This window comes from Haliotis asinina, chromosome 7, assembly GCF_037392515.1.
Source record: "Haliotis asinina isolate JCU_RB_2024 chromosome 7, JCU_Hal_asi_v2, whole genome shotgun sequence".
Lineage (NCBI taxonomy): Eukaryota > Metazoa > Mollusca > Gastropoda > Lepetellida > Haliotidae > Haliotis > Haliotis asinina.
The window spans coordinates 28,180,409-28,252,497 of NC_090286.1; the positions used below are offsets into that span (position 1 = coordinate 28,180,409).

Genomic DNA, 72,089 nt, shown 5'->3' on the forward strand with positions numbered 1-72,089 from the left:
CAAATTAAGTTATAGGTGCAATGTCAGGCTATTACCTTCTTCGAGGAATGTATCCATCAATATCCACAAAACCAAGTGATATATAATTCATCTGCAGATTTCCCAAGTGATGTGTCTTTTAACAGTCTAATATACGAAAACGTGATGTATCGTTTCAGGTTTTTCACATTGCTGTATAGTTGTATTGGTTACCCAAGATAGCACACCTGGCAACTTATTGCATAATGTCCGTCATTGTTTTTAAAAAGTTTTTTAGTCAGCCAATAATGAGCAATCAATCGATGTATTGGCGGTTAATCCTTTGAAAGAAATGTGTTGTTTCACATAGACACAGACACGACAGAGTGTATTCAGTATAGATTAGTAAATGTACATACATAAACACTATCTTTTGACAACTTCCCCATTTTAAACCCCATAAAACTAATTAATCAATCAGCGTGTTATCGGTTAATCCATTGATCGATCCAGACTAAAGAAATGCCAAGTGGGGGCCTTTGTCGGGTAATCTAAGTGGCGTTACCACTAATTATACCTGTTATAAATTCATGAACTGAGCATCAAGTGAATGATGACAAATAATGTGTAGGTTTATACCACCTAACACAGATTACAACCTAGTGACACCAAGTGATTTTGACAGAATCGTCTATGAAAACAAGGGTTGTAACTCGAAAACTAGGCAAAGCAGGAGACAAAACTAAATGATGGTACATTGTGAGAACATATAGCTTTCATTTTTCTCAACAGCTTTTGCGATTGCAGGTTTGTACAATCCTGTAAACGAAATAGTTTAACCCCTGAAATGTAGATGAGTACTGCACAGACCCTCATTTCTATACCCACTATTACGTCACGAAGACGCAACGCTCTGATTGGTTGAAATTTCGTTTGCGGTTGAGAATTGTGCACTGTTGACAAAAAGGTCGATTTAAGGTAATTAAAGATCGAAATGAGCAGTTTTAATGACTGGGTTTCATTTATAACGATGTCAGCAACTGATTTTACATTTGTACCCTATTAGAGTATATGTGACCTTTAACATCAGTTATTTCAAACATTAAACTTGTCTTTATCTTTACCATCAGGACCGTGGATATCATCATCCTGGGGGCAGAAATGGACCCTGAAGTCCCCCAGAGGCAGTGACGACTGCCAAGAAGACGCTCCATGGACAGAAGTGGACCAAAGAGGGAGGGACGACAGAGGTTTTGCATACATGTATTATATTTTCATGTGTCAACTGCAGAATAGTGGTATAAGTAGCACCATACAAGGCAGAATGGTATACATCCATCAGAGTTTTATGTAATAACTGTAGTATAGTGGTAGAAGTCAGGCTACACATGGCAGAATGGTATACATGTATTATATTTTCATGTGTCAACTGCAGAATAGTGGTAGAAGTGGGGCCACACATGGCAGAATGGTATACATGCATTAGAGTTTTATGTACTAACTGTGGTATAGTGGTAGACGTGAGGCTACACATGGCAGAATGGTATACATATATTATATTTTCATGAACATGTTTAAATACTGATGGACATATATAATAATATGGTTTAACATATGTATTCTATAGTTATATGACGGACATTTTAACATAAAATGTAGTTCATCTTCAATATCATCTTTACGCATTTGACATTTTCGATTTACAACATTTATGTTTTCATACCTACCAGTTTCTATTGCTAAATTGTGGGAGCTGAGTGTTCATTGAAGTGTTAACGCAGATTATGCTGGGGCGTATTCTACACTGGAATCCTAGTAGAACAGGGGTGTGAGAATCGTCATTTGGTTTCAGTGTAACGTGTAGTTTCGCTATTCAATAAAGATATTATAGTAGATAGCACGGTGGAACAACACCGCAATTCCGATACCGTTTGTGGACATGCCGAATGATTATGTTTGATGTAGTTGGGATATGGTTATTTTTTAATATTTTATTGTATTTCAAAGATTAAATTCCAGTGAGAAGTGATGTTATTTCGTAAAAGACAAAGAAAATCGATTAAACACTCGATAAAAGAAAAAACTTGTAAAAAATAGCCAATCTTTAACACAACGATATGTCTACCTTTAAATATAGTGTTGGTTGTCTCTACAATCACTGTTGCAAGGTTTTTGCTGAGGGGAAAAAATAGTCACTGATTTATTGATCATCTCAATTTTATACATCAACTGAAATGCTGACAATAATTAATCAGAAAAAAATATTAAATTTATAACTTAAATGACACAAACCTTTGAGAAAATACTTTTTCTCCCTCAGTCTTTCAGTCTTATATCAACTTCACCTGTAGCCCTGTCTACCATATTTTGTACTTATTTAATTCTAAACCAAACAAAAGTGAGATCGTTCCTGTTTTTGCTGGTGAGCAGTATACAAGTATTTCAATCAATCTCCCCGACACAGATCGCACTGCCAGGCTCCCTCGCTAACAGCGCATGACTTTGGGGTGCAATGCGCCCAACAAGGGATTACACAACCTGTCAGTAACGAGTCTGTATTGTTGCAATGACATGGCATCCTGGTGTTGGGAATGCGAGGGTGAGTGAGTGAGTGAATATCGCTTAGGTCACTTCAGCATTTTTTCTAGACTAATGCTTAGTCTCTGACTATGTATAATGTTGATGGTAACAAACAAACCAATTAAACAGAAAAGAAGCCCAAGGCAGACCAGGAATGCCCAGGGAAATCCAAACTTGCTTCATTTGGGGTTTTAACATTGCAGAGAGGACTATGCTGCAGGGAAAATGGTATGGTTCGTGCACTGTGAGACAGATTACAGTTTTGCAGGTATTCGCGACTAGAAAAATGCAAATATTTTCCTTCAGAATATACAAAAAGTGTATAAAGAATATGACAAGGTGCAGCCGTCAACGCTTATCAGCTTGTAAAAGAGCCAGCTGGTGTAGGTCTTCTCATGGGTCGACACACAGCCTGTCCATCTGGTGTACATGTCCCGCAGTCGCATGAGTGACAGTTTGAGTACTCAGTACTGATCGAGCTTGAATAATCGATATTGATCAGTGTTAATCATTAACGTGTTTACGTATCCTCTTTGAAAATTAGGTTGAGCCATTGAGTATTTACTGATATATATGTGTTTATTCCATCCACTTGAATCATTTTATCCATCGACTGTTCCGTTACCGGATCAAATGCTAAGACTGCTCGTTTCGTAATTTTAGAAAAAGCACCAGCTCACGTCCCACACGGACTTCGCACACGGAAAAGGGACATGAAATATTTCACAAAATTTAGATGTACATGTAGTAGTTGAAAATGAACGCATACAGACTCGCAGTATGAAGATTAAAATAGATGTAAGATCTCACGATCTGGTGGAATGAAGATTGTTCTGTCAGCAGCATGTAATCCTAATGTTAAAGAGCCCTACAACTACTGGTCATGATATACCTGATGAACTCAGCAGATAACTTCGTTATGGATGATAAAACTGTAAAATCGCCCATTTTAGAAGCGCTTCACTCACACAGGGGTGTATATATTCTGAATTTTGGAATTGTGAAGTTGATTATGTAATCACAAGCGAGAGGAAATCTCTGTTAAAACAACTTGCCTCTTATTCACGCTCACTTCTTGAAAATAAAAGTCCACATACGCGCGCACACGCACACGCACATATGTGCCAGCTGTAAGACAGTTTCTGTAAATGCTCGAGTCTGGACCAGACGATTGAGTGATTAGCATCATGGGCACTGAGTGGAGAATATAGGAATTAGCAAACTATCAAGCCTGACAACGTGATTATTCTGTAAATGGGCTGCTGATACCAATCTGAACCTGAATTGCAATTAAACCAAATTGCATTGAATATGGATATCCTGGTCGTGGCACTTCCGCTACATTCCTCTGTATAATAATATGTATACCCTTGCCATGTTTATCCCGCTGTTGGGCCTAACTCAACAGTATCCTATACATTGACGTCAGTGAGACTGTAGTACGCAACATGTTGCATGTATGGGTTAATGCAGTTTTCTGAAAATGATGAGGTGTTCTTTTAAAATAGATTTCATCAAAAGGATCTAAGGATTGTTTTTACCTGTAAGATATGTTTATTTCAGAACATTGATGCTATTCTCGTGACACCCATAAAGATCTTGGCTAGAACTAATCTTCAGCTACCCATGCTTGTGAATAGAGACAGACGGGATCGAGAGGTCAAGCTCGATCACTTTATTGATGTAAGCCATCCTATTCCAATCGCGTCGATCGATGCTCATAATGTCAATCACTGGATAATCTGACCTCGACTCGATTATTTACAGACCGCTGACATACAGGTAGCCATTTTCTGAGTGCGGCGTTAAACACACATTGACGACCTAGTCAACTACGTCCAAGCACATCCCATGTGTAACTATCACGACTGAACCTGTGGATACCACGTGAGATACCTACCCATGACTGAAAACTTAACCATACGCCATTGGTGAAGTGCCCGTGAAGGTCCCGGGGTAGAATAAGCCTTCAGCAAACCATGCTTGCCATAAACGGCGACTATGCTTGTCGTAAGAGGCGACTAACGGGATCGGGTGACTTGGTTGGCACATGCCATCGGTTCCCAATTGCGCAGATCGATGCTCATGTTGTTGATCACTGGATTGTCTGGTCTGGTATTTACAGACCGCCGCCATATAGCTGTAATATTGCTGAGCACAACGTAAAACTAAACTCACTCACTCACCCCATTGGTGAAGGTGGAAAGTGTCTCCGAGTTGTAAATACGCTTGTATACAAGTAGGAACAAAGATGGAGGTGAAGCTGGGTGAAGCATCATTAAACTGTCTCATGCTGTTCTCATGAGTAATGATAAATCCCTTTAAAACGCCACGGTCCTTCCTTAGACCGTTAACAGTATTAACGTACTTCCTGAAATAAACAATGAACATTCCAATAGAACTCGCGCCTATAAATGAACCTTCATTGCTCCCTACAAGAAATATGGTTGAAATACAGCCAGAGTGCCTTGAATTAACCCCCCTTACCCTACAAATAAACAATTTAAGCATATAAAAAGGATACACGGTAAACCAGATGATCCCTAACGCAAACCTAAGCACAGTTGTGTTTATTACAGGAAATACGGTTTGTGTCCAGCGTTAGGGAAGGTCAGCCCTCGGGTTCTGTATTAAACTCAACTGTGACGAGTATGTGTTGGGTCAGTTTAATTGATCGGTTTTAATATGCGAGTACAAACGCACATAGTTTATGGAATATGAATATTTCATTGGAAAGTTAACCACATAAGCAACTTTGGATGGACATTAATGTGGAGGTATAAAAGGGTGATGACGTCAACCATAACAGTCTATATCTTCAAATGAAACTTTAAAGCCGTACTGCAAAGTCTCAGTTACAACAAGGCTTTAGGGGTGCAACTATGTACATTCTTCTGTCAGTGTACCGTATAGTATTCCCAGAAATTATTGAGAATCATGTTGCGTCTTGTAACTCATTACGTGTATTAACTTTTGGCGTTTTACTTACATAAACATGTTAAAACATCACCCTTTTACAGTCTCAGTCTTGTTTTAGTACTTTGTTAGACCTCCTCGCTCAGCAATGCATGCCTGAATACGCCTAGGCACACTACCCATCAAAGTTTGTAGGTAATCGTGTGACAGGGTATCCCAATATTGGACCACCTCGGCCTTCATATCTTCAATATTTCTCAGTCCCTTTTGGTTTATTCTGTCCTTCATGACTCCCCACACATTCTCAATTGGGTTTAGGTCTGGGCTGTAACTGGGCCAGTCTAAAACTTGAACATTTTCGCCCGACAACCACTGTTTTGTGTACCGCGCAGTGTGTTTTGGGTCATTATCATGCTGGAAAATCCAATCATCTTCATACAATGTTTGTGCTGTCGGAAGAAGGTGACCATTTAGAATGTCAACGTATCTTTCTTTTGTCAAGTTTCCCGTGAAAACACACAATGGCGTCACTCCGCGAGCCGATATGCCACCCCACATGTGAAACTTCGGGCTATGTTTTGGTCGCTGGTAGATAGGTTTGACAGTATCTTTGGTCCAAATTTTCACACAATTAGGGAAAAGCCAAACAGAACTTTCATCCGAAAAGAAAACATTATCCCAATCTTGATTTTCATGAGCCCGACACCAGTTTAAACGTTTTTCCTTTTGTGCATCTTTCATCAACGGCGAGGGAATTCCACGTTTTTTCACCCAATTAAGTCTCTGTAATTCCTGCCTAACTGTTTCATTGCATACCTGAGGACTTCCTCTGCTAATCATTTCATTTCTGATGTTCTCAACACTTTTCAATTTGCCCCTACTCACAATCTGCCCAAGTCTTCGGCGATCCACAACACTGAATTTCCTAGGCCGACCTGCCCCTGCTTTGTGCTCTATCCCGGTTCCTGTTTGAATATTCTTCAAAGTTCTGTATACTGTAGACAGAGGAATACCATGTCTACAAGCTAACACTTTAGCATCAGCCTCACCCCTTTCAAAATCATCTAGAATGAGCTTTCTTTTCTCTCTTGCTGTAAATTGTGCCATGTCAACACAGGAAGCCGTCTGCTCAGACAAGGGTGATAACTCTTGACGTAATGAGCTGCCTTCTAACCCTTCAAGAGTTGTCTCCCTTATTTAGTATGCTTAGTGCATAGTGAAAGCCCTTTTTCCAATCTTAGCATCATTAGAAAAAAACCCAAAGATTTTCTCAATAATTTCTGGGAACACTGTATGTACGGTCCAAAGATGCCAATACCTACATGATCGTAAGGTTATATTACAGTAACAGGGGTACGTCAGTCGCAGCAGACGACAGCTTTGTGAAACGGGATCGTGCAGGGCCTAGATTTTTTAAGCTCTGTTAGCGCTAAGATAGTCGTAAGTGTCATACATTAACATTAACTTACGACTATCTTAGCGCTAAGAGAGCTTCGAAAATCTAGGCCCTAGATCGTTTCAGTATAGACGCTGTGGGATCATCAAGTAAGTGCTTGATAAGGTTACTATCTGTTGTACTGAAACTAAAAATTGATGGATTAAAGAAATTGGGAGTCAAATATCTTTAAAAACATTCATGATGAAATGTAAAGTAAGACAGGAATCGTGGTAGACCTAATTGTCTAGCCCTGGCATAATGACATCACAGTACTAACCTGGGGGGAGGTAGTCCTATGGTTTTATCTGTTTTTAGCGATATTCCAGCAATATTTACCAAAGACACTAGAAATGGGCTTCACATACTGTACCCATGGCCGTTTTCACCTCAACTGGTTGTAGTCAAACGTGCCACTGGACGAAAGGGTCAAAGTTGAAAAAGTCAAAAGGGCCAAAGGAAATTGAAAAAGGCTCACAGAAAGTCAAAAGGGCCATAGGTCTGGCAAAAATGACTCTGTTTAAACCTCTTGTAAGCATTACAGGAACAGTTGTATGGTTGACTATGCTCATAACATAAACACTTAACCTCTACTGTTAATCTTGTTTAGATTACTGGCTACTTGTAATCATTACACAAACAGTTGTACAGTAAAAGGTAAACACGTAATCACTCTGAGATGTTTTGAATAAACACCACTCTGATGTATTTACGATGTTCAGGATTAGAGCTACTGCAACAACATGTAATGAATTTCTTTTAATTTTCTGAAAGGTGAACCCTTTAGACTTACGTCTATGGCCCTTTTGACCTTTCAATTTTGGCCCTTTTTGTCATATGGCCCTTTTGACCTGTTCCTCCAACAGAGTAGCCACGATCACCATTCGTGGTAGTCCAAGGGACACAACTCTGCTTGGGGAACTGGCTTCTTAGACAACTACAACATGATGCAATGTTCGAAGAACAAGACAGTCTTAAAATATTCAATGACTGATCAGCGGTGATGATACACAATCATCTAATCATAAAGTAGAGAGTGGGTGAGATTAGTTTTATGTTGCACTCAGCAATACTCTAGTTACAGGTGGTGGTCTGTAAAGAAACAAGTCTGGACTAGACAATCCAGTGTTTAACAGCATGAGCATCGATCTACGCAAGTGGGACACAATAATTATATGTGTCAAACACTTCAATGAGCCTGACCACCTGATCCCATTAGTTGTTCCAAGACAACAAGCATGGGTTACTGAACATCAGCTCTTACCGGTATCTCCACTGGTGTAAATAAAGCATAAGGTCCTGATGTCCATCCTGGATACCAACAAAACAAAACAAAACAAAACAAAACAAAACTTCATTGAATTATTTATTTGTAAAATGTTACAATGTATGTATGTAGGAATATGTTCCATATACAAATCTGAACACAGTCAGCAACTGGCCAGAAATTCTGCTGCAACATGAAAGGAATGAATAACTTGTATCAGTCTAAGTAAATTTAGTCTCAGTACATTTTGTTACACTCCACAACTGAGTGTAACAAAACCTAGTAGGAGGTCGCATCAGGTAACCTTTGAGACTGACCTGTACGAAAAGTACTGAGACCAAGTTTACTTAGTCTGTATCTTGCATTGTCTTATTTATTGTTTCGTTGAACTAATCATGACATTTACTTCCATATTTATGTTTGTGAAGAAGAGACAATGTATATGTGTAGGAAGACATAACAAGGTAAGGGCTCTTACTAACAATCCTGCCATTAATGTACAAGTAACATAGTGAGTGAGTGAGTGAGTGACTTTAGTTTTACACGGCACTCTACAATATTCAAGCTTTATGGCTATGTTCTGTACTTAATCAAGTGTCGATGAGACAACCCACTGATTAAAAGCATGAGCATCAGTCTTCCTAACTGGGAAATGATGACATGTCGACCAAGTCAGCAAGCCTGACCACCTGATCCCTTAGTCGCCTCTTATGACATGCATGAGTTCCTGAAGATCAATTCTAACCAGGATCTTCACAGGTTGATACATAGTACTGGTAGTCATGGTAACCATGGCATCAAAAGAAGCTTCATGCCGCTGTCATGCATACCACATGTCTCTAGCACTGGAAACTGGAATCATCAGTTACTTTTTCCATATCAAGATGTAACTACATTTATGTCTTTGGTTAAGACGTAAATTAAACAATAATATATTTTCTGTCTTTCCTAAAATACATCACAAATCTAATAAGTTAAAGGTTTGGATAACGAAAATCTATAAATCAATGCATTGTGATTCAAACCAGGGCAATATCTTTAATCTTCCCATGGAAGCAATAGGCACATGAGGTATTAACTGTGTTACACATATTTTCTTTGCTAGCTTCATTTGATGGTTTTGCCTCCACTAATGATAAATTTATTTAACAATAACATGGCTGCCCTCATACACAAGCATCATCAATCATGAAATTAGAACCTCATGTGTAAACAAAATCACCTTTAACTAAATATGTGTCAAATGTGAGTGAGTGAGTGAGTTTAGTTTTACGCCGCACTCAGCAATATTACAGCTATATGGCGGCGGTCTGTAAATAATTGAGTCTGGACCAAACAATCCAGTGATCAACAACATGAGCATCGATCTGCGCAATTGGGAACCGATGACATGTGTCAACCAAGTCAGCGAGTCTGACCACCCGATCCCGTTAGTCGCCTCTTACGACAAGCTGAGTCGCCTTTTATGGCCAGAAACCAGGTCGTCTAAGGTCATAATTCCGTTTTATGGTTGCTGAAGGCCTATTCTACCCCGGGACCTTCACAGGTCTGTGTCAAATGTCTTCACTATTACTGATTCTAGCTCTGCACGCAATTTCCATTTTTTGTATTTGCCCACATATTCCACAGGGAATAGAAAACAATGCCAGTTTTGCCCTGGGAGTGTGGTGTCGTGACTGGCCTTCGTTACATATTGTCAAACCTGAGTCATGAGTACATACACATGTATGTCAATACTTAATTTAGCTGGTTTTCTGTGAACTGGCCAAGTGGCCAAGATTTTGTTGTCATTGTCCAGTTTGTGTCTGACTGGAATGACTACTTTGGCATTTTGTGTTGCCAGCCCAAATATTTGCAAAAGATAATATTTGGAAACTCAAAACACCCTCAAACAAGAATTAACAAACATGTACAAATATTGTAGACAAACGTATCATGCATAAATTCAAGATGCAATGTTAAAATACAAATAAAAAATCTTTACGAACTTACAATTTTGGACATAATGGATTGTTGCCAGATGGCACTTAGTTTAGAATCCTAAATTAAGTCATTATATAATTTTATCATTTTGGTCATGATGAGAGTCAGTGATAGCGGTGCTTTCTTTGCTGTCAATGTGATTCAAAAATTGGAATGATTCTTGAAATATTGCACCAATAGACACAATTCATTAGTTATCAATACAATATTTCTAAACTTTATGAAATGTCAACCACTCATGTCTCATAGTATTGCTGTACTGATTCACCACTGTACAGATGCATGTAGTGCAGTGTTGTCAAATTCAGACTGAAAGCCACTTCATCTGTATCAACAATGATCTGGGAAAATGTTTAATTCCTATTTGGGCATTGACATCTGATGCTGACTTGACGGTGGCAAATCTGGATAAAGCCATATACACATGAAGTAGATTGTATCATATTGCTACACAAGTGGTATCACATCCGCAAAACTGGGAACTTGGTGTCTTGTCGGGGCAAGTAGGCAGACACTATACTCAGACACTGGCTGACAACCTAAAACAGAGATGGGTACCACAATTGAGGTTAGGGTCTGTCTGTTGGTTTGTGTTAATTGTGCTTAGATATGATGAAAAAGTGTCAAAAACGTGAACAAATTAAAAAGAATGATTTTCAGGAAAATATTTAACAGTCCTTACTTTCCTGGTATCCTGTGGCAGGATGACTCCATCATCTAATACCCTTGTTGATGTGAACAGGGCAGACATGCTTCCTGTGAACACTTCACACAAGTCACTGGAAAGCTTTTCCACATCATCTATTTCTTCTGTTGCAGTTGCCTTTTCCTGGAAGAATGAGCTGTTGTCAGCAGCGTCTAAGTCAGATTCTAAGATTCTTCCTTATATTATTACTTATGTAAGATATTACTGCAGTTAGTTGGTCGAGAAGGGATAGCAGGGGTGGGGGTACTGGATTTTCACCTGAACAAGGGTATTGGCTACTCATCCAAATGAGGCTACTGACTACTTGCATGAGCTAAGCTACTGGCTACTCACACAAACAAGGCTACTTGCCTGGACAAGGCTACTGGCTATTCTCCTAATCAAGGCTCCTCGATACTCCCCAAGCAAGGCTACTGACTTACTACCTGAGCGGGGCTACTGGTTACTCACCCAAACGAGGCAACTGGCTACACCTGTTCAAGGCTACTGGCTACTCACCCAAATAGGCTACTGGTTATTCTCCCAAACACAGCTACTGACTCCTCACCTGAGCAAGGCTACTGACTTCTCCACCAAACAAGGTTACTGACTATTCACCCATATGAAGTTACCGGCTACTCACCTGATCAAGATATATAGGTAGCAAAATCTCTTAGCAGGTGGCAGCATTCTTTCATATTGCTGCTAATTCCTCACTCACAGTCACGTTTTTGGGGAAAGTAAAATAAAATCGGTAAGTTTACCAGTGAAAGTGCATGAGGAGATCTATCCTTTGAAAATGTATACTAATTAATGAACATGAGCAGTTTCACTAAAAAAATACTAAGTGGCAAGTTGTTGCTACTATGTGTTTTCTCAGGTAGCAAACTAAGATTTTGAATAGCAAATTTGCTACCTCAAAGTGTTAATTTCGAGCCCCAAAGGCTACTGGCTACTCACCTGATCAAGGCTACTGGCTACTCCACCCAATCAGGCTACTCACCTGAGCAAGGTTTCTGGCCAGAGTCTTGGGCTCCATTATGCCTGTCACAGCATTTGGCCAGGTGAAGAGAAAGTTTGGACTAACTGCTCGACCACCCTGTTCACGAACAGAAACATGCTAAAATATAAAAAAGACACAAACTGTAGAAAATGAAAACATTTTTAAAAACTTATTTTACGATAGGCACTGTTACCACCATTTGAAAACATGAATGCTAACACACACTCACCATTATGTAGTGAGTTGGTCCAACGCCATTGCCAACAATGACTGTAATCTTGGGCACTGACGCACAACTGACAGCTGAGAACATCTTGCCCTGTGCCTTGAGCTGCTCACTGATACCCAGACCTTGAACACAACACACAATTACTGTACATTACTGTAGTTAAACTGAATTTTGAAGAGCGAAAAACCCAACCTGTAGAAGGGGGTTGGCTCATCTATGGGTAAAACTTTTATCTAACGTTTATTTTTCTGGTGACCAGTCAGAAAACAACAGTGTATCATTTCACGTAAACAAACAACGAAAGCATGAACAGAACACATTATTAGGGAGGCAAAACCCAAACCTCCAATACTACATCTGTTCCCAGAGCTGTTCAGCTGACACATGCCATCATATCCCAATTACACAGATTTCATGCTCATTATGTTGATCACTGGATTGCCTGATTCAGACTCAATTACTTACAGATCAGTGCCATATAGCTGGAATATTGCTGAATGCAGTGTTGAACAACAAACAAACATGAATATAATATGAATATTATTGCAAGGAGTTAAAAGAGAGTACCTGAGCAGTGTACACCCATCAAGAAAAACACATACACACATAACTCATTCACCAAGTCCCTAACTCTGCTGTCATTCCTAAATTCCTCCTCCCTAACTCACCATCACTGTGAGGCAGCTCCTCTGGGTCTGTATTCTGTAAGAAGACTATAGGCACATGTCTCTCGGCACACAGCTGGACAAAGTGGCAACCTTTTACTGCTGCTTCAGTCGATAACCTTCCTTGGTTGGCAATGATACCAGTGAGATGCCTGTGAGAGAGTGAGTATGGCTTTAGTCTCTTTTAGCAATAATGCAGCATTATTATGGTGGGGGACAACACCAGAAATGGGCTTCACACATTGTACATCTGTGGGGAATAGAACCCAGGTCAACAGCATGACAAGCGAACACCTTAACCATGAGGCTACCACACAACAGGGATGCCTGTAGCCCCACACACAGTCACTATACTGAAAAAAACATGATGCGACATTGCCGTTTTTCATTGTACCTAATTCAGTCATTCCTAATTTTCTGCATATTAGATGTTACTCTTCAGCTGAAGTTACCACAAAAGCTTCTGAAAACAAGTCTGCAAAACACAGACAATGACCGAATGGGTCTGACAAATCAGCCCTGAATCAAGAACTGCCAGTGTTGAGAAGATGTTCCTGTTCAACTCACCCTTCAATGAATCCAAAGCCTGTTATCAATGTTTCTCCGTACATCTTTTTAAACTCTCGGAATCTGCTGCCATCAACTATTCTGCCAATAATCTGCAACAGACTTTCTTGAATTAATTAAGAGGAGATGCATGTTGCTGCCAAAAGTCATGTAGTTATCTCCTGAATACTGAATCAGGCTGATCATCAATAGACAGCAGGTGCCCCTACCTTGTGCATGTCAATAGACTTGTTGCCTGCCGCCACTAATCCCGCTAACTGGCTCGAGTCATACAGTGGCTGTTCTGGCTCCCTTGTCACACCAGATGCACACTCCACATTAAGGCTGGCAATTATATCTCTTCCCATTAAAAACGCTTCATTTTCATCTGCAGCAAAGTGATCTGTGCAGCCACTCACTCTAGGAGAAATCAAACCAACCATTAGTAACATGGCATGCTGGATGTTGAATGCAGGCTCACAGCTCATAACCAACAGTATGATGGTCTGTTTATAAAATGTAAGACAAAAGGAAAGTTGGTTAATATAGTGCTATATAACATGGGATAGTGTTGTATAACACGGATGCCTTTCTTGAGAGTGTCTTATTATGTGGACGTTGTGGCATATTCCACGGAATCTGCCTTAGACAATGACAGTTAACATGCAGATTGGTGATGTAGACTGAAGTCAAATTAATTCATAAATGTAAAATTTAATGGTGAATGAGTGTGTTTGAATTTATGTGGCTTTTAGCAATATGCCAACAATTTCACAGCAGGGGACACCAAAAATGTGCTTCGCACATTGTACCCATGTGGGGAATCGAACCCGGGTCTTCTGCTTGATGAACGAGAGTTTTAACCACTAGGTTACCCCACCATCCCTCCAAAATTCAGTGGAGATGAAAATAAGTTCAAAAGGCTTCAAACTGAGAACAGAGAAACGTGAAGACATCAACCTACTTGCAATGCAGAGTGGCGCCCCCAAGGTCCTCTGCTGTGATTATCTCCCCTGTGGCTGCCTGCACTAAGGGTGGACCACCAAGGAATATGGTGCCCATCTTGTGCACTATGACTGCTTCATCAGCCATGGTTGGGACATATGCTCCTCCAGCAGTACAGCTACCACACACTATAGCGACCTTGTAGAAAATAACCAGCTTGGGTATTACATGGGGACAGATTACAGGAGTTCTATCTCATGAAACAAATGTGTACCTTCCTGTTCACTTCATGAACATGAACCCTTCACTCATAGCACAAAGGTGACTGTAACTCTTGTACTTTAACACAGACTTGTATCATAATAACACTAAGATTGCGTTGCTGAATAAGTATTATCAACCACTGACAGACCAACTGAAAAGTGAAAACACATTTTTCGCAATCTTTTGAAATCTCTCCTGAAGATAAAAACAATCTTCCAATAATAAACATAATGATCACAATTCATGTTTTGGTCAGAACCTGTATCATGCAATCACTGGTTGTTAGTGCACTCACAAGATCATGTCTGGAAGGTATTCAATCTTTACTGCATCTCCACTCTTCGTCTGACGCATTAAAACGATGCTGTTATCCAACAATATTGTTACAGGCTACAATTCCCATATTCCCAGTTCCCATTCTCAAGCACATGTCCCCTGGCCATGAGACTCACAGACAGAAAGCAAGTAATTCAAGGGAGATAATCACAAAAAGTCAAAACTAGTTGCTGAAAGAGAAACAGGAAACCAAATTTCCATTACACTTGCCCATTTTGCAGCCTTACCTGGTGGATCTTCATGGAGGATAATACAGCTTCATTGTAGAATGTCTGCCCACCTGGATTAAATATCTCCGCCTGTAACACATTAAAGAAAACAGACATACATCAACACCATCTGTACAGACTGGAGGCATAGCTCTGAGAAAGGCAATATGTGGTGAAATGACATTTAACTTCCCTTATTAGGGGGCAATATTACAATACACTCAAGTCTTGTTAATCTGACATCATCCGTTTCACAGCAAACTGTCAGATTAACAAGATGTTTGACTATATAAATCAAACTAAGTTACATTTATTCAATTTGTTACCAACAAAAGCATCGGATAAAGACAATCGTCTGATAAAAGGAGGTGGGATTAACGAGACTTGACTGTACAGTGGAAGCTGTCTAAACCAGCACTCATCTTGACCGAAGAAATAATCTTGTTTAGACAGCATGCTGACACAGTTCCTTACACAATTACTGCACACACTGACTATAAAATGTGTCAAATCACTATCTTTAAGTACAAGTCTACAATACTAAACTAAGATTAAATTATCTTTGTCGGCTGTCTCCTCACCATGTGCTGGATTAGACACTACTGATTACCATATAGACACATATTTGCACAGCTCTTTTAATGCCAAAATCCAGATAGGACAGCTGCCTGGTTCCAAAGCATTTAAATGATGATAAATGTACTTGCCACGGATGTGACTGAGATGTTATGCAGGTGTTGACAACTTGCCAGCTTGGACAGCTTCACTGTATGCTGATGCTCATACACGTATATATACATATGTGTGGTGGTCAATGCTTGTACTTGTCCTGATTTATATCGTTATATAGTGCTATTCCACTCAGATACCAAGCAATATTTTCATATGAACAGCCCACTGAGAGTAAGTGAGTGGGTTGGTCTTTTTTGTCGCTGAACACCAGGCAGGAAGGAAGAAGAGCTTTATTCGGTATTTATGGCCACATGACCAAGAGTACAATTAAATGAGCATAATATAGCACATGGACAGGTGAACAAGTTTATACGGGTAGACATAGTTTCAGGTAAATTGCAATATTTTTTAGTAGTTTTACGTTCTTTGTTGCAAGCAACTTAGTAAACTTTGATCTGATTGGGGATATAATATAAAAATCAGGAATGTACATAGAACGTTGTTGTGAGTGAGTGAGTGAGTGAGTTGAGTTTTACGCCGCACTCAGCAATATTACAGCTATATGGCGGCGGTCTGTAAATAATCGAGTCTGGACCAGACAATCCAGTGATCAACAACATGAGCATCGATCTGCGCAATTGGGAACCGATGACATGCGTCAACCAAGTCAGCGAGCCTGACCACCCGATCCCATTAGTCGCCTCTTACGACAAGCTGAGTCGCTTTTTATGGCAAGCATGGGTTGCTGAAGGCCTATTCTACCCCGGGACCTTCACGGGTTACGTTGTTGTGAGTAAAATGGACAAACGAGCAAGAAATGATACTCATCTTGTATTAAATTACAGTTACATTTATCACATTTAATGGATTCAGAGTTTATCCTATTATAGCGACGGTGTTGAATTTTAAGTTTATGACTCATGCATCTGAATTAAAATAAAACACATAAAAGATCTTTTTTGTAACAAAACTCTGGTATATATTTTTCAGGTTCAAGTACAGAATTATATGATGAGTAATCATATAAGAATGACAAAGAAGTGATTTTTGCATACCAATTCTGGAAATCTATATCTTTACATCTCTGTTTAAAAACATTTATAAAACTTGTTATCTCCCCACAATCTTGCGATAACTACACAAAAGAAAATCCAGAATGAAATAAAAGTAAACGTACATGGGATACCCAATTGTGGCCACCACTGTCGTCATATCTTTTTAGCAGTACATAGCATGCCTTTGGGATGCGATAACTTTCCATATTCAGGAGTCTACACCAGTATTTTATACAACGGGTGAAATACTGCACACAAAGGTGGCTTCTACCCGTTTCACCGATTACAATATTAGACGATACATTTTTGCTAACATGAAGGTATCTTTTGAAATAATAGCCGTGCATTTTTTCAATGTTTGCACGATAAGTAAAACCCCATATTTCTGCACCATAAAGTGAAATTGGTGCAATTTTGCTATCAAATATAGTGGATGCCACAGACAAAGATATGCTTTGATATGTCTTGAATAGAGAAAAAATAGGAAATGAAGCCTTCCTAGCTTGTAAAGCTAATGTTTCACATGCTTTAAACCAGTACAGTTTCGATGTAAAGACAATGCCAAGATATTTATAATGAGGTAAAACATTCATGCTTGTACCATCATAAAACCATTTTTCGTTATTACGAAGGTAACCACCATTCCTGAAAACAATAATGCTGGATTTATCCAAGTTAACCTCTAGACCCCATTTGATACAGAATGAATTTAACGTATCCAGTTTTCTTTGTAGACCTATTACTGTGTCATCAATAAGAGTGACGTCGTCTGCAAATAACAGTAAAAGTACATCATTCATTCCATTTTTCTTGAATATTCCCCGTAGGCCACATGTATTCATTTCATCAACTAATTCATTAATAAAGAAAATGAATAGAACAGGACTTAGAATGCATCCTTGCCGTAGTCCCAATGATGTCGAAAATACGTCTGAGCGCACACTACCTATTTTCACACAAGCAGATACCTTATCATACATACTTTTTGAAATTTGTATTATTTTCCCATGTATACCTTTGGAGATAAGAGCATATCGAAGCTTGTTTCTGTCTACATAATCAAAAGCCTTCCGAAAGTCTATGAAAGCTGCATAAAACCGATGTTTGAACACCTGGCAGGGAAACAACAATAACCTTCCAGGCAGCTGTTGTTGTTCTATCCATGGGATCACAGAGCTGGTTATGGAAGAAAAGGAACCTCTTTGAAAGAACATACTGATCACAAGGTGCTACGCATGTAGTCCCAGAAATCAGTCCATGCTACAAAGTACTGTGAGTGAGTAAGTATGGTTTTACGCTGCTTTTAGCAATATTCAAACAATACCACAGCAGGGGACACTGGAAATGGTCTTCACACATTGTACCCATGTGGGGATGTGGAGTGACAAGCGAAGCATTAGGCTGCCCCATACGCATATACTGTCACACATTTTGCAGTACATAAACGCTTAGGTTTGTATCAAGACATCTATTTACCTGTAGTGGGAGAAATGCTCCCCCTGAATCAACAACATAGATGCATGGCAGTCTGTTCTGGTGAGCTATTTCTTGTGCCCTCAGCTGCTTCTTCAGTGTTACAGGATACACTGAACCACCTTTCACTGTAGCATCATTGGCCACAATCATGCAGTACCTGCCCATCACTCTGCCTATACCTATACACAGAAACATGCCAGTATATTGGGAAAAAAGATGAGTGATGAGGCAATGCATGGCTAATGTATGGCAATTTAACAAAATTCAGAATAATTTGTAAAAATACAAATTTACAAACTGACATCAATTAGATAATATATATAAATCACCCATGAGAGCATACTGCATTCTGGGATCACTACTCAGTGGTTAAGGTTCTACAGTTTTAATAATTTCAAATATTCATAAAGTATGTACATTTATATGAAACAGAAACTAAACGTATCATTTAAGATACATTTTGTCTGGGTTTGAGAGATGATGCTACACATTTGTGTCATTGCATGTACCTTAAGTGCATACATATATTGGTACCTGTATCAATAAATAATGGGCTACATTTCGTACCTGTAACCACTCCTGCTTTTGGAACATCACCATACTGCATTCCTAGACCTGCAACTGGGGACAGTTCAAGAAAGTCCTGTTCATTGTCTAACAATAACTTTAATCTATCTTGAACAAGCAGTTTCTTATTTCTTTTAGTGTGCCTCTCTATGGCTTTCTGTCCACCGCCCATTTGGGCTTTTTGTAACATTTCTAACAACATATTCTCTCTTTCCTTAGATGCAGCTATATTTTTAGAATAACTAGGTTGATTCACATCCACCTCGGCATCTAAAACTGGATAAGGCTTCATTTTATGTTGTTTTGCAGCTTGTGAATAAAGGTCTTTGCTATTAGAATGAAATTTAGCAGCCAGAGAGTAAGCGTTTTTGACATTGAAACAGTTTGACAAGCTTCCATGTGAAGACGGAGGCTGCAGCTTTGTTTTTGACAGCTTTATCAACATCGATGTCCTTTGAAAAGTGTTCATTTTGACGACAGTGGTATCCTTCTGATGAGACCAAAGGTTGTTGAAGGGGTATAACTCCTATCACGGCATGGAGGGTTACTAAAACTAAAGTAAAGTGTTTCTAAAACGAATTGCATGGTTTAGGGAAAAAGAACATAACACGTGCATCTTAAAAATACAACTATTAATATACTTACTATTATATTTGTATGTAAACAGAATTAAATCAACCTTCCAATATGATCAAAGATTGAACAAGGCATTTTTTCTATCGATCTCTTTTCAACACACCCTTCGAGTTTTTGTTAACAGGGAAATGGCGGCGCCCATGAAATCTATTCGCTTTGTCAACAAATACAAACTCTAACACGATTTTGGGATATATGCAGTTGCTACATTGTTGTTTTGGGACGTGGAACAAGAAAGGGACATTTTGAAGCATGGTCCAGTAAAGTTTCCCGTGGTAAATATTTTGAATCAGTGAAGTTTTTCGATGATGTTTTGTCATGTTTCCTCAGCTCTGACTATCTTTATTTTGTCGTTTCTGGCACAAAAATGCACTACAACAACAATTCGCTGGCATGTGAACAGATTGGATTTCACGTGCGAATCAATAATATGGCTGTACATCAATGTTATGTAATTATTTCGGAAAATGGTTGACAGTTGTATCAACTAGGCTCTGAGACAATCACACATTGCCTTCTTGGTTGACATTGCTATTTTCACCAGCTTGATATGCAGTATATCATCGAGGACATGATATTCCCTTTGTATCATTTTAGATATCATTTTTGCCCAGTTTTGCAACGCCATTTTGACTAACACTAGGAAATAACATGTCTTAGAAAGTAATAGTGTGATCACAATGAAGCTAGTTATCATCAAGAACACTGTCATTATGGGAGGGCCTGTACTGCAAAACATGGTTAAAACTGATAAATATCTTGAACATAAGTGAAAGAAATCTGTGTAAATGATTTTCATGAATATATTTCTCCATTTTTTTAATTGTTTTCCAGTTTCACTTCCATTAAAACGATTACAGAAAGAGAACACCAGTTTACACATTTTCAAGTAAAATGGCAGCTGGAAGTGATGTCCGAGACATTCTTGAGTTGGAGCAAGCTCCAGAAAAGGAAATGGTCACCAAAGAGTCCTTAATGAATGATGGGAAAAAGGTAAGTGTATCTAGGTAAAGTTAATGTCATGTAGATTAAATATAGAAAATTTGTTTTTGACATTCCTGAATGATTTTATGCAGGTTGTACAACTTACTACAAGGACTCATTTAGACCTGATCAGTAAATGATATTTGACTCAAAGTCTGAAACAATTTTCTGTAAAAATTCTCTTGTTTTCTTTCAGTGGGAAGTAAGTTTTGATTCAAGAATAAATTCACTGTGACACAAACATGTTTTCTAAAAATAGTAACATGTCCAAACGCAATTTATCAGTCTCAGGCTGGTAGACTTGCTTGTAATTTGACAGCTGTTTATCCAGTCATCACAGCTCTTTAATAAATGAATATTTCTCTAATGCTTCATCATGTATTTTAGGGGTGAGGGTAGCCTAATTGTTAAAGCATTGACTTATCAAGCAAGACCCAGGTTCCATTCTACCCATGTGAAGCCTGTGTCCCTTACTATGATATTGCTGGAATATTGCTAAATGTGGCATAAAACAATACTCACTCATTCATGTTTGTCATGTTTTTATCACCTTTGTCTTGATTTGTGTGAGTACTTCATGAATTTGGTATGATCAGAAGGCCATGTTTGCAAAAGTTTCAGTTCTTATATAGCAATAATTTAGCAAGTTAAATGATTCAGCACTTATGATGCATATTAGCATGTTTTAGTATACAGTCACATTGAGGTGAGTGCTAATAATGACATGCTAAATGAAAGTTTTGAGATTAAACATGTCAAAGGTATAAACAGTGATAGAAAGAATGTTAAATGTTACATTTCAGAAAAAAGCAAAGAAGTCTGAACTGACTTTTAAGCGACCGGAGGGCATGCACAGGGAGCTGTGGGGTCTACTGTGGACTGACAACAAGTAGGTACCTTGATGTGCCGAAGTACAGTCGACAACTGGGCACCATGTAGTGATGTAGGGCATATAGATAGGTACATCTAGAACAGACAAGTATGTACCTCAATGTTATAGAGTTCATATAACGGCTGGGCACCTTGAAGTGATGTAGGGCATATAGAGAAGTAGATACTCGATGTGATGCAGTTTTGCATCTTTGCACTAGAACACTGTTATATCAAAATACACTCAGTGTATACACATACTTCCATCCTGTCCAGCTTGATTTGCACAATGTTGAAAATAACAACTAAATCAAAGTCGTTCTGATGAACATGATAAAGTTTTGTTCCACCAGCTAAGTTTGAGACTGGGTAAAAATTTATTGTAATGAGTTCATATGCTGTGAAGTGTACTAAAGATATCACTGATCCAGTCCAAAATTGTTCTGTTCATTTTACAGCTGAAAATGAGAAACTAACCAATAGCATTCAAACTGTGACAGAAATTACAGAATGTCATTTATTGCATAGAAATGGATAAGAAGAATTGATGTATATTGTTGACAAATGTCCTGTTTGGAGCTTGTTGATGCTAATGTCATTTTTTGGTTTTTGCTATGGATACAGAGATGCTCCTCCCATCATCCCCTCTGACACCAATCAGGGTTATAAACAGATGAAAGCCAAGATCGGCAGCAGCAGAGTTCGACCGTGGAAATGGATGCCATTTACTAATCCAGCTAGGAAGGTTTGGAATCTGTACCATTTTGTGTTAAGGGACATTCATATTTTATGGCTAGGGGGTGTGATGATGATTTTGAAGGAGAACCATGTTCAGTGTGAGCACCCATTTAGAAAGTGGTCAAATGCAACATATGCTGTAACTGGGAAGTCGCCATGGCTGAGCAGGCAAGGCAACTGACTTTGTGTGCTGGCAATTAGGTGCCTGACTCTAAGCACGAGGGTTCGAATCCTGGATGGGACTCAACCCCCCGAAAGTACTAGAATTTGTACTTTACTAAGAAAGTGAAATCCCAAATATGACATATGTTGCTGTGCTAAAAGGTTAAGGATTTCTAACCTCCCTGATTCACTCTGATGATGAATGTTGGAGACTCGTTGCCTTATTGTTCAGGTTTGAAGCAGTATACTTCAAGGACCTCTTTAACATTCCCTGATATCTGTCAACAATAAACACAGCTATTAGAGCTGCTCAGTTGTCATTTGTTATTATGTCGTTTAATATTTCACTGGTAAACATGGTCATTACAAATGTTGGATTCTGATAAATGTCAGTAATCTTTCAGGATGGTGCTATCTTCTATCATTATCGACGAGTTGCAGATGAGGGGAGAGACTACCCATTTGCTCGCTTCAACAAGGTGAGGAATATTACATGTATTATTATTACACTATCCTGAAAGGAGCACATCGTCAAACATGGTCCCTATTTTTGCAGTATAAAGTGTGTCTGCCATTGCTTTTCACCTGATGCTTGGTTGAGTAGAGCTTCAACACATGGTGCCATATTCTGTGTTGGCATGGGGGCAACACCAACTTGAAATATGTCCATTTTAAGTAGTGAAGTAAGTTACATTTACCATTATCTGTTCTCTGGCAAACTGTTTGTTTTAACAATAATTTACTGTACAAGGAAAGGATGGTAGATCTAGTTATCAGACATTATGTAAAGGCTGCATTAGATTAGGTTCCTAGCACCTTTCCTTATGGCAGCAGGCCATGAAATCAGATCAGGTTTTCTTAGGTGATGGATTTGAGCTTGAGTGTCATTGTCTTGTGAGTGCATTGAATGTTGCTCTTGATATCAATCACTTATCGATCTTCATTATGTACAGAGTTTAACATTCCCTGTCAGGGTAAAGACAGTTTGTTAATGGTTAAAGCTTTTACCTTAGTTTGTATTTGACTCATTGTTTTCTGTCTGCAGAGTGTGGAAGTGCCTACCTACTCTGACCTTGAGTATCAGCAGCATTTACATGATGACAACTGGCCACGCCAGGAAACTGATCACCTCTTTGATCTCTGTAAACGTTTTGATCTCCGATTTATCATCATTCATGATAGATGGGACCGGGAGAAGTATCGAGATCGCAGTGTTGAAGATCTCAAGGAGAGGTATTACAATGTGTGTAATACCCTGTCGAAGGTAAGAAAAGGATTGACCTCGTACCTCTCTTACCTTGAACCTCACTCACCTCCAACCTCACTTACCTCGTACCTCAATTACCTCCAGTCTCACTTACCTCATACCTCACTTATCTCGAACATCTGTTTTCATGCTCACTTTTATTTCCAACTGGTTTCTCATTAGTAGACATGTAAACTAAGTACACCCTCCTTAACCAATGAACTGTCAGTTTTTTTAATGGGAAAATTTTTGTACGCATTTTAGTGTCCCCACTTTCATTAGAATAATGCTAAACTAAGCATAAAAGAATATGCACTCCCTATCATACTTGTCTTCTTAGACAGGTGTAATTTGACTTTTTTCAAAAGGTTTTGAATATTTTGTTGACTCTCTTGATTCTGCATCCTTTTCTTCTAGGTTCGTGCTCCGCAGGGTTCTGAACCCAAGATCAAAGCATTTGATGCAGAGCATGAGAGGAAGAGGAAACTGCAACTGATAAAGTTGTTTGACAGAACACCGGAACAGGTGAGGCTATTTCTCAAACATTAACAGACTGCTGCTGTAAAGCTGGGATATTGCTGGGTGCAATGTTAAACAACAAACCAACCACCCTTTTGTGCAAATCAGTACTCAAGCCGTCATTAACTGGATTGTCTGGTCCAGACGCTATTGTCAGGAATAGGAGTATATAAACTCTGTTTGTTGATCAGGTGGAAGAAGAAGACTACCTCATTGCAGAACTGAAGAAGATTGAGCTGAGGAAGAAAGAGAGAGAAAAGAAAACTCAAGATTTACAGAAGCTGATCACAGCAGCAGATAGCAGCATTGACAGTCGGCGCACAGAGAGGAAGACAACCAAGAAGAAGATCAACCCACAACAAAAGATCAAGGAAATCGGGGTTAGTACTTAAAGTGGAATTAATGTAAGCATGAATCTTTCTTTTATAGTAACGCATCCATTCTGCTAAAGTGAATTATAGTTTTAATACAAACATTGTGTACAGGGCATCATAGACACCAATGGGAATGCCAGATCATTATAGGCATCCATTGAAGTCCAGGACATCATAGATTTTAGTGTCCAGGACACCATAGATTTTAGTGTCCAGGGCATCATAGATTTTAGTGTCCAGGACATCATAGATTTTAGTGTCCAGGACATCATAGATTTTAGTGTCCAGGACATCATAGATTTTAGTGTCCAGGACATCATAGATTTTAGTGTCCAGGACATCATAGATTTTAGTGTCCAGGACATCATAGATTTTAGTGTCCAGGGCATCATAGTCACCCATGGGAAGTCCAGGACACCATCCACATCCGTGGGATGTCCAGGGCATCGTAGACACCCATGGGATGTCTAGGACAGAATAGACACCCGTGGGATGTACAGGATATCATAGACACCCATAGGATGCCAAGGACAGCATAAACACCCATGGGATATCAAGGACATCATTGACACCCATGGGATGTACATCATCTCATAGACACCCATTGGAAGTCCAGGACAGCATAAACACCCATGGGATGTACAGGATATCATAGACATCCATGGGATGTCTAGGACAGAATAGACACCCATGGGATGTACAGGATATCACAGACACTCATGGGATGTACAGGATATCACAGACACTCATGGGATGTACAGGATATCATAGACACCCATGGGATGTCTAGGACAGAATAGACACCCATGGGATGTACAGGATATCACAGATACTGACTGGAAGTCCACAGACCTGGATGTCAAGGGCGAAATAGGTTCTCAGTAGCCACCCACCTAGACAACTAAATCAGCTTTGATGGAAACAGGATTAATTTCTTGATTATACTTTGGTTTTTTTTCATTACACATACCAGTATATATTTTTCAACAGCCTGGTCTTCACTGATTGGAAAGTTGTGTTGCTAAATGTTTTCATATTTTCATAAACTACTACACTCAGTAAATATTTTGAAATATAATTATGCATGAAATTCACACAGGAAGTGATGCCTTTAATCCTGGAAGGATTTTAGCAGAATCTTAAATGATTTTCAATACTTGCAGACGACACCAGATTCAGGTGGGATCAAGTTTGCAGATTTCAAACAGTCTGGTGTTTCTCTCAGGAGTCAAAGGGTGAGGACATATGTTAAGATTGTCACTGCATTGCCACTAAAGTAATTTAAGTGCTTTATTGTTTTACTCATATTTGTTATTAAAAGGAAAGCCAGGCATGTCTAAGTCAAACCTGTTTTTCTCCCAGATGAAATTGCCTGCTTCGATTGGTCAGAAGAAACTGAAAGCTATTGAACAGGTGCTTGAAGAACTTGGAATTGGTAAGGTTTTGTCAACTCGGTTTACAGAATATTGCTTTTGTTGTGATTTTCCAAAATTTTGTTCAAGGTTGAGAATCCTCCTTACTCATGACATATTAATGAGACCGCGTTATGGAGATCTACTTCTTTATTATCTGAATCAAGAGATTATTAAAATGGGGTGTTCAGTGGATTAGTTTGATAAATTTTAAACCCTGGCAGCAAGCATATTGTTATAAATCATGTAAGAATGTTTGAAGATGCATCTTGATTATTTGTGTTAGGTTTTGTTTGTATCCCCAAATACTATAATATACTGAGGAAAAAAATATGGGATTACATGAAAGCACAAGTGTTCCCTAATTTGTTTCCAGCTTTTTTCACAAGCTGTGCAATACAAAGTTTGTGAAGAAACCTTGACAAAAATACAAGAACACTTTCACATCATCCCTTAATATTTTCTTCGCAAGATATATTATGACTGTGGTCCTGTTCCCCTTAAGTGAGTTTACTTGGTGACAAATATGTTTATGTTTCCATGTTACCAGAATATAACCCAATGCCAACTGAAGATATTGTCCACCACTTCAATGAGCTGCGGCAGGACATAGTGTTGTTGTATGAGCTGAAGTTGGCTCTTGCAAACTGTGAATATGAGCTGCAGACACTACGTCATAGAATGGAACCAGATGGCTCTGCGCAGGTACATATCCAGTATGAGAACAGATAGCTCTACCCATGTCTGTATGAGATTTGACATAAAGGACATAGTCAGCATACAGTGTTTTTCTGATGTAGTTATTAAGGATGATGTTGTTCCATGTTGTCAGCAATGTTGAGGGCATAAAGTGAACATTCCACAAGGTCTGTCATAACTCCCATTTTTCACATCGAATTACAGCAGATTGTGCTGCAATTTCATTGTGAAGTGAATCAGGGCTCAGAGCTTTAGGTTTTAACCTTCTTGCAACTGAAATAAAATTTCTGCTTTGAGTGGCATTTGAAAGCTGGTTTGATGAACAAAAATTTGTGTATCCATGATAAATTGTCCCCATTCACTGAATAATATTGTCTTATATCTACAGTATTTACATCTCATCTCTTCCAGCCTTTAGAAATTGACCCCTTGGGTACTCCAATAGGAGGAATGGTCATCAAGACGGAGCCTCCTTCCCTGCCCCCGTCCGCTCCCTCCACCCCAGCCCCGGACCCAGGTTCTGCATCCACCAGCATCACTCCTCCATCTGCAGGCGCTCTCTTTGACCCTCAGTCGGCAGAGTCTCCCAACAAACAGAAGAAACTCCTGGAGACAATCGATGTTGTGGGAGGGGCTCCAGGAACACCTAATGTAAGTCACATGTTATGGACAGATTGGCCAGTTGACTAGTTAATACGATCGATATCCCATAACTGATGGCATATATTGTCCTGTCTTTATGTCTCACAGAATCACCAACCTGTTTAATACCAAGGATTTTATAAGTGTTATATTATTTACAGAAATAGTATGATCATGAACATATCATGAACAGTCATATAATGAACACCATATCATGAACACACATAACTGACAGCACCATAGCATCAACTGACATAATGAACCACATTGTATCATGAACAGACATAATTAACAACACCTTATCATGAACAGTCATAATGAAAGATACAATCTCATGAACAGACATATGAAAAGTCAAATATCATTCTGGGACCTGTGTCTTAACGCTCTAATGAGAATCTTTACAGGTCTACTGAACACTTACTCGTTATAAGGGAAAAAAAGCTAAGAGAATTAGGTTTGCTTTTCAGATGTAACCTACCAAATATGTCACAAATATCACTGATGTGTTTACCACATATGTAGTTTTCTTATGAAAGTATCTTCCAGGTTAAACATGTGTTGTAGTGTCAGTATTCTTAAGTCACACCTAATATCTTTGGAAAAATGCTCCTGTATACGAAACTCAAGTCATCATACGTGCATGCATACATGTCCTTGCACACATCTAGTGACAGTTTTAGGGTTCATGTACTTTCTGGTTTTTGCAGAGAAAGAGGAAGGCTGCACTGGAACAAAGCAACATTCTGAAAAAAATCAAACAAAAGCCCTAAGGAACGCCTCTTGAGTGTATGGATAATACTGGAGGCTAAGAACTTCCTGCAGAATTCCATCCAAGTTGACTCTACATAACACTTCTTCCTGGCATTCTGGGACATGGCTGGTGCTGTGAGGCTGTGTCCAGAGTTGTCTACCTTTGTGGACAAGTACAAGCACTGTTGGTATGAGTCCAAGATTCTGCTGATTCTTACAGCTGGTTTAATTCGCACCATATTCATGCTTATGGATTTCACAAAATTTGGTGAATATTGGTACCACAGTGATTTTGTTTCAAATAGAGACATGACAATCTGGGACATGAGCCACTCATACACTATGAGGACAGTGTTGCAAAGATGGCGGTATCAGTGCATCAAAACATACATGAAGTCCTATAATAAACTGAAAAAAGATTCACCAAGGTTAAACTGAATACTGCATTTCCATGTAGTTAAAGCATTCGATCTTCATACCGACGGCATGGGTTCCATTCCTCACTTTGTTACAATGTGTAAAGCCCATCGCTCATGTCCACTGCTATGATATTGCTCAAATATTGCTAAACGCAGTGTAAAACCAAACCCAGTCAGTCAGTTATATGATATATATTGTGGTAGCTAAGTGGTTCCTCCAAAGCTTTGTGACACTGAAGACCTATGCTCATTCCCCACGCTGGTACAATGTTTGAAGTCAAATCTTGGTATCCCCTGCCATGATAGGGGACCATTCATTATTTAAGGCTGGGTGGTGATGATGAATTAACCCCCTGGATGCCACAGGGACATATATGTCCCTCCTCTTCACCCCTCACTTTGAAGTCGAATAAAATTCTAAATATACCACGCATATATAAATACTTCACAGTTTTGAATTCTGCGGAAAATTCCCAGTTTCTTGATACCATCCACTATTATCTCAGACTAAGCGAAAGTGCTTAAAATCGCCTTTCAAAATAGGCTTCTTCGTAAATGTCGCCATTTTTCAAACTGTACAAAATCGAGATTCACAGCGTTATTTGCAGTATGTTTTGAAATGTGAAAATCGGATAATTACTGGGAGTAATGAATTTCAAAAATAGCATATTAATGATCACTGATATCAAGTTTTCATGTAACCCGGAATGATAATTCTGAAACGTCACCGATGTACCCAGAATCGGTTGGGATGTTTTCAAAAATACACTTACACGAACGCCGAAGTGCGCTTTCCGCCATATTGGATAGTGTTTACTAAATCACGTTTCGAGAAGGCCGGTATTGAGAAGCCTATTACATCATGTATACTTCATAGTTAGCTGCGACAAATGCATCATTGAATTCCCCATATATCTTAGAAAAACGAAACGAAATATACTTTGTATGAAAACGAACGCTGTGCTCGAAAGACAGCGCTTGACTGAAATGTAAACAAAGAAAAAATCCAATTTTACACTGCGTAGCATTTTCGGAAATTTCCTAACATCCATCCCTCTAATCATTGCTTACAATAGCTCAATACGCTTAGTATATTCAGGGGAAGAGTATCGTGGCAAAAAATAGCAAATTGAAAATAGATACAATGAAATAATTTGGTAATTCATAAGAAACTGTCAAACTTTTAGTGCAGCGTGACGCCATGACTGACGCAAAATCACGCAGAACGACAACGGTACTTATCGGCATTTCTGGCTTGTTCCGTCATTTACAATGTAAACGATAAGAACATATCACAATACACAGATAGTCAGAATAATTCTGATTACTTACATCTCTCATTTATGTACAAAAGATCCCTGAACCCAGGAAAACGTCCTCGCAAAATCCTGTGTACCCTTCTCAGCGAAGCCGCCATTTTGAAAGAAATCGGTCATCGGTAGTGATGTCACACGCCAACATTGTTGCACATATTAGGCAATTGTTTTGAGGTGAAGGTCGGTTGAACAAGAGTAAACACAATGCCCATACCATTCCGATTGCACTTTTAGTATTGTGATGTATATTTTGCGCATCGTTCAGATATTTTTTCATGAAACTGATTTCAGTATCTACGTATATCCATGTTCAACACCATATCATGTGTGGATATAAGGTATCCGTTTTTATTCTTTGAAAGCTTTTGATTGTTTGAATAATATTTACATGGGAAACTGTCTAAGTAAGTGTATTATACCACATTTTAAGCCTCTACACAAGTGTTGGAAGATCACACGTAGCCATTACTGCAACATGTGCTTTAGTTCCCGTGATGTGCAATATTCAGTACGTTAGGACAAATATTGCAGTTTCATATGAACAGGTTAATAAACAACGATTTAATTCCAACTTATAAGTAAAACGGATAATATTAATGAAAATGATTTGTACATTTTATCAAATGTAAGGGCACACATACTACTGTTTAAAGGAATTGTCTTGTTCATTGTATTGGTTTGTGTCGTTTTTATAGACAAAACTATTATGAATATTAATTGACCAGGTGCGACTTTGTCAAAACGTTTCATGATTCATTATCATTGTTTTTCGATAATAAAGTCAATTCAAATGCGATTAAAATATATCTGATGGCAGAATGTCTAACTCAAACAATATTTATACGGAAATTGTTAAAAATATATACATCAGGTCAAGTCTTAATTTGGACAAGCATTACGTCCATTTTCTAATACTTCTTTACTGAAACATCGATCTCTTTGTACCTTTCATTGCATACTTATGAAGGGAATTGATTTCATAATCATGAGAAGAAAAGTCTTTTTCCTAAATGAATACTCAATGAATATTCAGGTGTTGTGAAATTTTCATTTATGCTAAATTGATGCTAGGCAGGTGCGCGTGTTGCTCACAATAAGATATGTAGTAGAACCGTGTAATTGTTGATATATTCAGGACACTATTTCAGTGATAATACCATTCATTTTATATTTTGGCTGAAAAGTGTTGAATTCTGACACAGAAGCCGAAATCTTTTACACATTGAGTGGAAATTAGGTTAGATATATACTAATCAGCAACCAGAGTAGTCTTTTTCCTACGTCACAAAATGCACAAAACATGCTGTGACGTCAACTAAAATGTCGCATTATTTTCAGTTATTTCATTACGTTTGAAAATGTTGCTGTTACTCCGTTAATAATGATGGAAAATTAATAAAAATACATATACACAAACAGGAGAATATGGGAATCTAAGAACTAAAATATGTATCGGATAGGGACATCCAAATCACTATTGCCTGATTTTTGATGTAGTACACTTGCATCTTTTCTTACAAATTGTGAAACTACCAAAAGGTATCCTCTCACATTGGGGAAATTTGTGTTGGAATAGTTTGGTTCACTGTGAACAAAACATCAGGAAAATATACTGTCCATATCCACAGCAAATTCTCTCCATATGATCGGAGTTACATTGACCTAATGTAAACCATAGCTGAGTTATGCCCCCTTATCTTTATACGTGCATGACCTCTCTGTCGACGTTTGACGTCATAGTAGAAAATCGATTTTTGACATTTATTGCGGGTCATTTTTGATTTTGTGAGTATGACGTTATGCATTAGCACATACATCCATTTCATATACACTTATGTCGTTCAGATATCAAGCTGTATTTTCTTCGCTGACACTTCCCGTAAAGATGCCAAATTAAAAAAATCGTAGCAGAGTGCTTTTATTGGTGCATGATAAAAAACTGAGAAATTTACTGTTTTTGAACACACACAAAAGTTTTTGACAACTTTTAGCAGTGTCTATTTCTCAAACCCCTGAGGTAGCCGCAAATATATTTATACCAACGGATAGGAAATCAAATATCCTACATGTCTGTGCAATTTCATAGCCGTACGCAGATCCAGGACCACGCGAGCGCAAATCTCGCACAACGTTCACTTTTCAAACTTTATGAAAATGTGCGCCTGAAAAAAAACTCGGCATCCAGGGGGTTAAGGGAGGGTCACCAATGTAGTTCTGACGAAGTGGGTGTCATCAATGTTTTACACATATACTAGGGTATGGGGGAAGGGGGTGGATGAGGATGTCATTGATTTTGTACATGACATGCAGGGGGCTTATTGGCATTGTACATGCTCCTCCATGAAAATCATCATCACCCCCTTAGCCATGAAATATGAATGGTTCATAGGAAAATGTTAAAGTGGCATGAAACCTTTCTCACTTCCTCACTCAACATGTGTCTCGGTAATTTCTTGGACTTCTTCCAGACAAACAGTATTTAGACAGTTGTGTCATTTTGTGAAATGCAGTGTATGTAGATTGAAAGAAACACATCATGTGTCAAATCATCTGGAGTAATATTGTTGTGCACGGATATGAATAAAAAATTATACCTGCCCTGCTGGGAAAAATGTCTATTACAGCAAAAACTTTAATTTCAAACGTTCATCACTGACGTTTTGGCATCATTCATCTGTAAATATGTGTTGAATGATCCAACAACTATTTTCCTGAAAAGTGTCCTACTTCCATATTAGAGAAAGAGTAACTGATTAAGGAAGCACTTCCTTTTTCATAATGTTTCTGAGCGTACAATGTATATGTAGTGTGTATATAGCTGACAAAACAATATGATGTACACGCTTATGAATTGAGGTAATAAAGCTATTACGTCACTTCCATTTGTGTTGTTTTGTTTTATCCATTGGCTTTATTGCTGTTATATTTGTCCTAGTTCTGTAAAGGGTCCTTATATAGGCATTTCAACTCTTGTCTTCAATTGTCTGTAACAGTTCAGGTTTGCTACTTATATTTTTAACAAAATCCTAAATTCATGAAATGCGTTGTAAAGTTTGTCACAGTGGTGCAAGGGTGACAAAGAATATTCCACCATGCAATTGTATATTCCAAGAGGTTCCAAGGGTGTACGTCAGTCCTAGAAGCAAGCACATATCTTCCTGCTCAGAGACAAAAATCTTATTTAAATAGGACTGACTACTGATGCTGAATAAATCCAGCATTTCATCTCAGACCAGTGTGAAGCCCATGTCCCCTGCCCTCATATTGCTGGAATGTTGCTAAAAGCAGTTTAGAGCCAAACACACACTCACTCACTCACTCATCTCAGAACAGACACAATAACAACAGTGAAGTACATATTTATTATAATGTATTAAAAAGTGTACCAAAACATGAAAATAGTTGTACACATTCTATAATTCCTTGAAAGACAAAGTCCCCAGCTCACAGCAGAGACCATATAATAGATATAATATCTATTATATGGTATCTGCTCAAAGTATTAACTTTGATGGCTGAAAGCTTTCAATAGACCCAAAAATAAATGGAATAAAAGTGGTCAAATTGAAGCACATACTAAGGCAGTTTGATCACAAAAATACAAGGTTACTATTGACATCTTTATATAATGCACTGTATAGTTACAGCTGATTTGACTTTTAATTTTTAAATACAATTCCATTCACATTTTCGAAACTAAAAGCAGTACTGTATATACTCGCGTATAATGCGACGCCCTCTGCACCCCTTCAAAATAGAGGATAAATGATATACCCTGTGTATAATGCGACCATGGATGGCACATCACTGGCGCCAATAAAAAAGTGTTTTGTCATGCGTTGTTATACGAAGCTTTGTGAAGCATATTACTCCAAAACTACATAGAATGAAGCACACAACCAGCACACATCCAATAAATATGTGTTTGTCTTGCATTTTTTGTTTTTTTCTACGAAGCATTGTTGAGTGTATAACTCCAAAACAAGTCGCTAGGTCACATGTGCTGTAGGGGCCATCTCCAGCAACCAAAATGTATTTTCATTACTGAATCATGCAAACAGCATAAGAAAGCTTTCAGAAGTGACTTACATTTGTGAAATCCATACATATAGTACCCATCAATAGTTTAGACTTAAAGCGCTTATGGATAGCTGCATTTTGATGTGAAGTTTTGATAAGACTTTGCCAAATGTCAATGAGTTTCATCATTTATTGAACTCAAGACAATAGTGTAAACAGTCAAAGTAAACTTAGCCTCAGTACTTAATGGTACATTCCACCACTGAGTCTAATAAAACCTTATCGGAGGTCGCGTCAGTTTACCATTGAGACTGACCAATCAGAATACAGCTTACCAAATCGCGAAAGTGGACATTCGCACACAGCTTTTGAACTTTTTATCTCAAAAAGCTTTGTACCCGAACAATTCTGAATGCTATTTAGCATACGCTCGCTTCCACTCTGCGATGACAGAAGTAAGTGGCTACATGTACACGAGCATGTCTAAACTTTTGATGGGTAGCACTAGTACATATTTCTCATTCTTTTTTATATGTAGCAAGTCTTTGATGTTATATGATGACAGAAAAAGTCACAGAAATGAAATTTGGATGTTAAGTATGTTTGATGAAGAACAAGAGTCATCAGAAGATGACATATCCCCCCGGCCCCCACATATTTGAAAGGACAAATCATCCGACAGTTACTTATTGTGATTTTAGACCAAGTCTGAATTGTTTCCATGGAATTCATGAAAAATATAAATGCCATATATCTGTAATCAGAAAAAGTCACCATTTCAAGATCTGCCAAGATCTTTTGAAAGATATGAAATGGTTTTCGAGTTGTGCTCCGGAAACGAAGTCAGCAACGTGTTCATGGAACCGAGAAAATAATACATCATAAAAACCTGTAAATAGCAAAAGGCACCACTTTGGGGTCTGCCACACATATCTACCAAGTAATACTGACAGATATCAAGAAGTTTTTGAGTTCTGCTCCGGAAACGGAACACACCTCTCACTTTAGAGAGTAAGTCCGAAACGCTTCCATGGAAACTGAGAAAATGATGAATCACTAAAACCTGGAAATAGCAAAAGGCATCACTTTAGGTTGCAACTGATGTATCTATCAAGCTTTGCCGAAAAATCTTGAATGGTTTTTGAGTTCTGCTCCGGAAACGAAATACACCTCTCACTTTTGAGACAATGTCTGAAACATTTCCATGGAAACCGAGAAAATAAGAAATCACAAAAGCCTGTAAATAGCAAAAGGCACCATTCTGGGGTCTGCCACACATATCTACAAAGTTTTACTGACAGATATTTAGAAGTTTAGAGTTCTGCTCCGGAACCTAACATACCTCTCACTAAGTCCAAAACGTTTTTTCCATGGAGACCAAGAAAATAATAAAACACAAGAACCTATAAGTAGCAAAAGGCACCACTTTAGGTTCTGACTGATATATCTACCAAGTTTTGCAGAAAAATATTGAATGGTTTTTGAGTTATGCTCTGAAAACGAAGCCCACCCCACCATTAGACTAACACCAAAATGTTCCATGGAAAAAAAATAAACAAATAAAAATGCCAAAACTCTGTAAATAGCAAAAGGCACAACCATAGGCTGAGATTACTATATCTATCAAGTTTGGTCTAAAAATATTGAACGGTTTCTGAGGTTTTGCTCAGGAAACAAAATGATTACGGATGGACGGAGGGACGAGGCATCGACTATATCCCCCCGGCATGTAATGCAGGGGGATAAAAATCTTATGGTTGGTTTATAGGGGGTGGGGTGAAAACCCATGACAAACCTTTAATGATGTCAAGTTGGGCTAAGAGCTGCAGCCATTTCTTTTTCTTCTCAGTGGGATTCCTGCTCCTTGGATCAATCCTTGTTTTGCTTGGTCAAGTGAAAGAATTTAGTTTTACGCTGCTGTCAGCAATGTTCCAGCTATAGGGTGGCCATCTGTATAGAATCAAGTCAGAACCAGTCAAGTGATCAACAGCATGAGCATCAATCTGATAAATGCAAGTCCCCATATGTAGGAGTGGGCATGAAGCTGGAAGCTAAACAGACCTCATGTAGGGACTGCTTCGTTTGATACAGGAAGCGCATGTGTGTGGAACTTACGCACATATATATATACCACTATATCAACTCAATTTTATAACTCACTTTTCCTGTTTTTTTGTATTTTTGTAAAATGAAATCCATATAAATTTTGTAAATGTAGCTAGCAAGCAGTATATGGTATGGTCCATTGCAATGGAAGGAGGTTGTCTGTCAAGCTGCCATGGTGCCTGTGTGTCTGGCTGCCATTATGTTGCTCAGGATGTCAGTCATCGGGATACCTACCCTGACTAAGTATATACTAGTAACCGAAGACAGATGGAATATTGATGACTTCGGTACAGATTAACATACACTGGTATTCCTTGAACTTGAAGCATCCTTCCAGAGAAGCTTATTCATTTCATTATGACAACTCTCTCTCTAATTTTGGTTTCTTCAGTTTGAGTGGCATATCTGCTGGGCTAGAATCATAGGATGTTCCCTTGCCACTGTATTTAGTCCCTAAATCGGAAGTTCTGGTTCCCAATGTTGTGCTGGATCCCGTTGTGCTTCTTGGACCACCATGAGAACTCATGAGACTGAACTCTGGATCTAAACCATATTCTGTGGTTCTATATGCAGACTCACGTTCAGGGTTGTCCACAACATCTCTGTTTCTACTAGCCATGGATCTGTTCTGATGAAGTTGCCGCAGCATTTGAGTAAGAGAGAATTGGGACTTCTTATGGGATTGTAAAAACCCAGTCCGCCCACTAGACTTCTGACGAGCAAATATGACTTTCCTGGCAGGATTTGTTTCTTTTGCTTCCTCCCCTTCTGACCACTCTTCACTTTCATCCATGAAATCCAGCTGACCACCCCATTCCCTGATGAAACAGTCACGCATGCTGCACCCCTTGCACTCGTGTTTGTCCTTTGTTCTGTCCACCCAGAACACAGAGATGTTTTCGTATTCCTCTGGTGTCAGTTGTGCTAGGTATCTGTCAATGGACGATGGCGATAAGGAGCTTGAGACAGTGTCTAGTTGACTTTTGAAAAGTTGGTCAAGCCGGTGACCGATGTCATCTGACTTGCCAACATAGATGGGTTCATACTGTACTGATTCCATATAATCAAGGATCTTTGCTATCTTAAAGTAGCCACTCGTCTTGGTTTGAGGTCTTTCAAAATAGGGAAGTTGTCCTTTGAATAATTTGTGGCAAGCTTTAATCTGGAAACAGAGAGGCACATTTTAACTGCTTGTAAACTAATATGATGTAATATGATACTTTCTTTGGAAACATTCCGGAAAACGGGATTGAATGGTATGCCATACCAAAATGAAATAAAAATTCAAGTTTTATATAAAGGACTGTCCTCTTAACTGAAATTAATAATTAAATAAAGGACTGTCCTTTTAATTGAATTAAATTATGGAAAATCAGTAAACTTGAATAATTAACTTGTACAAAGAAATGGATCAGCCAGAATTCCTCGTAGCTCAAAGGTAACTCTCCAACTCCAACAGTCCTAAGTTATTCAAAGTCATATTCATTATCTCACCTTTTTTGGTGTTTTCAGAGCATGTGCTGGAGAAACTGATGTTTTCTCAATTAAAGACCTTGGTGTTGATGGTGAGGCCATTGTTGCCCTTTTAAGGTCAAGGTCAGACCAATCTAAACTTTTTGATGGTGACTTTTCAACGTAACTATCTGACTGGGTTTGAGTTTTGTGTTTTGGAGATTTCATTACTTTTTCAGTGTGATCATCTGACTTGGATGGTGTGTGTGGAAAAGGAAGTCTTTCACTTGGAGAAGAGGTGTCCATTAGTTTTGTTCCTGGTGTTGTTTTGTTTGACATTGCCGGTGACAAGACAGTCATACTGGCACTTGGTGATGTAATGTCAATCATTTTGGGATTTGATTTGATCCATGTCAGCTTAGTTTGAATCTCTTTCTCTGTGAATGTTTTGGGGTTAGTGACAGCAGATTGTCCTGAAAAAACGATACACACTATACAAATTGCACAAAAATAAATACCAGGGCCTAGATTTTTTACGCTCCCTTAGCACTATGATAGTCATAAGTACAATACATTAACATTAAGTCACTGTCTTAGCGCTGTGTGTTGATAAGAAACACAAATCTAAATGAAATACATCATATGTGTTCTGATTAACCATCAATTTATGAAAACATATGTTGGGCCGGAGGCCTGTTACTGACATAACATTCTGTTTGTCTATATCTAATTAATTCAGAAATTATTCGCAACTGTATAATGTAAACTTTCTCTCACATTGATCACTTACCTGTGCTCTGATTAACCAACAATTTATGTATATGTAATTTGGGCTGGAGGCCTGTTACTGACATAAAATTCTGTCTGTCTGTATCTAATTAATTCAGAAATTATTCGCAACCGTATAATGTAAACTTTCTCTCACATTGATCACTTACCTGTGCTCTGATTAACCAACAATTTATGTATATGTAATTTGGGCTGGAGGCCTGTTACTGACATAAAATTTTGTCTGTCTGTATCTAATTAATTCAGAAATTATTCGCAACTGTATAATGTAAACTTTCTCTCACATTGATCACTTACCTGTGCTCTGATTAACCAACAATTTATGTATATGTAATTTGGGCTGGAGGCTTGTTACTGACATAAAATTCTGTCTGTCTATATCTAATTAATTCAGAAATTAATCGCAACCATATAATGTAAACTTTCTCTCGCATTGATCACTTACTAACCTGAGCATAGCACTGAGATTGCCTTTACAACTCCACTTAGGTCTACTGACAACTAACTTACCAATATGTCCAGACATGACATCCTTCACATCAACTGAGAACTGACTGTCAACATGGACAGTCAGTCTTAGTTTATCCTTCACAAGACTCAGCAGGCATGTGAGAATCTCCTTCAGTTTGTGCTGGAGAAAGTCTTGAATACTGATGGTTGAGTCTAGCTTGAGGTTGAGAATAATGGAGCCTTCCTCTACAGACGTCAGAAGAGCACCATGCAAGGGGAGATAACTGTTGATGATACACTGATTATCCTTGAAAATCTTGAAGAGTCTCCTCTCAGTGTTGGTATCCTGTTCCATGGATGTGATGGTTATTCTTGCTATGTTATCTGAAGCCATATCTCCTGGAAGGATAACAAGTGAGTGAGCATGGTTTTATGCAGCCTTATCATGGCAATGTGTTCTTTCCACATTTTACCCATGTGGGTAAACGAGCCCAGATTGTAGTAACGAGCAGATACTTTAACCATTAGGTTACCCCACCCTCCATATCTGATAAAACATAACATGAATTATCAAAGCAGATAAATAAATAAATACAGGTGATGTTGACTAAGGCCTGTGTTTGATCTTAAAATTTCCTAAAATGGTTATTATTCTTCTATTTCTTGTATCCTGTGCCATGATATTTTTGAAAGCAGTATAAAAACATTTTCATTTAACATTATGGGACATTATGGGTGACAGCAATATTCACAGTCAAACATTCTTAAATTGGTCATTATATGATTAACAGGTACATGGCTTAATGACTCATTATTAAGTGACTATGTTCTTATAACCATGGTAACCTATTTTCCAACAATGTCAATAGAATTGGGTGTCACAGATTGTACCTCATAAAGAATTAAATCTGGTTCTTTGACAAAATTAACAAACACCTAAACCACAAGCCTTCCTCACAGCATGGTATCGTTAGTGAGAGTTATAGAAAGCCCATAAATCTTAAATACTTGTACTAAAAGGGACTTAAGTCCAGTAAAATAGTCATGGCTGATGTATCAGTACCTACCAATATGGATGTTGGCAATGTTTGTTGACTCTCCAATCTGCGTGATATAACTACATGCAGGATCATCCGTCTTGACTGTACACTCATTTTCCACACCAATCTGGACATAAGAATTAACTGAAACACAGTCAGCAGCATGTCAGATAGTTGAATAAAATATCTAGACAGCATGAAATAAGGTGAAAGTGATTGTCGCTCTCATTATGCATCTGGCCCTGAGTTTTTGCTCAAGTAGGAGTTTTTACTATAATTGGAGAACATGCAGGAAAATGAATTTCCCAGAATGAACTGAAATCGATATTAAACTCAAACAAAGTTGACAATTTGAGTTCAGGGATAGATTACTCAAGTTGTTTGCTTTGTTTTATTCTAAAATTGCAGTTGAGTTAAAAAATCAACAGTTTCAAATTTTCAAATCTCAGTTTGAAACCTGAGCAAAGGTTAAGTTTGTTTCGAGAGAAATCTGGGTCTAAAATCCCTAACAAGGGAATTAAGTCCTTCCAAGTTTCAAGGACAGACTTAAGGCCCAAGGTTGCCCTAAAACCTTACCTACCCACCTCCCAAGGACAGATTGGGTCAAATAAGCCTTCAAGTTGAATAAATATGCTTTTTGTCTGGTACTCCTGGGACAAAATGATGGCCAGATTTCACCCAATATGTTCCATTATTCCATCTTTGTTTGGTGTCTGGTTTAAATGACACAATCACATTACTTGAATTGTCTGGTTTAAATGACACAATCACATTACTTGAATTGTCTGGTTCAAATCTCATAATCTCATTACTTGAAATGTCTGGTTCAAATGACACAATCTGGATCAAATGTCACAATCATATTACTTGAATTGTCTTGTTCAAATCTGACACTCACATTACTTGAATTGTCTTGTTCAAATCTCACAATCACATTACTTGAATTGTCTGATTCAAATGACACAATCACATTACACTGAATTGTCATTACTGAAACAAGTGGCAATATCGCAAATACATATACCATACTTACTACTCAAGCAACAGCTTCTAGTACTGTCACTGTTACTACTTCTACTTCTAATACTACTACGACTACAACTACGACTACGACTACGACTACGACTGCTGCTGCTTCTGCTGCTGCTCCTCCTCCTACCACTACCACTACCACTACCACCACTACTACCACTACTACTACTACTACTACTACTACTACTAACACTAACACTACTACTACTGCTGCTGCTGCTCCTACTACTACTACTGCTGCTGCTGCTACTACTACTACTACTGCGAATACTGTGAATACTACTACCACCACTACTACTTGTACTATCACTAACACTACTACTACTACTATTAGATTACCATAGTTACAGAGCAATTACTCTACATACTTAAAGGCTCCTGTGAGTTGCTTCCAGTTTGCCAGTCGTATGCTTCGGCTGACTGTGGAAGGCGGTAAAATGTGGTATTGAATTTCCTCTCATCTTTAATATCGTCTATGACATATATAGGCTTCCCCAGGTCAGAAAATCCTAATGAAAACAGAGAATATAAGCAGGTAAACAATAAAAATTGATATAACTTTGTACGACTGATAAAAAATGTAATACTAATATGTTTGATAACTACACTCTTACAAAAAAGCAGGGGCACCTGAACTTTCAATTTGGAAAGGAGCACTAACGATAAGAAACTATTCAAAGACAGACGCCTTATGAACGCACTGCCATTTCTCTTTATCACCACCTCTAAACACAATGCATGGTATGCAAGTACAAAAAGCAGTAGCCCCATACAAAGGTTTTCAGTAAGGTCAATACATCACAGTAGACCATTAATTTTGACAATCATCTTGCATCACACAGTTGTTAGTGTTTTTGGGTGGTTTGCAAATGACACCTTTCAAAAGTGATTACACTACAAACAACTATGGTCACAAAGAAGTATAATGCACTCTTAAAACATTAAATTATTATTTTATTAACATTGACTGACCCTCATATATTTCCCAATTTTTTCAGTCTTAAGTTAAAAGCTCTCCTACTTTTTAAGAGTATACTCAAGCTTTCATTCAGTGATGGACTCATGTCAGAACTGATCTTCAGCAACCCATGCTTGTCGTAAGGGGCCAATATCAGGATTGGGTGGTCAGATTCACTGACACATGGTTGACACATGTCATCACTTCCCAGTTGTGTAGATTGATGCTCATGCTGTTGATCACTGATTGTCTGTTCCAGACTGGATTATTTACAGACCGCCGCCATATAGCTGGAATATTGCTAAGGGTGGCGTTAAACAACAAATAAAGAACAGTAACAGAGCACAGGATTTGTCATGAATGAGATCCCCATGTTCATTGTATATGTGAATAGTTGTATATCAGTTAGGAGACAAACATACTGTGTTGGAAAATCAGAGGTATATTAATTATAATAGCTCTGAATTTGATCAATTAGAGGAATAGTTGCATATCAATTATTAGATAAAGAACGAGATATATAACAAAATTACAATAGCACTAAATTTGGTAAGTCAGAGGAATAGCATGTCACTCAGATCATTGAATTAAAAAACATGCATGGACATCGACACCAGTTTGGTTGTTTACCAGAAATAAAAATGACTAGTCGCATGATTTGCAAATTACCTAGTTAGAGTGGTATAATGCTTATTAGTAGTTGTCTGTCTTCATGCAGAAAGGTATTGAGTCAAAGATCTGATTTAAATAAGACCAAAACTAATATCTCTGTGATCTTAACTTGAGAACCTACCAGTACCTCCAAAGTCTTCTTTTGAGGTAAATATGGAGGAAAGCAATTCAGTCTAAATGAGCTTGGCCTAATGTTTAAATTTATTTACACCTATGATATAAATAAGTTAATATTTAACTTACTGTCCAACCATTCCAGGGCATCAAATACTCTCTCTTTCATAAACTTTTCTGCCATTCTTGTATCAACAATGAGATACAAAGCTTCAAAGTTGACATGTTCTTGAAAGCAAATTGCTGAAAAATGAAAAACAGGAGACCTTGGTGTCATCATAGATGCAGATTTGTCACTCCATAATAACATTTCTCATAATGTGCAGGCCTCCTTCACCTCTCTCAGCAACATTGGACAATATCAGGCAATACCTCACTAGAAACTCAGCAGCCACTCTTACACTATCTCTTGTTGTCTCAAAATTAGACTTTTGCAACAGTCTATTGGACGGTGCCACTAAATCTCAACTACAGCGTTTGCAGCAAGTTCACAACACTGCTGCTCGAACTGTCACATGTATAAGAAAGTATGAACATATCAGGCCTGTTCTCCAATCACTCCACTGGCTACCAGTTGAACAACAAATTCTCTTCAAAGTCTTATGCATTGTGTTTCGGTGTCTCTCTGGCTCTGCTCCGGTCTACCTCTCCCATATCCTCACTCCATATTTGTCTTCTTGATCACTGCGGCCTCAGAGTAAAAATCTCCTCAATGTCCCCAAAGTACGATCAACCTTACATGGCCGCCAAACCTTCTCCTACTCTGCTGCTGTAGAATGGAACAATCTTCCCCTGCATTTCTCCCTGTTCGGGAGCAAACTAAAGACATACCTCTAGCTTTTCATCAGTGATCACCAACAATCTTTCTTCTTTACTTGTATATAGTGACTCCAGAACTTTTTCATTTTGTGTGCTTTGAGCATGCAACGGGCATGGATATATGTGCTATATAAATAGCCTCTTATTATTATTATATATTATTATAAAACAGAACTGATTTGATTTCATACACCATATCGACATATTCACTGATCAGTATATATTTATATTTCATTGAAAATAGCTTGTTTCTGACATTGCTCATTAAAGGGTTATAGGGAGGAAAACCTACAATGTCTATCTATTCAGCCAACAATTCAAAATCATTGAAGATCCATGCCATGTTCAGTACTGTGCAGCAGTCTATTTGTGATGTCCCCGCTGTGATATTGCTGGAATCATGCTAAAAATTGCATAAAATGCACTCATTCCTGTCTAAATCTGACACACAAGGAATGGCACATGTTAAGAAACAGCAAAATTTCAGCTGAGGCCAGACCAGTTTTATTTCTTGTTTTACAAATTTTTGTCCTCCAATCCAAAGAAAACCCAAAAGAAGACAGGGAAAAAAATAGAAATAAAATCACCAATCCAAGTAATATTCCATTTAAGAACTCAAAATATTTTACATTTGGTAAATTATGAAGTATGTATGGGGAAAAACAATCAGAAAAGAGATTTTTATTTTAGTTTACATTTTTGACCTATAAAAACAATAAGATTTTATTTTTTGAGCAGGAAAAATTCACTTATATATATTCTTATTCTTGAAACAGCAGGTGGATCCATAAAACAAGAAATAAAATTTGTCTGGCCTGAATTAGATATTTCTTAAAGGTGCTAAGAAATATTACACCACAGGAAATGAAGTACCGGTATACAGCAAAGTACATGAGAAACATGACATGATTTGTTTAGAATGACCTGTACATACTCAAAAACTATCTATGTTGCTGCAAAACGAAACATTAAGTTTCAGTTTACTTCTACATGTGAACTGGACATTCAGTGATGTTTGGAAAGGCTGTTACAGAAAAGTTATGTCGAAACCTTACTAGTCAAGTCTGCTTCTGTACAAATGCTTTTTTCTCCAAGCTTGACTTGTAGTTTATTAGCCATTCTCTCATTGTCCCAGTGTAAGATGCCTGCAGAAAAGTTGCATTGTAAATTAAAAACAGTTCACATGAAAATCCCACAATTTTTTCCTAATTATATTGCCCACAAGTCCCCCATACATATATGGTTGATGATTGTTACAAAGCATTAAGTTGGAACCTTTTTTACTGAAAATAAAGACAGTATTCAACAAAGTAATCAGATCTGTGGTACTCACTGTTGTTTGTTGGGAAACTAAAGATGCAAATCAAAGAGACATGGCATATGTTTCTTGCTTCAAGGGTGGTGGTGGCTAAACTTGGGCTCTTTTGAAAGTAAAGAGGGGATTGTTGGGGTGCGTACCCTCAAGTTTTGTTATAAATGACCATTGAAACGAGGGCGATTATGAAGTGTGCACACCCTCCCCTACTTTCTCATGAGTGTGCACATAATTCAAGGGAGGCAACTCTGTTTACCCTGTTGAAGTGTGTGATCCACATTGGTGGTAGGTTTATGATTATCGACATACTCACACACTGGTTTTAGAGTTGTTCTTGTTGAGGCTGTTGTTGATGTTGATGCTATCTCACTACTAGCCTATAAATAAACAATTATAGCAATCTTTGGTGCAAGTATCTGTGCGACCACTTTTGTCTTCAAACTTTGTATAACCAGTTAAAAAATATCAAAATGAGGTTTCAAAGGTAAAAATAGCTTTTTCAGCTATTGATTGAATTCCTCAAAATGTATTTCAATCATACTGAATGTGATCACCATTCATCACCAAATAATTTCAGATGTAAACTTCAATCAATTAAAGCCTTTCCTATAGATCTATGTTTGAAGAGAAAACGTACCGATGAAGTTCACTTTACACACAAAAACAGGAAATCGAATTAAGTGAAATAAATTAAGATTGTGAATCCTCATATTTTCACCTTTGCCAACTGAACATTTAAATCTGCGAATTGTATTCAACTCAGGGAAACCGCTGTTTAACAAACGATCATAGTTTCAAATTGCTAATATTGGTTTGTATCACAAGGGGTTATGTACAGTAAATGAAACACCGAGAACAAGTAGGGTTGGTCTAAGGTAACATTCATCACGTACCACATGTGCATTTGTTTCACTGTTCCAACCACTGCACTTACCCCCTTGTAATCCGAACAAGTAATAGCGTTTTGAATCTATGGTCGTTTGATAAGCAACTTTTATCCTGAGTTGAATAAAATTCTGAATTTAACAGTTCGATTGGCATGGTAAATTTATGAGGATTTGCACTTATTTGATTTACTTTAATGTGTAAAACGAAATTCATCGGTTTTCACAGCAAACAGACTATAAATAAATTATAAAAACACTGCATGCAACAATATTGCATAACAGTCATTTGAACAAAGTTTGTTATTATGAAATCACGGAAATCTAATAACCCACTATTTAACATTTACACATCATAAACGGGAATTCTTACAGATTTAAAGTTTCTATACAAATTATTGAAATTCTCATGCCATGAGCAACAAACTATGCAGTTTGTTTTTGTTGATTCTTTCTTTTTATTTGCACTGGTATTTTCTCTTTTATTCTTCTAAACAATTTTCTGGTGTAAGACAGACATTATGAAATTTAAAGGGCGGCACTTAGGTAGTGAGAACAAATAGGTTACCTGGTTTCTCTTGGATACCAGATACATTGTGCTTTCAAACACCTAGTTATTAACTATTTTTAACCATCATTACTGGGTACTGTTTATTTGTTTCAGTCCTTTAAGAATTTGTTAAACAGAGTCAATTGAATTTCACCTGCATTACTTTCCCCAAAATTGTTAAATTTGTTCTTTAACTGATGCATACCTGCAGGACTTGTTGAAAGACTGCTACATCTTCCATCTTTATATCCCTCAGGACATCCATCTTGTCTAGGTCATTGCCTTTGGACCAAAACATGAATTTATGACTCAGCTTTGATGAACACATTAATCATTCAGTCAGAGAACAGTTGAATAACTACAAACACTGTTTAATATATATATTCATACCATACCACCATATAACACATGTGTAGTTTGCCTTTAGCCAATTCGATTCCTCACATGGGTACAGTGTGTGAAGCCCATTTCTGGTGTCCCTGCCGTGATATTGCTGGAATGTTGCTAAAAGCAGCCTAAAACAAAATCACTCTATCGCTCTGTCACTCTTATAAGGGGAATAGTACTCAACTGTCCTCTTTTATCAAGTGTATTATGTCTCTGTTCTAATATGACATATACCCGTTGCCCTGTCGTAGTTAATTTTACTAGCCAGATTCTGATCCTATGATCCAGTCAAATTACTCCTACAAGTGAGTGCGTTGCTATTTAGGATTGAGGCGTTGCTATTTAGGATTGAGGCGTTGCTATACAGGATTAAGGCGTTGCTATTCAGGATTAAGGCGTTGATATTTAGGATTGAGGCGTTGCATCACCTCGGAAATAGCCTTGATATCATAATCCAGACAATGAATTGGTGATATATACTCTTGGTAACTGAGGGTGACATAATGGAAAGATGCAGCCTTTTCTGAAAAGAGTTTTATTCAGGGCCGAATCCTCAGATGACATTGGTATAAAATGACCACGAAACACACCACAAACCCTGCACTGCATCCTACACCCTAACCCCACCATATATCCCACGCCAAACTCTAAAGTCAGTACGATATCGCTGCTATGGCTGGCATTTTATCGTTGTGGTCTTTTCTATTTTACTGAAAGGTAAACAGGTAACTAATGCTTGACTAACCCACCGTGACTAATCTGATAATTACCCGTCTGACAGTCGACGCGTCTGACATTTGGGAAGATACCCGCTCAGCAGACCACGGTCAATAAACTTTACACTCTATACACTCTCCACGCACCATACCCAACCTCCCACGCCTGCCGCCCTTCTCTTCAAAACTCTCCAACCCCCTCTCCACTCTCTCCATCCCCATCCCCGAACTCAACACCCTACGATACATCCTCCACGACCCCCTCCACGGCCAGTTCACTGTGTTACATGCTCACCGACCGCACCTCAAACACGTAGCCTCAAACGGAGCCCAACGTACCCTTCCTGCAAGGTGATCATCCCAATAACCAGTAGTTGACTCAAACGGAGCCCCACCCTCACTCCAAGATGCTCACCCCCAACACCCTGACAAACACAGGAAGTCCCACTTCCAGCATGCCATTATCTTCAGCCTCAACATCCAAGTCCCAGTGGCTCTCTACTCCAACGCTCACTCGGAGATACGTACCACCCGTCCCGACCCCTGACCCTTCCACAGCTCTCGGCAATGCAGAAGGGACATCCGTGATATCCGATATCCGTATTTTGTTACTCCAACACTGTTTATTACTGACTACATGTGCATAATATACAGTAATCCCCATCAGCGAAACTGCATAGATCTACTGCCGCCATTTTCGAATCTGAACAAACCTTGAAAAAGGGGCTGTGCTGCACCGACCTGCCCCGCTACTGTCCGTAGGATACGTCACATCGTATGTTTGCTAACACAGATCTTGATATTCGTTACTTATAAAATTTTGATTTGTAAGCCCAAAGTTACGTGGCGAGTAAACAACGCCTGTTTATCCGCATTTATACTTGTAATGACGGAAGTTGTGGCGGAATCCTGTTGTGGCCTGAATAATTATGGACGCAGTTGGGAAATGTGCATGCCCAAACCTACTTTCACTTTAGCTTTTACCCGCGCGTCACAAGAACGAAGAGCGGAAAGCAGATCCGGATGATCCGGCTTGGGGCTTCAGGTGGCTTTTTCCTGAGTGTTGTACCCATAAGCTGCGAAGATCCCGGTTGGAAGTAATCTTCAGCAACACCTCATATCCACTGTTACGTAACAAATACCGAAACGTCCATGGTCCAACTCTGCAATACGTTTTAGGCGCTACAGCATTCGCAAGCCTTTGACAAACCATGGAGTTACGACAGACCGTAATGTTACGAACACGTATTTGTGGCTTGGGTCCCAGACGATCCACACACCTTATCACACTGAAGTTAACATTCATCGTACATACAGGCAGGCAGATACTTGGAAACATTCAAGGTCAATATCTTGTTAAACTTATCAACTTTTGGATATTGATACACGTATAGAAGTATATATGAAACTGTGATACATAAGGCAGATGAAAACAGAACGGTTTTCTTCAAGGTTTTACGTGCAGATTACACAATGAACAAGTCTGTTTTCTCTAGGAATTTTACTTTTTCATTCTATTTGTATTTACGACGAATGTGAGACCAACTACATTAGAACGACGAGCAGGTTACTGCCTGTCTCGAAAGTGTTTAGGTTAGTGAGAAGTTATTTCTGACGCCACATCAACAATTGTGCAGGTATTCGATGCTTGTGAAGCTATTTAAACTAAGACTGTTATATACATAGTATTCTCATCCACATGATTTTATGCGGGGCTGCTACGAGTATCGAGTTAGTCATAGTCTCAGACACTGGACTAAAGTGCATCATTCTAACGAAACTATTACATTACTGTTAAAACAAGACAGAATGGATAAGGTGAGTGAGTGAGTTTAGTTTTACGCCGCACTCAGCAATATCTCAGCTATTGCGGCGGTCTGTAAATAGTCGAGTCTGGACCAGACAGTCCAGTTATCAACAACATGAACATCGATCTGCGCAATTGGGAACCGATGACATTCGTCAATCAAGCCAGCGAGCCTGACCACCAGATCCCGTTATTCGCCTCTTACGACAAGCATAGTAGCCTTTTATAGAAAGCAAAGGTTGTTGAAGACTTGTTCTACCCCGGGACCTTCACGGGTCGAGTGGATAAGGATATGTGGCCATGATGTAATAGGGGTAATATTTGTAGAATATTATACAGTAATACTGGACAATGATTCAGAAAAAGGACCATCAAGTAATATACTTGATGTTGGAACTGAAGGTGCTTTAGAATAACAACGTTTGGACCTAACGGTATTTTAGGCATAAAGAAGATCTTTCGAACTAGTGGTGATTTAGGATGAAAGCTTTTGGAGCTAACGGTATTTTGGCTAGAGAAGGCGTTTCGAGGTAACGGTGTTTCAAGATTAATCCCTTTTCGAGCTTAGGGTGTTTTAAGATAAATCCCTTTTCGGGCTAACGTTGTTTTTCGATAAAGAAAACCTTTCGAGCTTGGGGTGTTTTAAGATAAATTCCTTTTCGAGCAAACGGTGGTTTTGGATAAAGAAAACCTCTCGAGCATACTGTGTCTAGGATAAAATCACTTTCAAGTGATCTGGGTAGCGTCAGCATACGAGCGTCTCTGTGGAAGTATAATAAAAATATTACACATTTTTTAGAGAATCGTGCAGAAAGATGCTATTTTATATAAAACAAAATGTTCTTGCATTTGGTCGTTCAAGACAAGTTGTAAATTTAATGTCAAACGGTATTACGTGGTGAGGAAACTAAACTAAACTAAACTAAACTAAATTCTAAAAAAACTAAACTAAACTAAACTAAACTAAACTGATCGCATTGAGTGAACTATGAAGCTGAACTATACGTTACATAATAATGTCAAAACATAGAGGGGACATTGATTTATGTACATGACATGCAGTAGGGTGGGGGTCGCTCACATTGTGCATACTTCGCCATGGAAAATCATCACAACACGCACACGCACACAAGCACAAGCACAAGCACACACACACACACCACCCCCTACACCGACCATAGATTATGAGCGGTCCCTAAAAATAGACATTTATTACATATGTCATTATGCTATACATTATAAAAAAAATATGTTCTGTATACGATACGATAACACGATAAAGCTACACACATTTTGCTGTGTCTCGGCGGTAGGCATTGTAGAACAGTGATGTGTTGGAGTTATATTGTTTCCGTTGACATTCGGTATAGAGGGCAGTAGAGTACTAGTTTTTACGAGTGAGTTTAGTTTTACTCCGCGCTCTGTAATGTTCAGCTGGTATGCAAACAACTGATTCTGAAGCAGTCCAGTGATCAACAGCATGAGCATCGATCGATCGCTCTAGGATGCGATGTCATGTGTCAACCAAGTTAGCGAACCTGACCACCCGATCCAGTTAATCCCCTTTAGCACCAAACACGAACTACTGAAGATCAACTCTAACCCTCACCTTAGATATTAGACACATAGTTTAGTGTGGAAATGTCTAGTCACCCAAAATGTTTCACTCTTGTTTGATACTGTGAGATACATAATGATTCTGGACACAATTCATCTCACAGTTCAAGAAGACCAGTATTTCTGTGAAGATTGTTTGTATTTGTCATTGATTTATCTTTTATTTATTTATTTTTTTTTGAATATTGGTTTATTAGACCAGATTTTTAGTTCAGATTTCTGGATTAGCTTAACTTTTCAATCAGAAAATGGTCACGTACGGACGCTGTGTATCGAATGCATTGTCTCATAGACCATTCTTTTCGTCGAAAAACCTGTGACACTACAATTAAATATTCTCTTCAAATCCTGCGTTGTATGCGTCAGTTTGGCTGTACCTGTTCTTTGGCTGGTAAGGTCGCGATGGGGTGCTTCCTGTAATTGACGACCATTAGATATACAAGTCAAATTTGTACCAGCAGGTCGGCCGGTCACCTGCCGTGATTGCGTCCGTATTAGGTAAGGTCTGGCTTGATTTTGGAATCAGGTGTTGACAACACGTATTTGTCATAAATTATTACCTCACTGACCTAATACCATTATCGTCTGCTCGTTGCACGTGGCACGCGACAGCTGGTCGAATCACACCAAACAGCCGACAGCTGTGGTCAGCCTGTCCGGTGGTCATTTTCACTCATTATTGACTTAGCGTCCACGCGACGGATACAAAGAGCTGGTCTAAATCTCCTGGGACAGAGTCACAGACAAAAGCTAACGGTAAAATCAGACTGGATGATGAACGAGGTTAAAGGCAGATCACGGAATATCTTAGGCTTCAAAGTCATCACGGCTATACCGCCTTCCGCCTCAACATACGTAGATCGCGTTCGTGTCGACGGTGCTCTGATTTACGCAACTGAATGATTAACTTACCCTCGCGAAACAAAGCAGCTTTAGTTTCAGCCAATAGCATTTGCTACACGTGACATCTGGAGCCCCCGCTAGGATACCATGTCACCGACAAGTAAAACACGTGGCCCCACCCGGAATAAAATCAAACAATAGTCAAAATAAGCTAAGTTGAATTCTTATCACGTGTTGATTCTTTTCAAATGTTTAAAGGAGAACCCTTTTGTCGTATTCCAGCATTTGGTTATTCAGAAGGAATGCAACAGCCGTGTTTAATGCTGAAAGCAGTACCCAGCGTGTTCCACTAGGGGTGGGGGTGGGGTCGTGCGTTATATTCCGTTTCCCCTACCCCACGCGAACTCACAGCCGTGGCGGGCATCCTTTGACAAATATATTACACCTATACAACATCTTGATGTTACTCAAATTACCCCAGCTCTCCACCAGCTGGTGAAGTGAACATATGAGAGGTTTCACCAGCTGACAATATCTCAACGCATTGCAAGAAAAACATTAGCTGTACCAGCGTCTCTTTACTATTTATCCATATATATATACTCTTAAAAAAAGTAGGGGAACTGTACGTTCAATGTACGATTGTCCAAATTGGGAGTTTTATGGGATTGAATCTATGTTGATACAATAATAATGGATGTTTTGAGAATGCATCACCACATGGATTTCATTGTGTTTACGTGTGGTGATAACGTAAAATGCTGCTGCTTACACAAGATGAATGTCATTGTAACGTTCCCCAACGGGTTGAGATGCGGAAATATTTCGCGACGGTAATTCAACTTGTGCTGATGAAACGAAGAATCCACACCTCTCAGTTTTCTCATTTGTTTGATTTTTAACTGAAAAGCCACGATATGGCTGATGTACTTCAACTTTTATCTCACTCATGTAGCTGAAAATATCTTACATAGACGATATCATACCCACAATGGTAACTGTGCGAACACGTAACATCCAAAGCACATTTCTACATTGTGTTATATATTTTCATGTAAACTTTGAATAAAAGTTTGAAAATAATTTAAACTGCACAACAAACATTTTTATCTTTAATATAGATTTTCTTTTAATATAGACTTTGAAATAGCAGAGTTTAGTGGTTGCAAATTCATATTTGACCACTGTTTTCATTGAATCAATATATTTAACATAAAATTATCCAGCATCAGGTTTTTTTAAAAATTCTGTTTCAAGAATGAGTAATGACCAAATACACATAGTCAAATTGAAAAAGAAAACTTAATTTTCCATTTTAAGTGAAAAAAATACTTGGAATATTTTTACTTGGTCCCTTCAGTTCATCTTCACCTATCATCTATGATCATTTATCAATGTGTACGCCCTGTGGTAGCTGGGAGGGGATGATGGTAGACAGGGGTGTATTTTGGTGGGATACTAGCCGGGGAAGGGTAGGGGGTGGCTATAGTGTTTCTGAAAATATGACAGGTTCATATTGTAACATGATAATATAATTATCAAAGGGGTGTGACAAAATGGACAGCTGTATTTTGCTAAAGTATATGTTGTATTTTTCATGAGAAAATGACAATATGGCACTTTCGAGTGTCAACTTGGATAAAAACGTCCTGACGTTTTTATGTCTTAACGTACTTTAAGTTTGTCTCTTTGACATTCTTAAAGGTTTTCTACGGAAGCTTAGTAGGACCACGATTATCTCCTAAGTAGGACTTGATATCTCCTACGTAGGACTTTGTATCTCTTACGGAGAACTTAATATCTCCAGGAGATGATCGATATATGTTAATATACATTAATCTGAAATGGCCGACTTAAATCCACGACTTAAATCCATCTCCTGTTTCACTGTTTCAGTCACTGTTAGAGTCTACCGTCACGTGTTGTACTTTACTGCCTCGAGTTCAGTTTGCTCTACTGTTAAGTGTTGCAGTTAGGTCACTGTTGCATGCTGCACCTTGTTACACTTTTCAAAACCGGTATATGTCCAATCCGACTAGTTGTGAACACCGGCTTGTACAGTTACCATCGGCTGTACAATCCTACACGTTGTCTAAACCGGTTTATGTCTTTTGTCCCAATGACTGCCGGTTTAGACAGCTTCAACTGTATTTAATCGAGGAAAAGTACGCAGAACAAACTCAGTGTCAGAGCACTGTGCGAAAGAAATCTGTCAAAGTATTGTGGTGAACGGGAAAGGGGCCTTTGTACGTTAGAGACTAATGGGGAAAGCAAAGGCGACATGACTTCCATAACAAAGCTGTTATACCAAATAGGTCCAAGGTATTCATCATAGAACTGATATATCCTCTACAAACGAGAATGATTTGATTGGGAATTAAACGCACATACACACTAACGCACACGGGATGCGCTATGACTCTCGTACGTCAAATTCAGTAGTAAATCGTTAACTATTTCATTTTGACAGAAACAAAGAAGTCCACACGAAAGGAGACCCATTGAGGTGGGAGATTCAGGACCCGATACTGGGTAAAATGGAATTAATGTGGTTCGGTTACTGAGAGACGAACTACAAGGTACCACTTTAACATTGACTTAAACACCATCCCCTCGGAACGCCGGACTTACTGGCTGCTTTGTCACATGTCGCACACAAATGGCGGACTGCCGATTAAGCACACCGATCGACTTGTCATATTTCAAAGTCTGCCATCCCGATCAATATGGCCATAAAGACATAGCGACCAACTCGCTGACATCGCAGGAAACCATAAATATATAACGTTTCGGCAAAAACTGATAATATTGAATACGACTATCGATCTCAGAGTGCCCGTGAACCAGAACTGCATGCTTAACAGCTGCTCAAACATTCCAATTATATTCATTTGAAAAAACTGATAATTTGATACCTATTTAGACGGCATAATGTTTGTTGTACGTAACATGCAATAAAACATGCTTCGTTGTAAATATGATCATATTGCTTTACAAATTCGCTAGTTTCATTCGGTAACCCCTTTTTCTGATATTTCTCAAAGTCGGTGAATGACTTACGGGGATCATTAGTGTTAGCATATTTCCAAGCGGCAAAGTGCCAAATATTACAGAAAGCCTTTCCATGGACCCTCCTACATTAAACAAATGGCACATGCACATGCTGGAAAGATGATATTCCTTGCCCTATCGTGATTGTGTAGATCTCTATCAGCAACAAAATCAGGCAGGTTTAGGAGCTGGTTCTGAGACAGCAGAAACAATACCTCAGGCTGTCACCCCTATTCCAGCAATGGGCGGTCCCTACATTCACTGATAACTCGTTATCGACACGTGGCCGGCGCGCGACCATATTCCCGCAGGGATGAAAGGATGGGCGACAGGCGTACACAACACGATTCGTTCTCGCTGTGCGGTGCGCTCTTTGTTTCAAGGTCGGCAGTTGCTACCGAGGGCTAGGCCAGTTTGCCTAACGGTTCCAAAAGACGTATAAAAGGCAGGCTTGGGACGCACAATGCATGTTAGGCCTGGACCGGGTGGATGGAGGGGCGGTTGCACCCGTGGATACCGTCCAACACCGCGAACGGAACACACCTAAACAGCCGGCTCAAACACTTGGAGCAGACGACAACTATAAATCTTCCAGCAATATGCCAGATTCATTGAAAGACGGCTGCGAGGCCCGGTGGGCTTGGAGCAGACGGGACAAATCTCACGAAGTGAGATTGTATGGCAAAAAGATGCAGACGGCTCATTTCCATCCGAACTGGAGCAACGGAACCGCCGGTGTTCGGGGTACCAGACCCCTGAACTATGGACGACACTACTGGGAGATCAAGATTTCTCAGAGGATATTTGGAACCAGCATGATGTTTGGAGTCGGAACAAAACATGCCCGTCTGCATGTTGATGCGTTTGTAAACCTGCTCGGAGAAGATGAGCACAGTTGGGGACTTTCACACAAGGGGCTTCTCTGGCATAATGGCAAGTGGAGGCGATATTGTTCTCCATTCCAGGAAAACGAGTCAACAATAGTGGGCATGTTATATGACTGGTCTACAGGAACTCTGACATATTTCAAAGACGGAGAGTGTTTGGGAGTTGCATTCACGGAACTGAAGAAAATATCCGAAGGTTTGTATCCTATCGTCTGCTCCACCGCTGCTAAGACAGAAATGACCTTGGGTTTAAAGTGGCGAAGTTTTTCCAACCTGCAAGACCGCTGTCGAGCGACTATTCTCACTAATCTAAATGAGGAAAATTGTATCGAAAGATTACCACTGCCAAATCCAATGAGAGAATTCTTGCGAGAAAGTGGCTGACATTCATCTGTTGTCGTTTGTGTACTATTCATTCATTAATCAACTTCGACCGTTTCATAGATTCATATGAAATACAGAAATCAACGGGAGAAATCTGTCTCAACTGTACAAAGACTTCCAAACATTGACTTCAATATGGCGTTTTCGTCCTGACATTGTTTCGCCCGGATGCTGTATAATTGATAACTATTATCGATACGAAGATCTATGGCCGCTTGTCCCCAATCTGTTGCCCTTTGTTCGGGCAGGGTTACGGGTAAGCCAAATTCACCACCGTTATTATACCCAGCTGTAAAGGTTTTCCAGAGATGTGTCGCTAAATTATACATATTTGACATTAATAATTCAGAATGAACACCGAGGAATGTTTCCATGGCTTGAACAATGCGAAACAAAGGACAAAGCTGTCGTAGACACTGATTTTGAAATGTCGGCCGACGCTGACATTTCGTGTATAGTTATTAAGTTATTAGTGAAATATTTCCAAGTGCTATTTTTGTACTGAGCTTACGGGTGATATCGTATGACACTTGTAAGCAAGGATGAGTCCCAGCTAGTCAAATTGTGAATATGGATGTGTAAAGTTTCTTACGAAATGTTAGTTTGTTCGCAATTTCGCTCATTGCTGATGTGACAGTACAAAATGCTATACATTTGTTTTAATTTTATTCCGAAGTAAATTGATATATTTGGTTTAATTCTGTTAGGGGCAAATTTACAGCTGTTCATTATCAAATAAAGCGAAAGCCATACAAGCACTTAGACCGACGCTGGCATGGAAATCGATTTCCGACATATTTTTAGAAAGATCCATTCATGGCCGCTCAGCTTAAGCTTGAGTCATAAGTTGAACGACAGTTTGGCTACATGTCTTAGCACTGAGCGTTTTGCGAACAAACTTGTGTGTGAGAGAGAGAGTGTATCTATTTATGTATGGAAGAATATCTTCAACATTGTCATTCCGTGACGATAACAGGCGGGTACGATGTGCAATATATTTATGAACCTTGTCTATAGCAAGATATAATATATTTTACTGTTTGAATGTTGTAGTTTTCAATCTGCTTTAATTTATTGCCTTAGATAAATTCACGGGTCATTGAAATCCGCTGTACATAGACCCTTTAGCTCTAGAAGTAGAAGCTTGTACCATGCATGAAGTCATTTTTTACATGAATGTATTGTAGATGAAGTCATAGTTTATGCATATAAAATGAAGTAAAAATATTGTAAATAAAACTTGCCCTTTTTAGTTGTTTGAGCCACGAGTGATATGTTCTTGAAATTGGTAGCTGCGCATTTCCATCCATCCTCACCGCACAGGGGTATATTTCTGTTCGCTCTCTCTCGATGCAATGGGTATAAGAAGAGAGTGACGAACAAAACATATGCCATGCGCACTGGGTGTTTTGAAATGGTAGAAGACAGTTCGTTTTGGAAACTAAAGTTCAAACTTATAAACAGTTATAAAATACCACTGTATGGACTGCCCATAATGTTGAACGCAATTGTGCACTGGTAAGGCGTCTGCCGGTGGATGCACCTAGGTTCAGGTCCCGAGGTGGGCGCGTTTGCCTGTATCCTTAAACAAGATACTTAGATCCACATTGTTTCAGTTCACTCACCTGCAAAATGGGTACCCGTGAGGATGTGCTGGCGATGTGAGTGTTTAGTTCATTGCGCCTGCCAGGCAGCATGGTCCCCAGGGAGTTGAGAAAGAATCGGAAAATACGATAGCGTTCTGTGACCGGGGATAGTAATGTATGTAGCGCCGTGAGCAGGCAATGTGTGTGGTCTGACATATGACATATTACATACAGATGAAAATCTATCCTCTACTTATGTTCAGGATTCCCACAAGTCAGATATACAGCTGAGACTGATCTGGTCTTTCTATTAAAAGATTATATATTTTACATAAGGTAAACCTTTGTACTACTCCAGGTTTTCAAAGATTTGGCCGTAAAGGTGTCATTGCCAAATTCGCTTTTCACACTTCTTTGACTGGAACTGAATGTGTACGTACCGTTTTGTACTGCACAGCATTTCTTTTGAAAAGACACAAATGTGATTTGGCAATGTGCTTCTAGAATAATGTAGTTTTGCTGAAACAGTCTGTTATATGTAAACCCCATGCGATCCTATCCGAAATACCTCCATGTATATAATTTTTTCACGAATTTACCCTTCGAACAATCTTACATTACCAAGTTTATCATATTTTCAGGAAAACAACACTTTTATTAGAAACGTTTAAACTGAATTTCTTTTGTGTGGGGAGTTAAACGAAATTAAACGATATCGATTCCAGCGACTTAATTTACATACAGTATGAAAAGCAAGACGTCAATAAGGTCATTTCTCCGTTTGGTAAACCCAACAGTGCAATAATTACAGTATTTCGATTGGGAGGGTGGGGAGTGGGGGGAGATGTTGGCTACCTTTGTCTGGGTAATTACCAATCGATAACGCCCGTATGTTGAGAGAGCTGTCTCCCCGTTGGGGGTATTTTTCGTCATTAGAAATACTTTGAACCCAACTGTCTCGCTTCACTTTGCACTAATGAGTTCCATTCGATAAAGGTGTGATCACGTGATCGAGATGATGTATAATTAACTACCAGTGGTTCATTTCACAGATGTAATTTGAGAACGGATACAGAATAAAATACTTGAAAAGGATTCAAGGATATGGCGTTTGTCCTGATATACATTCTCATTAACATTTTCATACTTTGGTTATTAAATGTTAAAAGCAGGAATGTTTTTCTAGATATTGTAAGCTATATGGTATCCGTTTAACAAGCCAAATTACAAATACATACTTTAAAGGATTATCACATGAGGCTTGTGGAAATTTTTTAAATATTTTTTTTCGGGGAAATATAGTGTAATAGGTATGTCAGACTAAAACAATGATAACAATACTACAAATTAACGTCTTTAAAATCATATATATACGTTATTCCTCGCTCCTGGTAAACAAAGATCTGTATACCCGCAGCAACATGAAAATTTGATTTTAAGGAACATGAACTTTAGCAACTGGATTATTCAGCACCAGAGGCCACGTGGTAAAGAAGACATTACATTGTATCGTGCATCACGCTTGTGCACAATGTCAGGTGGGACAGATGGTTTAATACAATAATCTCTCTCAAACAATTGGATTTTAGTTAGACAGAAAGCCCAAATAAAATGTCTCATTTTGACAAATGACACAAATCCCTACATTAAGACCTAGACAGGAGATTGGGATCCTTCCATTACAGGCCAATGTTACCGCTCTACAACTTTGTACTGTCTTAACGTAATGGGATATTTGAGTAGTATTATATGGTTTATAGAGTCGGAATATTGATAACTAATAAATCATTTATACTATGAATCAGGCTGTCGTGGATAAAGATCTTCCCTCGGCTGCATATATACGATATATAGCCACTGGCCAATATACCCATGCAACAGGATATACATGTATATCCATGTGCAGTTTTCGTGTTGTCAGCTGTACTGATTATTAAACTTATATCGTATTTCCCCTAATGAGCGCCGGTATGGAAGTCTGTTGAAATAGTGGCGCCAAGGCGTTTATTAGAGGAAATACGGCATCAGAGGGGGTGGCTACCGGTGGAATAGAGGCGCTGTGATAGCCTAATTGTCAAAGTCGTCACACCGAAGTCCCAGGTTCTATTCCCAACATGGTTACAATGTGTGGAGCCGATTTCTGGCGTCCCACGCCACTATATTGCTGGAATGTTGCCCCAAGCGGCGTAAAACCCAACTCACTCGTTGTTATATTTTTGCCGTCTCATTGAAACAACATTTGTTCATTGTACGGAGAATCCCCGACTCTCGGCATATATAGTTTTATCGACTTCCTTTTCAATAGTCTGCGGAAAAGAACGAGTTATGACGAAAACAATACTGGCATTGCATACCCGTTTCTATTCTGTCTCGAAGCAGGGATAATCTACATCTACAACTAATCTCCAACTGTTAGAGTCTCCCAGGTCACAATCCCTGAATCACATCATTTACCCTGTTACCTAAGTGCTCAAGGTAGACCAGCTTTCCTCAGGTCCGTGTTCTGAATCTCGAATCTCAGTGCCGTGGTTGGGGCGTTGGGTTATATTTGTAACTAATAGTATCTGAATCATATACTGGACAAAATAAGATAATGATATTGGTGTTTTCGTGACTGATATTTCATCTGTATGTCAATGAATAAATACATAAGTATTCATAAATTCCAAATCTACAAATATCTCTAACTATTTTTGTCCAGTATATATATATATTCAGAGACTAAGCGTTAGTCCTTTTCTTATTCTGTGGCAGCGTTTAACACAGCGAACATAGCTCTACGTTGTTGACGTCCGATAATAGGAGTTGGGAGGTTTAGCCCTGTACAACCGCTTTGTGACACGGGACCCCGCGGGCTCGGATGATATTATTCTCCGTATATAAGGGATTTGCTGTTATTGATACGCCCGCTGACGTGTATACATTAGTCAGACGCAGGTAGCGACGGAAGGAGTTCTATTATTAACGAGACTTCTCTTGTGCTGAATTTAAAATCTGTTGTTAACGTTTATCATAGAACGCCGGTATCATTGACAAAACACATGGCATGCGCGTAGTTTCCCAGTGTTTTATTTAGAAATTATTCAGCTGTTGCCTAGCGTGTCGTTATTTTGAATGAGTAACTGAAAAATGAATATTTTAATTTTTTCAGAATTTAGAACGGTTATTATGCTGTAATTTGCTGTTTGTGAATCAACAGAGTGATGAATTACCTTTGAACATTAGAAAGGCGAAGAAAAAAGTAAACCTAATTTGAATATCATATTTATACGAGATCAAGGAGGGCTGTCTGAGCAAATTTGGCAATGTGTATCCGATGGTTTAAATTTTACGTACTGGAGAATGTTTTATAATGGTATAATTACGTAAAGTGAGTTATTATACGTTCCTTTTTTAATGGATGTGTTGTAAGTAATTAGCATATACGTTTAATTTGAACTCTGGAAACTCAGTTGACTGATCTTCCACTAATCAGGAAACCCCACCTGCCTTTAATTGAATACAAATGGCAGTATTACGAGTATTCGTTTACCCACATCTGTCTGTATTAGCGGGAGTTCATTATATACAAATGACAGTATTACGTACCATGGGTTCGTTTGTCCACATCTGTCTGTATTATCTGTCATTATGTACAAATGACATGCGCAGGCACGTACTTTTAGAAGCAATTTTGGTATCTTTTGAAAAGTAAAATACTAGAAAAGCGTCATTTTTTAACAATGAACCGGATTTCACCCAGAAATTACAAAGTGAATGAGTTTAGTTTTACGCCGCTTTTTAGCTATATTCCAGCAATATCACGATGGGGGAGAGCAGGAAGGGGCTTCACACATGTGGGAAATCAAACCCGGGACTTCGCCGTGAAGAGCGAACGTTTTAACCACTAGGCTACCCCACCGCCACAGAAATTACAAAGGATACCCTTTGGATGTAAGCAGTCGCCCAAGCAATGCCAAGTTAAAGTGCAAAACACTGTGTAAATCCTACCGGCATCAAACACGTCACGATCGACCAATCAGCAACACACACGCGTGTATACTTTCTTTAATACTTCAGTTTACATGCATAATGGCTGACACGTTACTTCGGTATCTGTGTATAGATCGACACAATTAGATTAATCTGTACACTTCGCTGAACGTTTAAGAGGGCAAATATATGCGACAGATTGAGAGGTGCGGCAACCTTAGGTTATAATTGATAACGCTCCGTGTTTAATTAATCTCGCTGAACAGTCCCCGTTCCCATTTCTTTCATGCTTTGTTGCGTTTAAGATTTAATAACGTCGGACAGACAGCTTCATGTGGACATTAAACGACTCAGCCCTTATGAATAGCCACCCCACCCTCTCTGTACCCTTGACTTCACCCCGTACTCCTCACCCCCTCCCCTTAACCCCTCACTCCCTTTACAATAGACGTCCACTTGAGCCACTTGCAAACACCTGCTCCCGTTCGTTTGCTAATTGACAGGTAGTAAGTTTTAACATTAAAATCCGATCGGGCGAGGATTTACAGCGGAGTAAAGTTACGAAAATTGGACAGTTTATTGAAATTACAGAATTTAAGGGTTTTCAATGAGTTGACAAACGTCAAGGTCAGTTTGGAATGTAAGGGTAAGGATACGACCTGGGCCGTGAGGTCAGGGTGTCGGGAATGGAGTTCACCCCAGGAGCTGTACCATTCACCCTGAGACCCACTTTGCCAATCTCAGTTTCAGAGGGGTAACGCGGAAAACATTTGTCATCTGTAGATATTTGAAAAGGTTGACAGGTTTTTTTATCATGTCGCTAGATGGAAATTCAAAGGTGAATCTGACTTTTCATTTTGACTTAATCAGTCTTCAGATGAAATATTAAACAGTAATTGTTTTCAAGGACGGACATGTTTAGATATTTCCTCGAGTCATATTAACACCTGTCATTAATTGTAACTGAATAGATATATGTGGGATGCTAAACCTACCCCAAGCTATGTACACAGCAACGTGGGTAATGTACGCATGTATATTTTCTGGGTGATTTCAGTGTTACCCTTTACAAACATAATGTTTAATTTACGCATCAATAAAAAACATGACTTAAGTGTATGGGGTTTTTTCCAAGGTACATTACCATGGGTACATTGTGTAACTTTGCTCGACTTTGCTGTGATGGCTCACTCACTCGTGGGTGTCACTGTTTACATGAGTCCGTCAACGACGTGTCGCCGATCTCAATCCCATCGACATGTGTCATCGGTCCCCTCCTCACCTCTGTCAATGACATGTGTCGCCGATCTTCTCTTCACCCCCATCAAGGACATGTGTCACCATTCTCCTCACCTCCGTCAGTGACATGTGTCACGGATCTCCTCACCTCTGTCAACATGTGTCACAGATCTCCTCATATCCGTCAACGACATGTGTGGCCGATCTCCTCACCCCCGTTAACGACATGTGTAACTGTTTCAGAGCCGATATTTTCCAGCAAGCAGATTTAATACCCCAAATGCTTAAACAAATAGACAGAAGGTGTTCATTGTAACAAAAACGTTACGTTGAAACATTGTATAAATGTATAGGTTGGTCTCTGTTAAAATCCATAGCATCAAAATAATACAAACCAAGTCTTCATACACCATTTCGAGGGCTAATCGGCCAATATCAGATTTGAGTACAATACAAAAAAAATATAGCAACGCCAAAAATTACCAACAACAATGGTATCACTGTCTTTTAAATGACCTTTACAGCAGTTCTAAAATTTCTAATAGGGTGTAGTCACCATGGAAACATACTGCGTTTTTGTCCACAAAGAACACCTCATCAGTCCCTGTGCACCAAGCGCTTTATGCCTACGAAAGAATATCTTTGTTTATACTGCTACGAGTCTTTCTGGCCTCTTCTAAATAGAGTAATTTATATTCGGATATAAAAGTCCTTAGTTACCCCTAAGCCTCCGATATAGTCGACTTCCTCTACTGGGCACCACCCCCTCATATTGTTCCTCCGAGACCGGGGCGACCATGGGAGGTGACGCATGGCACGCGTCTGAAATAAGCCACGCGACTCCCACGCGACCCGGATTGAGGCTCACAAAGACGAGGCTAAAGGTCACCAAGAGACTGCCATGTTTGTTCGGTTCAAAGCAACGGTAATGAAAGCTGAATGACTTCTAGAGAATCGTGTTTATTCATTCGTGTCATGTTTATTTGTGATAAGAAATGTTACTGAACTGGATATTATTTGATTTGAAGAATTAATAATTATGAAGTTAAAGACACATGTCACATTTATTGATTTGTACATTCGACTTGCTGGGAAGCCATCAGGCTAACGCACAGTGTCTGCAGATATATGATTTTGAGAGAAACAAGAAGCTATATTCAAGCTGAATGGGATCCTCTGGGAGGTGGGAATTTCTGGAAATATTCATTCTTCGTTTGGGCTAGTGCATGGACGGATGCTTTGTCACCGCAAATACCTGAGTGGAAAAATCCCCGGTGATATAGGGATTCTGAATCCTATGGAAAACCTGCTTCGTTTTGGTTATGGCATAGACTAAGGCTTCTGCTCTGAAAATCTATTTAAATTGGAAAGTTTGGTTGCTTTGTTTTTTTAACGCCACACTCAGAAAAATTTCAGCTATATGGCGTCGGTCTGTAAACAATCGGATGTGGGTCAGACAGTCCACCGATCCAACAGCACCGATCTACGCAAGTGGGATAAGATGCACTGTGTCAACCCAGTCAACGAGCTTGACCACCCGATCCCGTTGGCCGAATCTTTCGACAAGCATGGGTTACTGAAGACCAGATCCCGGATCTTCACGGGTCATACATGTCAAGACTTAATGTGGGAAGAAAACCCAAAGTGAGAACGGGCCTTAGGCATTGACCGCTCTGGTGCCTATGGCAACATGTACACAATGTTTGTGACTTGTATGCCACAATTAGAACTCTTTTTCAAAATATGTAGGTTTTTAATATTTCGTGGGAGGGGTTGTTTTGTTTGTTTGTTTTTTGTCTTTGTGTTTTGTATTGGCTTTTTTTAGGGCAGGGGGTGTACTAAAAGGTGTATACTTTCTTTTGTCCATCAGTTTATTTCATGATTAAATATCAGTGATTAATGGCTATGTGTATTATAGAGTTTGTTTTTTTCCAAGCCACGACACTGTGAATTCTCTTGATGTTGTGATTGCACGCATAAGGGAGGTAACTGAGTGGTTCAATATAGAAACAAATCCGAAAATCGGTACCAATAAGAGATTCTGTAGAGCAAAAATATTGACGTGAGACCGTGGTGTTTATTCTTGAAATGAACGCCGCTGAAATCCGAGGTTCAACTAAGAACAGCTGGCTGTCAACTTTGTGATGTATTTTTAAAAAGTCACAAGATCGATACCATCAGTCCCAAACATCAACCCAATTTTCTTTCTTTTCAAAGCGGCGGTTTTTTTCAGCCACCGTAAAACCTTCCCTCAAGAAAATTATGGTTACGCGCCCCTACGGTTTTAAGGTGTATGTGCCTTTAAGATCTCGATATTCAAACGCAAGTGAGTTTGGTTTTACGCCTCTTTGAGTGAGTACCTTTTACAACGTTTTTAGCTATATTCCAGCAATATCACCAGAAATTGGCTTCACACATTGTAACCACTGGGAATCGAACCAGTGTCTCCGGCGTGACGAGCGGACGCACTAACTACTAGGTTACCCCAACGCCGCGTTGGATAATATGACAGTGATATGGTTGTAATTGGTTAAACTCAAGGGAGTTGGTATGGTGCTGACGAAGTTGGAAACATAAACAGGTTGAATGTGGGATTATTGAACGTCATCCCAGGTTGCGCGTACAACTAAGAGAGACAACTCTGCACAGCAAACCGCTACACCTTAGACGAATGATTGAGTGAGTTTAGTCTTACAACGCTTTTAGCAATATACCAGCAGTATCACGATGGGGGTGGGGGTGGGGTGGGGGTACACCAAAAATGAGCTTCACACATTGTACCCATCTGGGGAATCGAACCGCGTGTCACGACCTTGAAGAACACGACACACAGAACACCAAGAAGAATAGACTGTAATTTAAGATACATCGGATGCTGATAATATTGATCTACTAGTCTGGGACTCCAATTAATACAGGTGCCAAAACATTATAGGGGCGGAGGGTAGATTTGGTCGTCAATCATTCTTTTTGACAGGTATGTAATTAATGAATAACAATTTTTCATAAATGCCTTCAAGACATGTGCCAAGCGAGTCGCGACAGACAGTTAAACGACCCACCAGTGTCACCCTCATACATATTTGAACATTTTAAACCATGTGAAACGCCATGACCTGAAGGCATTGAAAGATTCAAACAATCCCGCGACAGCTGATAGCCTGTCACTGCGCGGAATGACCTTTACCCTTCTAAATAGTTTTTTCTATAGACAGAGGACTAGTCTGGCACAATGACAGCCGATGATGAAATCGGCATCCCGACTCTGACCATCCTTATTCTAATGGACGCCCTTCCTGTTTTAATGCGATTTATGAGAGCTGGTCACGATAGGACTGCGAACACCTGCAGCTTAAGGCGGACATTGTGAACCCGCGTGAAACTCCACCTTTATTCAGGTTGATTATTAACCGATCAGTCAACACGAGGCCGTTATCAGATAAATACTGAAAGGTTGTTATATTATATATGCTGTAATACCCAATAATGACATAAGTATAAGTTTCACCATTACGGTTAATTTTTCAACGATATTTAATATTATGCAAATTAGGTATTTACCCCATCTCGGTAATGAACACTTGCCTCGCGTATTGTTTTGTCTCATATTAACTACAGACAAAGAAGATAGCCTTCTATATTACCGGATCTCTCTCCATGACTTCTACAGAATATACAGTGAGAGAGAGAAAAAGAGAGAAAAATGTTTATTTATGTGTCACATGTTATACATATCTAAAACATACATACATAGTCTAAAACGTTGCTAAAATATCCGGCCTTATGGCCTACGAGACACAAGACACTATAGAACCTATAGTGGCGCATGAAGTGAATTATCAATCTACAAGCACCAGTGATATAACAGTCCTATCGCAAAGCCATGTTTCTCTAAATCAGTGACTGGGGATGTTTCGAATGCCTAGGAAAAAAAGAAAATTAAGCAGAAGACAATAAAAAAAGAACACCCACCCCACCCCATCCACCCCACCCCATCCACCCACCCGATCTTCAGTAACCCATGCTAGTCGTAAGAGGCGACGAACGGGATCGGGTGGTCAAGCTTATGTCATCGGTTTCCAGTTGCACAGATCGATGCTCATGTTGTTGAGCACTTGACTGTCTGGTCCTGACTCGAAAACTTAGCTGGAAAATTCCTGAGTGCCGCATTGATAAAAATGCAAATGATGAAGCCAAAAAGAAAAAAGATAATGGAGATAAATAAAGGGAAAACGTGAAAAAGTATTCCATTCCTTCAGAATTGTTTCATCTGTATGGACATGCATTTCTTTTTCCCAAATGCATTGGCATCGCCTAGTGGTATGCTCGCAAAATGGAATATCCCCTACCTTTCTCTTAATGGTCCTAAAACGTTTAATTTGAATCGTCAAATGTAGCCATTGCGTGTTTGTTTTTACCTTCAAAGAGTTGAAATTGCCCTTACCATGCAAGTGACCGCTGACAAAGTGTGTAGATTGATACTATCGGAGATAGAGATGAGTTAACCATGCGTAAAATACACGGTGACGTTAAACCATGTCCGCTTACCGTAGATGAGTGAGACGTTTCAAGTCCAACGGACAATGAACTCATTGTGGGGACACATTGGGGATTAATTTGGGAATAGAGGGACAATATAATTTGGTAGGGGTTGGAATATTTGCGAGGCTTGAACAGTGCTTAAAATGTAATGTTAAGGCATGTCGGCTGAATATGGAAGGCTCATACTCAGAGGAAATCAGTGATCGGCGGATCCTGTGCAAATGATTCCATCTTTGGCCACAGACGCAATTCTGACATTGGGCCACTAAAGCGGTCGCTTCCTACCTTGGGCCAATCCAACGCACCCAAGTTATTCCTGAGAAACGCAGGCCACTGAAGATGGTTTTAGACAGTTAAATGGTTGCTTCTGTGAATCTTGGACCATTCGAGCGGATCCAGACAAGTAAAATTGTTTTTCCTTGAGTCTTTCCCCACTAAAGCGGGCCGAAATATGGCAAATGGTTGCTCCTAACAAATTTAGGACATTACAGCAAATCTTGATAGGGCAAATGATTGTTCATTACAAACTTGGGCCACCAAAACAGATCTTTGGTGAGCAAATGGCTGCTCCTTGCAAACTTGGAACTCTAAAGCGGATCCTGACAGGATGCTATATAACACATGGTCGAAATATGAGAAGGAATAGCCCGAATCACATCTGATGTCAAACCATACGCAGGTGACCTCTGTTCGGATCGCTACAGACATCGTTTCTCTTCCTCTTGTTGTTTTCTTCTATTACGTTGTTTAATTCTGCTCCTATCGGTTTTTTTCTGTTACGTTGTATATTTCTGATCCTATTGTTGTTTTCTTCCACTACGTTGTTTATTTCTGTTCCTATTGTTATTTTCTTCCATTACGGTGTTTATTTCTGTTCCTGATGATGTTTCCTTCGCTAACGCGGTTTACTACTGTTCCTATTGTTATTTTCTTCCATTGCGGTGTTTATTTCTGTTCCTGATGATGTTTCCTTCGCTAACGCGGTTTACTACTGTTCCTATTGTTGTTGTTGTTGTTGTTGTTTTTCTGTTCCGCTATATTCTACGGTCGGTTTCCTTCTATCATGAGCTGTTGTTTTACTGTTGCTTTCCTCCCACTATGCTGTTTTCTGTCTTCTTGAGAGTTGTTGGGAGCTAGCTGCAGTGTGTCGTCATGTAGTAGATAACCTTCTTGATAAGTTTTAATAAATGCTGATTTCATGTATGGAATATTTATGGACATCTCACTTAGTCTATTTTCATCATCTGGGTTCTTGTGAATAAAACTATTGCATATATTCCGTTGTCATGAGGCCAAACAAACATGGCATATTTTGTTCTTGTCCAATGATGTTTGATAATGATATGTTGCTAGGTAATGTGTGCCATACGTCAAATGATACATATTAACAGACTAAATTCTGTCATGTTTAAAACATTCAAAAACAAAGTGCGTGAAAGGTACGTAATAGAAGAAACGTAATAGAAGGAAACAACAATAGGAACAGAAATAAACAACGTAAAAGAAGAAAACAACAACAGGAACAGAAATAAACAGCACAACAGAAGAAAAAATCAACACTAGAAAAACACCATAGTGGAAAACAAATATGGAAAACAAACAAAAGACGTTAATATGAAGTTATGCTTTATTAATTACATTAAAGTCTTATTACAACACGTAGCCTTGGGGGACATACACGTTGATACATCAGGGTAAGGTTCTGTGAATGCAATTAGTTTATCAACGTCCTTTAGGCAAGAATCATATGTACGGAAACAAGCTATACACCTGTGACCACAATACTTCAAACACCCAAACGTAAACTGCTATCATCAATACAGGGCTTCAGGCAGATTCATGGGGCAAGAGGCAGATGGCATCGGAGGGGTGTGTGGAGGGGTGATGGGGGTACTAGCACTCCGCAGATGCACTTTATGACTTTATCAGACAGGGAGTGATGGGGGAGGGAAGACGCAAACTGGGGTCACACGTGGGTGCCAGTGTATTGTGGTTACTGGAGTGGAACATATCTGTCGCTCAACTGTTATAAGGTCATCGATTTCGGCTCGTTTGAAAAAAAGTGCTACTTTATATTTGTGAAGCGGTCACCGGTTTAATGACGGACATAAAATCTGTATCTAAACAGCGAACGGGGAACCTGAAACGCCATGGGACGTCAAAAAGACAGGCGGACCCTCAGAATCCTTTTGGACAAAGACGTGCATTTGAAACGTTCATGGCTGTGTGTTTGATAAGAAACATGTCATTTATTTCTTTACAAACGGTCGTTACGCCAAGTGAGAAAAAGTAATGCAAGAAAATGTGTACATGTGTAATTATTATTCTCTTTATTATGTCAGTGAATCTCGAATATCTTACGAGTCGATTTTACATTGTAACAATAGGTTTACATATACGTAAAGTATTTCTGTGTGAAAGAAATGGCACAAAGTAACAGTTGTATTTAAAAAATAACCAGGAGTAGAAGTATTCAAAAGTAATTACACGAAGTCGTGGAAGCACTCAGTGCAGTTGATGTTTTTCTCTATTGCCTGGGAGATAGACAATAGTGTACGTTAAAAGTTACGTGCTAGTGAAATAGTTGATTAAATGAATTTGTTTGTTGTTGTTTTGTTTGTTTGTTTTTTCTGTAAATTACCTGATGTTGACCATGCGTGAAGAAACGGGTCTGAACTGAACTTCAGTAAGCCATGTCTGGTGAAAGGCGATTAAAGCGACCTTCACACGACAGACTAAAGTTTGACAACGCATCTTGTCAAACTCAAGAGAAAGTTTGAGAGTGTGAACATTCCAACAACTCGCCAACAACACCGTTTTCAGAGTTGTCAAACTGTTGTCGAGAAATAGGGGGTTGGCTCATGTCATCGTATCCCAATTGCGTAGATCGATGCCCATGCTGTTGATCACTGGATTGATTGGTCCAGATTCGATTATTTACGGACCGCCGCCATATAGCTGGAATATTGTTGAGTGCGGCTTAAAACTAAACTCACTCATCTGATGTCGGCGCCCGGCTTGCCCCGAACTACGGGTAACGCAAAATGCTGTTGAAAGTCCCTTTCACGTCGAGTTACGAAGGTTTCTCTGTACAAGAGACACCAAAAAATACCAAATCACGGCTGTGATTCAATAAAGGTCAATGCGGCGTAACTGATTATCAGGTTTCAGTGTTTCCTCTAAAAATCATGTCTTGTACTTTTTGTTTAACAGTTAAAAAATATATTAAATTTTCAGTCGTTATATTTTTTCTGAAATTGAACCGCAGCTCCTTTGTGAAGGGGACTTCTGTGGTTAATACTCCTTGTATTACCAACGTACAACAGTTCAACGCTGTGTCGATCTCTTTGATAGGGCAACAGATAGACTGACGTTTAGTCTACTATAACATGTTACTGGTATAACAAATAATTAATTTCAAACGGAAATGGAGACCTGAACTGATTGACATCCATTTAGTACTTCGTGACGGTAAGGGTGGGAGTGAGGTAAGGGTGGGAGTGATGTTAGTGAACATTATTCCAGCGATATGGTGGTGGTCTGTATATAGTCGAGTCTGAACCAGACAATCCAGTGATCAACAGCATGAACATCAGTATTCGCAAATGACACACCACGACATGTGTGAACCAAGTAAGCGAGTCTGACCAATCCATCCAGGTAGTTACCTCTTACAACAAGTATTGGTTACTGAGGACCAATTCTAACCCGGATCGTCACGGGCAATCCTGTTATTTATCCAACAAGGAACTGTCCGCCTAAGAGTAAGTGAGTGAGATTGGCCATTAGCCATTAGCTCAGGCAGAAGAATGGTACTGACAAACCAATGATTACTGGGTTCTTGCACGGTCATTAGAGGAAAGCAGACTGGCACGACTAATTGCTGGACGTTTGGGCAACTTGTGCTCTCGCTCTCACGACCTATTCAGACCTGCCGTCCTAATCACACTCTCCTGTTCACAGCGTGACCCAGTGCAGCAGCGTCCTCGTTTCAACCACACTCTTTAATCACCACTTGATCAACCACGCTTTGTCAATGAAGCCTAATAGGAATCCAGTAAACGAAGACGTGCGCAAACAACGTAGCCATTAGAACTCGTCTCTTCAGTGCTTCATTATCACCACGCATTAGTGGCAAACAATGCCTGCATGATTACATGTGTTTAAGCTGGTAATTCCATTGTAAGCTTACGTGTGTATTCGTTAGTTGCAGTTATGGCATTCTGGACACAAATCAGCTCAACTGAGGTATTTTCCTTTCAGACCGGACAAGTTATGAGACATCAGACATCAGCTTGGGCGTCCTAATCGAAGAAGAGAGACCGGTATCGATTGAAACGCCTATAGTAGTATAGGGAATGGGCGTTCTGGATCACTTTCAAGAAAAGTCTCTACAAAGCCTTATTTACTAAATAAGGCTTTGGTTGGGCCCTTAGCTCTTGCTACTATTACCCCTACTACTTAACGTGTGTTGGAGGTAACACTGTGCCGTACGGTACGATCAATAATTCTTCTCTTACAAACCCCCTACCCGGCCCATCCCTCAAGTAGCATAAGTTAGGTTCGTCGGCTTTCATATCCACTTTATCTATGTTGTAAGTTTTGACTGACCATATAGGATCGGTGGCCCGCTTACGGCTATCACCCTCGTGTTCCCCCGGCTGGTATAGATACCTCACTAGGGCCCTATCAGGTATCTGTTTCTCCTTCCCACGCAATGGAGCGGCCGACTCTGCAACTATTGATTTTAGTTTGATAGCGTCTGCCGGTTTCTTACCGGTGAGACGGGTGACTTCATGGTTGATTGCCGACACCACCTTGGGTAACCTCGTGACCCATTCAGTCGATCGTTTTCCAGGGGTGGCCATCTCCCTAGCATACTGATGGCCGAACAAGCGCTCAGCCAAAGTCCTATTAAATCTCTCAACTATGGCTTGGCTGCGATGGGCTCCGGCCGTGCCACGCCTGACCTTTGTATCGTGTTTGGCTAGCAGTTGTGACACGGCACCCATGAACTCCCGTCCGGGGTCAACTTGCAGCTCTGTTGGCCACGTCAGCGGACTGCGTTTGTATATGCGTTCGAATCCTCTGGCTACCTGGGCCGAATCTTTCGTGGTCAAGGGTTCGGCTTCCTTGTAACGACTGGCTACGTCCACTACGGTTAAGGCATACTTGTACCTCTTGTCGTGGGGTAGGAACAGTAGGTCTGCCTGGTGAACGCTATTAGGTATGTTAACACCGAACCTCCTTCTAGGCACGTAGCGTGGTGCCGGCAAATAGATCTGCCACAGGGCTT

At 39.3% G+C, this 72,089-nt stretch overlaps 4 protein-coding genes across 6 annotated transcripts; 2 read left to right on the forward strand and 2 right to left on the reverse strand.

Moving 5' to 3' along the window:
- Positions 1-8,242: 8,242 nt before the first annotated feature.
- LOC137290628 (probable methylcrotonoyl-CoA carboxylase beta chain, mitochondrial) lies at positions 8,243-19,346 on the reverse strand. The gene is made up of 11 exons (XM_067821694.1): positions 18,792-19,346; positions 18,225-18,403; positions 15,040-15,111; positions 14,232-14,410; positions 13,498-13,687; positions 13,289-13,380; positions 12,725-12,873; positions 12,057-12,178; positions 11,828-11,923; positions 10,822-10,968; positions 8,243-10,678 (listed from the first exon to the last, which is right to left on the reverse strand). The coding sequence occupies exons 1-11, from the start codon at positions 19,258-19,260 to the stop codon at positions 10,601-10,603; spliced, it is 1,773 nt and encodes a 590-aa protein (XP_067677795.1). The 5' UTR covers positions 19,261-19,346; the 3' UTR covers positions 8,243-10,600.
- Positions 19,347-19,531: 185 nt separating this feature from the next.
- LOC137291319 (DNA methyltransferase 1-associated protein 1-like) lies at positions 19,532-32,441 on the forward strand. 2 transcript variants are annotated; one of them, XM_067822623.1, is made up of 13 exons: positions 19,532-19,702; positions 20,262-20,420; positions 21,215-21,300; positions 21,906-22,026; positions 22,586-22,660; positions 23,227-23,445; positions 23,845-23,952; positions 24,138-24,326; positions 25,484-25,555; positions 25,683-25,755; positions 26,283-26,437; positions 26,843-27,082; positions 27,784-32,441. In XM_067822623.1, exons 2-13 carry the CDS (start codon positions 20,322-20,324, stop codon positions 27,844-27,846), a joined length of 1,500 nt encoding a protein of 499 aa, XP_067678724.1. In that variant the 5' UTR covers positions 19,532-19,702; positions 20,262-20,321; the 3' UTR covers positions 27,847-32,441. The 2 variants fall into 2 exon arrangements, with proteins under 2 accessions (XP_067678724.1, XP_067678725.1); XM_067822624.1 differs by having other exon boundaries at positions 20,288-20,420; positions 27,784-27,934.
- Positions 32,442-32,904: 463 nt separating this feature from the next.
- LOC137291347 (uncharacterized) lies at positions 32,905-47,796 on the reverse strand. Of its 2 annotated transcripts, none has more exons than XM_067822658.1 (10): positions 47,579-47,796; positions 45,968-46,044; positions 44,642-44,705; positions 44,069-44,158; positions 42,324-42,437; positions 40,819-40,959; positions 39,446-39,562; positions 38,439-38,777; positions 37,182-37,612; positions 32,905-36,849 (listed from the first exon to the last, which is right to left on the reverse strand). In XM_067822658.1, the coding sequence occupies exons 2-10, from the start codon at positions 46,025-46,027 to the stop codon at positions 36,043-36,045; spliced, it is 2,163 nt and encodes a 720-aa protein (XP_067678759.1). In that variant the 5' UTR covers positions 46,028-46,044; positions 47,579-47,796; the 3' UTR covers positions 32,905-36,042. The 2 variants fall into 2 exon arrangements, with proteins under 2 accessions (XP_067678759.1, XP_067678758.1); XM_067822657.1 differs by having other exon boundaries at positions 35,750-36,849; positions 47,394-47,580.
- Positions 47,797-54,558: 6,762 nt separating this feature from the next.
- LOC137291739 (SPRY domain-containing SOCS box protein 3-like) lies at positions 54,559-56,693 on the forward strand. Its single transcript, XM_067823235.1, has one exon. The coding sequence runs from the start codon at positions 54,651-54,653 to the stop codon at positions 55,452-55,454; it is 804 nt and encodes a 267-aa protein (XP_067679336.1). The 5' UTR covers positions 54,559-54,650; the 3' UTR covers positions 55,455-56,693.
- Positions 56,694-72,089: the final 15,396 nt, after the last annotated feature.

What these genes read in the sequence shown, in the direction of transcription:
- LOC137290628 (XM_067821694.1), bottom strand. Translation starts at nt 19,260, where the DNA reads ATGAACACTTTTCAAAGGACATCGATGTTGATAAAGCTGTCAAAAACA. An exon ending in GACCAACTCACTACATAATG is followed by an intron (nt 11,924 to 12,056) that starts GTGAGTGTGTGT and finishes GTTCGTGAACAG; the next exon opens with GGTGGTCGAGCAGTTAGTCC. An exon ending in TGCCACAGGATACCAGGAAA is followed by an intron (nt 10,679 to 10,821) that starts GTAAGGACTGTT and finishes TCTCTGTTTTAG; the next exon opens with GTTGTCAGCCAGTGTCTGAG.
- LOC137291319 (XM_067822623.1), top strand. Translation starts at nt 20,322, where the DNA reads ATGGCAGCTGGAAGTGATGTCCGAGACATTCTTGAGTTGGAGCAAGCT. An exon ending in TGTGTAATACCCTGTCGAAG is followed by an intron (nt 23,446 to 23,844) that starts GTAAGAAAAGGA and finishes CTTTTCTTCTAG; the next exon opens with GTTCGTGCTCCGCAGGGTTC. An exon ending in GCTTGAAGAACTTGGAATTG is followed by an intron (nt 25,756 to 26,282) that starts GTAAGGTTTTGT and finishes CCATGTTACCAG; the next exon opens with AATATAACCCAATGCCAACT.
- LOC137291347 (XM_067822657.1), bottom strand. Translation starts at nt 47,529, where the DNA reads ATGGGGATTACTGTATATTATGCACATGTAGTCAGTAATAAACAGTGT. An exon ending in AACAACTCTAAAACCAGTGT is followed by an intron (nt 44,159 to 44,641) that starts GTGAGTATGTCG and finishes ACTTTTCTGCAG; the next exon opens with GCATCTTACACTGGGACAAT. An exon ending in TACAGAAGCAGACTTGACTA is followed by an intron (nt 42,438 to 44,068) that starts GTAAGGTTTCGA and finishes TTCATTTTTCAG; the next exon opens with CAATTTGCTTTCAAGAACAT.
- LOC137291739 (XM_067823235.1), top strand. Translation starts at nt 54,651, where the DNA reads ATGTTAGGCCTGGACCGGGTGGATGGAGGGGCGGTTGCACCCGTGGAT.